Here is a 55,752-nt window from a genome sequence, read left to right on the forward strand (position 1 = left end):
AAGGAGTTGGAGGAGGATTTGGAGGAGGAGGAGGAGGAGGACTGTGGGGATCAAGGTGCTCTCTGAGCTTGGTTGTTTTCTCGCAGACTTCTCAAGACCCAACTAGGGGACCTCATCAGTGCTAGAAGAGAATGGGGTTTGCTCTCTGTTTATATACATGCAAACCTCGCTCCCTGCTAGCACTGATGATGCGACTTAGCTGAGCCATGAAAGGTCTGCAAGAAAATAGCTGAGTCCAGAAAGCATTCCCCCCCCACACACAGAGATATACACCCCCATTTTCACTCACAGTTACAAAACAAACAATGCACAAGAACAACCGCCGCGCTTTGTAAAACGGTAGAAAAAGCCAACCCCTAATTTTTAAACGGCGTTGCTGAGGTGCCAGCCAACCCCAGCTTCGCCCGAGTAACGTTCACCGAGTTGGCTTGGTGGAGCGATGCCGCTTTGCTGCGTCTGGGGTGCCTGTGGGGTGCCAGGGGAACTGGCACGTTGGGCTGGCCTGGGCTTTGTCCGGCTCACCACACAGGCACGGGACGCTTCTAGGTTTCTGCTTCCTCTGCTAACTCATTTTGGTTAGTTGGCCTGCAGGATTAGCTTAACTCAGCAGCTGCCTGGGTTACTAACCCTTTTACAAGGGCGGGAATCCATGTGTCATTCTCCATCTTCACCTGGCTTCCGCTGGCTGGGTGTGGAAATTGGTTTGTGTGATTTGGGCCAACTCAAGCAGCAGTGTGTGTGTGTGTGTGTGTGTGTGTGTGTGTGTGTTTGTGTGTGTGTGTTTAATGGGTTTTTATTTCTTATGTGCTCAAAGTCCCTCTAAGGTCACTTCCAGTCCTAGGATTCTATGTTCCTTCCATCTTAAACTCCAGACTGTCCTTCCTTCCTTCCTTCCTTCCTTCCTTCCTTCCTTCCTTCCTTCCTTCCTTCCTTCCTTCCTTCCTTCCTTCTTCCCATCTCTCCTTCCTTCCTTCTTCCATCTCTCCCTCCCTCCTTCCTTTCTCCTCCCTTTTTTCCCATCTCTCCTTCCTTCCTTCCTTCCTTCCTTCCTCCTTCCTTCCTTCCTTCCTTCCTTCTTCCCATCTCTCCTTCCTTCCTTCTTCCCATCTCTCCCTCCCTCCTTCCTTTCTCCCTCCTTTTTCCCATCTCTCCTTCCTTCCTTCCTTCCTTCCTTCCTTCCTTCCTTCCTTCCCATCTCTCTCCTTTCCTTCCTTCTTCCCATCTCTCTTCCTTCCTCTCCCTCCCTTCTTCCCATCTCTCCTTCCTTCCTTCTTCCCATCTCTCCTTCTTCCTTCTTCCCATCTCTCCTTCCTTCCTTCCTTCCTTCCTTCCTTCCTTCCTTCCTTCCTTCCTTCCTTCCTTCCTTCCCATCTCTCTCCTTTCCTTCCTTCTTCCCATCTCTCCTTCCCTTCCTCTCCCTCCCTTCTTCCCATCTCTCCTTCCTTCCTTCTTCCCATCTCTTTCTTCCTTTCTCCCTTCCCCCTTCCCATCTCCCTTCCCATCTCCCTCCCTCCCTCCCTCCTTCCTTCCTTCCTTCCTTCCTTCCTTCCTTCCTTCCTTCCTTCCTTCCTTCCTTCCTTCCTTCCTTCCCTTGATCACTTTCTATTTTTAAAAGCAGCAAAGCCTCAAGCCACTATGTTAAATTCTTTGCTTGGATTCAATTCATTTATTATTGAGAGATTTATGGTAGCTGAAATTTGCGATGCCTTTAAATTTAGGCAAAATTTAAGAAGAAGGTTTGATCCTGGAGGACTAAGTAACAGACAGATCAGCATTTAAGGCCATATTTAGTAGGTTGCTTTCCACCCGTGTTGTTAAGTCCAGCACAGAAGCATTAAAAATCAATCAGTTTAAGAGAGAACCAGTTAAATGTTTGTGGCTCATCCGGGTCAGAAAAAAACAACAACGGAGAGCCAAAACCAGGAACGCAAACTACAATAATGTTAGCTTAGTCGAGAAGAACGTTGATAGGCAGAAAGCTTAATGAAGTGGTGGGATTATTGACTGGTGCTGACAAAGGGCCAATATGCCACTCAGCCCAATTTCCAACCTTCCCTATAGGGAAATGAATGCGTTAAGTTTGCACTTTGAGTTTTGAACGATCGGGATAATCTGTGAAAAATGTCACAAGCCCCCACGGGATGATTTGGCGAGACTTTTAGCGAATCAGGGCATTTCTTTCAACGGGATGATTTGCTGAGCCCCTCTGCGTCACATAAATTTCGGCCCTACAAAGGGGCTTGCCACAAAGATGTGCTTGTGCTACTCTCACCACGTTGCAAGCAGCACTGTGCAGAGTGAAGAGAATATGTGTCGCTCAGGGTTGAACTGGGGGGGGTGTCTCTGAGCTGGGTGGTTTTCTTGCAGACATTTCATAACCCAGCTAGGTAACATCATCAATACGGACGATGTCTGCAAGAAACAGCCCAGTTCAGACAACACCCAAGAACTCCACAGAAAAAGAAAACCATGGATTAATACCAGACAAACAATCAAGGAGAAAAAAAAACAATACCCTAATGAAGGAAGCATGAAAGAAAAAAAAATCACATTTCCAACAACACTGCCAGGGCAAGCCACTTGTATATAAACAGAGGCCAACCTCCGCTCCCTTCTAGCACTCATGATGTTACCTAGTTGGATAATGAAACGTCTGCAAGAAAACCACTCAGCTCAGAGAGCACCAAGGACCCCACAGTCCTCCTCCTCCTCCTCCTCCTCCTCCTCCTCCTCCTCCTTCTCCCCCACTCCCTTCTAACACTGATGATGTTCCCTAGTTGGGTCATGAAACATCTGCAAGAAAACAACCCAGCTCAGAGGGCACCAAGGACCCCATAATCTTCTTCCTCCTCCTCCTCCTCCTCCTCCTCCTCCTCCTCCTCCTCCATCTCCCTTCTAACACTGATGATGTTCCCTAGTTGGGTCATAAAACATCTGCAAGAAAACCACCCAGCTCAGAGAGCACCAAGGACCCCATAATCTTCTTCTTCCTCCTCCTCCTCCTCCTCCTCCTCCTCCTCCTCCTCCTCCTCCTCCTCTTCCTTCTCCTCCTCCTCCTCCTCCATCTCGCTTCTAGCACTGATGATGTTCCCTAGTTGGGTCATGAAACGTCTGCAAGAAAACCACCCAGCTCAGAGAGCACCAAGGACCCCAAAGTTCTCTTCCACCTCCACTCTTCTTCCTCCTCCTCATCTCCGCATCTCCCCTCCCTTCTAGCCCTGATGACGTTACCTAGTTGGGTCATGAAATGTCTGCCAGAAAACAACCAAGCTCAGAGAGCCCCAAGGACCCCACAGGTCTCTTCCTCCTCTTCCCTCGCTCCCTTCTAGCACTGATGACGTTCCCTAGCTGGATAATGAAATGTCTGCAAGAAAGCCACCCAGCTCAGACAGCACCGCGGACCCACAAAGGTTGTCATGTGAATCATTGCCCTTGCTAAATTAGTAACACGGTTGTTAAGTGGATCTGCCTTCTCTGTTGACTTTGCTTCTCAGGAGGGTCGCAAAAGGGGAATCGCATGACCCCGCACATTGCAACCGTCATATAATATGAGTCAGTTGTCAAGCTGACTTTCGATCACGTGACCACGGGGAGGCTGTCACAGTCGTTAAGTGCGAAAAACAGCCGTGTCATTTTTTCCCCAGTGCCGTTGTAACTTTGAATGGTCACTAAATGAAGTGTTGTAAGTTGAGGACTACTTCTTACTGGAAAAGTATTTTAAAGTTTTAATGTACATTATATGGGGTTGGGTTTTTAATATGGTTTTAACTATTGTATATATCGGGCATAAATTATTTAATTGTTTTTTAACTTTTGTACTTTGTTTTTTAATATTTCTTGCCCTGTACACCGCCCTGAGTCCTTCGGGAGAAGGGCGGTATAAAAATTTAATAAATAAATAAATAAATAAATATATTGGGGGGGGCGGTTAGGGCAGATCAAGCTTGTTTCCCCTCTCTTGAATTCAGCTCCCCTCCCCCCCATCATATTGATAGAATTCTGTAAGGGGCTGCATTAATGTCCTCAAGGGTTTTAATCAGAATTAACTGAAACTAAAGCAATTATTGGTTTTTATAGGTGGCTTTGAATGTATGAGCTGTATATTGCCACAGGCCCCTTGGTGTGTACTGGAGAGTAAATGCATTTTGTAAATGAACTACCGGTAGTAGTTAATGAAAAGCCGTTAGTTGCATCGCTATTATAAAGCTGCTTGCCATGATGGCGTTTTGCATGCAAGAGACTTAAACTAAGAAAATTTAAAATATTTTCCGACAGCCCTGCCTCTCTTAGCTGTTATGGCTGTAGTTTTTTCCTCACTACTGATCACAAGCTCGTTTTATTTTTGCAAAATCAAACACCGTCCCGAATCAAAACAGGGGAACAGGTAAGAGGCAGAACGTCGTCTCCCTGTGGCACTACTCTTAAAATTTTAAATTTCACGTCGTATATAGCATGGCTTATTTTAATTGTGATGCTCCTGACCCGAATAAACGGACATCTCTTAAAATCTGAACGCGTTAACTAAGAGCTCTCCTACTCTCTCAGTCCATTTCATCCATTCTTGCGTTCGAGAATTGGGCTTTGCAAAAAACCAAAATAAGATGAATTAAGGAAGGATGATGGGATTTGTTCGACTTTGTGGAAGGCTGTCTTAGGAAAAGAGTTGAGAAATAAAGGAAAAATCCCTATTTTTAATGTGGTTTTTATATAGCGCTGAAACTCCCAAGCTAAAATCCGTATTTTGGGGGATGCTGATGAGCCTAATACAAGTCAAGTGGTCCTCAAATTACAACCCTTTGTTTAGTAACCGTTCAGAATTATGACAACACTGTAAAAAATGACTCAATGTTGATTTAATAAAAATTTAATAAAATTAATTAATTTTCACACGACCACTGTGACATCCCGATGGTCATGTGACCGAAATCCAGTGCTTGGCAACTGGCATGTCCTTATGACAGTTGCAGTGTCCCACGGTCACGCGATCACATTTGTAACCTTCCAACTTGGCTTCCGACGTCAATGGGGGAGGCCAGTCTTGCTTAATGACCGCACAATCCGCTTAACAATCTCAGCGATTTGCTTAACCACCGACTGGGGTAAAAAGGTCATAAAATGGGGCAAAACTCACTCAGCAACTACCCTGCGTAGCAATGGGCTCAGCTGTGGTCATAAAGTAGTCCTCAACTTACGGCCACAATTGAGCCCCTAATTTCTGTTGCTAAGTGGGACACTGCTTAGTTTTGCCCCCATTTTATGACTTCCTTTGCCACAGTTGTTAAGTGAATCGCTGCAGTTCGTAAGCTGCTAACCGAATCTGGCTTCCCCCTTGACTTTGCTTGCCAGAAGGTCGCAAAAGGGGGTGGCAGGACCCCAGGACACTGCGACCGTCATAAATATGAGTCCGTTGCCAAGTGGCTGAATTTTGATCCGGCGACCTTGGGGATCCTGCAACAGTTGCAAAGCGTGAAAAACAGTCACGTGTCCCATTTTTCAGTGCTGTTGCAGCTTTGGTCACTAAATGAAACGTTGTAAGTCGAGGACTGCACGCACTTGCAGTTTTCTTTGCAATCCGAAGGAGACGGTGCGGGACCATGCAAATGGAAGTAGCTACCATATTTTCCGGCGTATAAGACGACTGGGCGTATAAGACGACCCCCCCAACTTTTGAGATGATTTTCATGGGTTAAAAAGTCGTCTTATAAGCCGGAAAATACGGTACTACGCTGGATCCAGCTGGGAGGATCACTAGCAAGGCAGATTCAGTAGCTTTCCATTGGACTCAGTCTCTTGTGGGATCGCTTATGGTACATCGGTCCTCAGAAAAAAAACAAGCTTGCATCCTTTGACAATGGTGTGAGAAGAAGACCTCCTACAAAGCAAGGTGGCCGCGATGTCAATTAGGTTGGAAAGAATCTAACTTGTCCAGGGATGCTAAGGACCTACTGGTGACTCAGGAGTCACAGGATGCAGAATTTGGTTGTTTACAACAGGCAAAATGCCACTAAAGGAGGGCCTGCTCGACCCGAGAACAGTGCTAAGAGGATGACAAAAGACAAAACGAATACAACAAACCCCACCATTATAAGTCATTCTTCTGGAGAGGCAGGAGTCTTACTCTCCCCATCCTGTGCCTGAACAAGCCTGGGGAACTTGATGCAAAAGTCAGGCCTAAGACCGACAGTCTGAAAATTTTGGGTCCAAGACAGCGGAAGGTCGGAGGGGAAAAATAAATAATAATAATTCTGGGAAAAGCCGCACCAATTCCCAACGAAAGAACTGCTTTTTGACAAATCCGTTCCACGCACCTTTGAAACAGAACCAAGCAAGGTTATTCTAAAGTAGAGGAGAACGTCTACTGATGACCTTGAATGGAGAAAAGGGGGAAGAAGGCCAGAAGGACAGACTTAATTTGGGTGGCTCGTCCTCACTTTACGAGACGGCAGCAACGACCCCTCCCCCCAAATGCTTTTTTTCAGCAACGTTTTCGGAGAAGCTTTGGCCTACTTGGCCCTGCACTGTGGCCTGTTTACTAGCCAATTCCCTGAAGCCAAACCAAGATATCTCAGGATCTTCTCACCCATCCGTCCACCTTTCTGACTAACAATATCTCTCTTTCTCCCCTCGTCCCCCCGCTGGAGGGAGATCCGGAGATCCGTGCACACTCCCCCCCACCCACCAGAGCCAGTTTTCCTGCTTGCAAAAAATCCATTTGGAGGAAGGGGGAGATTTTTTGCAAAGGAAATCGTATGCCTTTCATGGATCACCTTTATAGGATTTTTTGTGTGTGTGTGGCAAAAGCCCGGCAGAAGAATGAGTCATGTCGACGCCCACCGGGCTGTGATCCGTGAAAGCCGAAAGCCCCCCACCCCACCCCACCCCATCGACCAAACCTGGCACACTTGCAGAAGTCTGAACTTCTCCAGCCACGCAATTTTAACCCCTTCTTCCCCCTCAGGACCACTGATCCTCTGAGTGGTGGTACGCAGTGCTTTTTTTGTAAAAGAAAAAGGTGCCGGAACTCACACATGTCATACAACCAGCCTTGTACAAGGTTCCATCCAAAAAAAGGTGCCGGAATTCCGTTCTGAGCGTTCTATGACAAAAAAAGCCCTGGGTGGTACTTACCTGAGAGAGGCCAGCTGGAGAAGAGATGGCAGGGACGATGCCCTGAGAGAGATCTTGGCTTGGGGGACTTCTTAGAAAGCCGAGGAGGAGACGGAGGAAGAGAGAGGGAGGGTGCAATCTCACTGCAGTGCTCATAAGAGGCGGGCGATGCTTGCCGGCTCGGTCATCAGCGCCCTGTCGACAGCCAAGGGAGACAGAGAAAAGGCGGGGAAGAGAGAGAGAGAGAGAGAGAGAGAGAGAGAGAGAGAGAGAGAGAGAGAGAGAGAGAGAGAGAGAGAGAGAGAGAGAGAGAGAGAGAGAGAGAGAGAGATATGCAGGTGATGGAGAGATGAAGGATGCTTTCCTGGATTTCTTTCCCAGCCCTTCAGGTGCCTCCTCCGCTCCACCTGCCTCCCCCATCACCAAAGAGCATCCTTAGTCAAAGGACCAACTGTCTGCAGGTTTAAGGCATCCTCACCTCCTCTGCTGGCCCCTTCCATGGTGCTGAGCTTTTTTGGGGGGGGGCACTCGGAGGAGAGGCAGCTGGGCTGAGCTCTTCTGGCTGTCTGGGGCCCACAAGGGTGGGGAGGAGGAGGAGGAGGAGGAGGAGGAGGAGGAGAAGGAGGAGGGCGGCTTTGCCTAGGCAGCTGCGTACTTGGCTCCGTGACTCCTTCTTAAAGAGCCCACCGTCCACAAAGCCAGCTCAGCAAAGAGGATCCCAGCCCGCTCGGGCTTTCTCACCTCTGCTTTACCTTTAAATGGGTCCCACTGCTCACGTCCGTCCTCACCCTTGCGTGGAGCAGCTCAGCAAGGGCGAAAGGGGTTTTGCATCAGATGTGGGGGTTTGGGGGGGGGTTGTTGTGGTTTTTTTTTTGGTGGGAAAAAAACTTCCGTTTCTGCAGGTCTGTGGCTAGAGGCGCAAACACGGGCCAGTAGCCAAAAAAAAAATAATAAATTTAAAAAAATAAAATTGGGCTTCACGAATGGAATTATTTCATTACAGTTCCCACCTTTTCTTTTCTTACGTTTTATTGTCTTTTTAAAAAAATTATTATTATTTGATTGGGAGCTGCGCAGAGTTGGTGAGAGCTGGGCAGCATATAGGTTTAGTATATTATTATTATTATTATTATTATTATTATTATTATTATTATTATTATTATTATTATTATTATTATTATTAATGTTGTTAGTTGCGAAGTCGTGTCCGACCCATCGCGACCCCATGGACAATGTTCCTCCAGGCCTTCCTGTCCTCTACCATCTTCTGGAGTCCATTTAAGCTCACGCCTCCTGCTTCAGTGACTCCATCCAGCCACCTCATTCTCTGTCGTCCCCTTCTTCTATTGCCCTCCATCTTTCCCAGCCTGAGGCTCTTCTCCAGTGAGTCCTTCCTTCTCATGAGGTGGCCAAAGGATTTGAGCTTCAGCTTCAGGATCTGGCCTTCTAAAGAGCAGTCAGGGTTGATCTCCTCTAGGACTGACCGGTTTGATCGCCTTGCAGTCCAAGGGACTCGCAGGAGTCTTCTCCAGCACCAGAGTTCAAAGGCTTCAATTCTTTGGCGCTCGGCCTTTCTTGTGGTCCAGCTTTCACTGCCATACATTGCAACTGGGAAGACCATGGCCTTGACTATACGCACTTTTGATGACAGGGTGATGTCTCTGCTTTTTAGTGTGCTGTCTAGATTTGCCATGGCTTTCCTCCCGAGGAGCAAGCGTCTTTTAATTTCTTGGCTGCAGTCCCCATCTGCAGTGATCTTGGAGCCCAGGAAAATAAAATCTGTCACTACCTCCATTTCTTCCCCATCTATTTGCCAGGAATTGAGAGGGCCGGATGCCACGATCTTGGTTTTCTTAATTTCTTAATTATTATTATTATTATTATTATTATGTAAAACTTTTATGCATAAAACATGAAACTCAGTCAACTGAACACTCAAACTGACTGGCACTAATGGTCGACACAGGTTGCTGCCAGCATCTTAGATATCAACCAGGTATTATTATTATTATCATTATTATTATTATTATTATTATTATTATTATTATTATTATTATTATTATCATCATCATCATCATCATCATCATCATCATCATCATCATCATCTACGGGGTCACCACTCTCAAGAAACACAGGGACCACAATACAGCATCTAGAAACTATTCCAGACATACAATTAAAAAATATGGATCCAGTATGCCACTAATACCTTTGTCATAAATAAAAAAGAACAACTAATCAAGACATAGGAAACTACCAACAATGTCTTTAAATGAATATGATGAATACAAATGAATAAATGAAGGCAACATTGAGTGTTACACAAAAAAGATTTTTTTCTGCATTGAATTCAGCAAACTGATCATTAGCCACAGATTTTAATCAGTATTGATTAAATTGATTCTCCCGGACCAGGAGAAATTTACTTCTCATAGGGGTGCAAAAGATTATTTTCAGTCCTTAAATCCACTCTGATTTTGAAAAATAAATTTACCTGACAGCACAAGCAAATGGGTAATTCCAAGTGCATAGATTAGCCACAATTGATATAGAAATTAATAGGTTTAGTATTAATTTAATTAAATCCTTTTGGCCAAGGATTAAGGGAATGTAAGAGAGAGAGGCAAAAGCAGATCCATGCAAAAGCTGAATTTGATTCAATTTCTATTTCTAAATATGTGTTATTTTATTTGTTAATTAAACTGACTCATATTTATGACGGTCGTGGTGTCCCGGGGTCATGTGATCCCCTTTTGCGACCTTCTGACAAGCAAAGTCAGTGGGGGAAGCTAGATTCGCTTAACGGCCGTGTTCCTAACTGAACAACGTCGGTGACTCGCTTAAAAATTGTGGCAAGACTTTTCTTGTGGCAAGAAAAGTCATCAAAAGGGGCAAAACTCACTTAACAAATGTCTTACTTAGCCACAGAAATTTTGGACTCAATTGTAGTCGTAAGTCGAGGACTACCTGTATTTCTTTTTTTTAAAAAAAAATTATTTTATTAATTTTCCAATTTTACATTTGAGTATTTGAAAAGCAACGTGGTGACTGGGTTAGTCAATAGTTCAATAACAAAATCTTTGGTGCAGATCTCAGGTTGCAACATCAAATATTTCTTCTCTTTTCCCCTTAACATTTACTATCTCATATTCAAACTAGTACAGTTCTAATCATATCAACTCAATAAAGACGTCATTATTACATTTATCAGTAATTTTTTTGGCTTATACATGTCTTAATTACATTCAATCTTCATAAACAGTCCATATCCTGTTGTTAATTTTTACCAATTTTTAGTTTCTCATCAATATTCCAATTTAACCTTTAATATTTATAATTTTCAGACTTTGGGTAACCAAGATTTCTCTTATCTCACTTCATAACAAAATATAATATCCCGAATACACATTTTATCTATTTGAATATAAACTTGTTCTATTTCCTAAAAGTTATCTACCTGTATTTGTATTTCTGAGGATATTTCTGCCTTCCTCTATCCATCTTCTTTCAATAGATTGACTTGATGCTTTATTATAATTCATTGGAAATTGGGTGGGCGGTGGAGTTGATGGGAAATAATTGGAAGTGATGTTTCATAAGGCAAGATGGGATGAGCATAAGGTCAAAGACATTTTATCTTGATATTGTCTAATGGAAGACAACAGCGAGGTAATGAATTCTCCTAGAAGGAAAGGGGGCAGTTGTGTTTGAATCTCATATATATAGCACCTTCTGACTTGTCCTCTCTGCTTCTCTGCAGGGCCAAGCGAGTAATTTAGGTGGTAATATCAACAAATCATTATTAGGATCATAGACCGCCATAAGAAGGGTGGAATATTAACAATTAATATTTTTTTAATTTTTTTTTTAAAATTAAGCTAAAACATTTTAAAAAGGTATACATATGACTCTGTGTGTGTGTATAATATACACATGCTGCATATATACTGTGTATATGCATACTGTATGTGTGTGTGTATATATATATACTGTATATATATATACACTGTCCGGTGTGACTACAGCCTGTTCGATGGCCTTTGAGATAAGGCTGAAAACAGGAAATAAAGATTTCCCCCATGTTTGGGGCCTAGCAAGGTAATCTAAATAGTTAACATTTGACTCATATATACTGTATGTATATATGTGTGTGTGTGTGTGTGTGTGTGTGTGTGTGTGTGTGTGTGTGTATTGCATATATATACACACACAGAGAGAATGAGATTTATATAAAAATTATACACACACACATAAAATAGTCAGTCTGCATTAATCTTTTTGTAATTGTAATCTTTTTATTTTTATAATTGTTTTTATATCTCTCCTTTTTTTATATATTAAATTGTAAGCTGCCCACAGTCACCCCAAACTGTGAGATGGGCAGCAGCATATAAGTCTGATGAATAAATAAAACAAATAAATAAAGCAAAATCTAGTAAAATACAGGTTTGAGTCAATGAACATGGGAAACCCTATTAAAAGGATAGTTATAAAACCACGAAATTTATAAAACCAGAAAACGTGCCTCAGAGCACCAAGGGCCTCACAGTCCTCCTTCTCCTCACCCACGCTGCCAGCCCCATTTTGTTCTAGCGCTGATGTGGTTACCTAGCTGGGTCACGAAAACACTGCAAAAAAAATAATAATCAACCAAGCTCAGAAAGCATTAAGGACCTGACAGTCCTTCTCCACCTCCACTACACAAACTCCATTCCCTTCTGGCACCGATGATGTTACCTAGCTAGGTAATGAGATGCCCAGAATATCACCGCTTCTTCAAATACAGGTAATTCTTGACTTACAACTGTTTGGTAATGTCCGTTCAAAGTTACAAAGGCACTGAAAAAGTGACTTATGATTAATTTTCATGACTGTTGCAGCATCGCCATGTTCACGTGATCCAAATTTGGATACACAGCAATGGAATGTATTTACGACGCTTGCAACGCCCCGGGGTCACGTGGTCTCCTTTCGTGACCTTTTGACGAGCAAAGTCAATGGGGAGGTCAGATTTATTCGACATCTGTCTTAAGAACTGAAGTGATTCGCTTAACAAACGGAGGCAAGGTAGGTCAAAAAAATGGGGCCAAAAACCCTTAACAAACGTTTGGCTCAGCGACAGAAAATTTGCGTTCCCTTTGGTCGTAACTTGAGGACTGCCTAAATTCAACCACCGTTCCCTGTAGTTAAGGAGGCACACTTGGGAGATATTAGACTTTGTAGTACCGGATCATAGGGGGGGGGACCTTGCAAATGGGGAAACAAAGTTTATTTATTTATTTACTCAGATTTGTAAGTTGCCAGGGTTGGCACAGTGCTTTATAAATATAATAAAAGAAGAGGAATAAAAGAGGATGTTATTTTGGATAATAGCATAACTCAAACATACGAGGAATGGCTGCAGGAATTGAGTATGTCTAGTCCAGGGGTCAGCAACCTGAAACAGTGAAAGAGCCACTCGGAACCGGTTCCCTCACAAAAGGAAAAACTGGGAGCCGCAAAAACTGTGTGCACATGCGCGTACATGCGCGCATGCGCAGAACAGGGTTTGACTGAAGAGTGGAGCCAAGGGGAGATATTTCATTTCATTTCATTTCATTTATTGGATTTCTATACCGCCCTTCTCCCTAGGGACTCAGGGCGGTTCACAGGGCATATATAAATAGGTATACAAAAATTAAAAGAAAATTAAACTGTGCCCAATTAAAATACAGCAATAGTAAAATAATAAAACCAATTTAAAAAAACCCATATTCCCCTTCAGGCCTGCATATTTGAATTGAATGAACTTTTTTAGTCCCACTTTTTTTTTGGGACTGCACATGGCAGAGGACTGGGAGCTGCAGGGGACGGCTGAAAGAGCCGCATGCGGCTCCGGAGCCGCGTGTTGCAGACCTTAGGGGTGACCTGCAGTCATAAGTCGAGAACAACCTGTATACTGAGACATTTGACTTAGCGGTCCTTAATAGGCTCATTCCATCCTTTGTTAATCATATTCACTAATATTTGATTAGCTTTTATTTCTCCCCCCCCCCAGGAGCATGACAAACACCGTCTTCCAATGTTTGAGGGGCTGCCACAAAAGAAGAGGGTGTGTGTGTGTCAACCTATTTCTCCGAATAAAGCTCCCGAAGGCAGGACTAGAAGCAATGGATGGACACTAATCAAGGAGAGACGCAATGAAGGAGAAACTTCCTGATGGCGAGAACAATTAATCAGTGGGACAACCTGCCTCCAGAAGTTGTGGGTGCTCCATCACTGGAGGCTTTTCAAGATCGGACAACCATTTGACTAGGATGACTTCTAGGTCCCTTCCAACTCTTGTTATTCTGCATTCTGTACGTTTATCTGTACCATATTTTCCGGCGTATAAGACGACTGGGCGTATAAGACGACCCCCTACATTTCCTGTTAAATTATAGGGTTTGGGCTATACTCGCCGTATAAGACTACCCCTCTTCCAACGCACACCAAATAAAAATTAAAAAACATCAGATTTGATTTTAATATGGTAATTTTAATTCAAATGCTTATGACATGCAGGTACTTAGTAGAAAAACTGTCACTTATAAACATAAGGCTGTTTGTCATCAAGCATGTAAACATAAAACAGTGCAAGTGGATTAAACTTTTCCTAATTCACTCTAAAGCTTTCCCTGCGCAGACCAAATGGGAGATACGCTCCAGGTTTTCCAGCCAGCCAGCCCAGTTCCTGAGTCAAATGTGTCCTTAGAGCTAAGCAGCTGCTCTGGCTGCTGCATTCCCCACCTGCCTTTCAAGTTGGGATAGACTGCAGCTGCTCTTCAACTTTAGAAGGAAAGACGCCCAGACCCCAGCCTGTAAAAAATCACAGACTGCAGCTTCTTCTCCAATTGGTCCCGCTTTCCCTGCGCAGACCAAATGGGAGATCCGCTCCAGGTTTTCCAGCCAGCCCTGTCCCTAAAGTTTCAGGACCTGGCGTATAAGACGACCCCTGACTTTTGAGAAGATTTTCATGGGTTAAAAAGTCGTCTTATACGCTAGAAAATTCCTAGAACGTTTGGTGAAAAGACTTTCATTCTGTGCTTCTCTTAATGCTTTCCATTTTCTAAATTCAGGGAAGTCTTTTTCCTCCTCGTGTCCTGTTCCCTGGAGATTCACCTCGCCTGCTTAGCAGTAATAATGCTCTCCTCTTAAATGTTTTATTAGATAACTTCTCTGAAACGGTCTCGGCCTCGTCACGGTGCGAATTCTCCCCTTTCCTTTATCTCATTTATTACGCTGTTTGTCATGCTCCTCGCAGGGGGGGAGGAAATAAAAGCTAATCAAATATTAGTGAATATGATTAACAAAGGATGGAATGAGCCTATTAAGGACCGCTAAGTCGAATGTCTCAGTATACAGGTCGTTCTCGACTTATGACCGCAATTGGAACCACAATTAATGTTGCTAAGCAAAAAGAATGCTAAGCGAGTCAATTTTTGTTGTTGTTAGCTGCGAAGTCGTGTCCGACCCATCGCGACCCTATGGACAACGTTCCTACAGGCCTTCCTGTCCTCTACCATCTTCTGGAATGCATTTAAGCTCACGCCTCCTGCTTCAGTGACTCCATCCAGCCACCTCATTCTCTGTCGTCCCATTCTTCTCTTGCCCTCCATCTTTCCCGGCATTAGGCTCTTTTCCAGTCAGTCCTTCCTTCTCATTAGGTGGCCAAAGGATTTGAGTTTCAGCTTCAGGATCTGGCCTTCTAAAGAGCAGTCAGGGTTGATCTCCTCTAGGACTGACCGGTTTGATCGCCTTGCAGTCCAAGGGACTCGCAGGAGTCTTCTCCAGCACCAGAGTTCAAAGGCCTCAATTCTTTGGCGCTCAGCCTTTCTTACGTTCCAACTTTCACTGCCATACATTGTGACTGGGAATTTTACAACCCCCTTTTTTGCCATGGTTAAGTAAATCGCTGCTAGTCATTAAGGGAATCATGTGGTCATTAAGCAAATCTGGCTTCTCCCGTTGAGTTTGCTTGCCGGAAACCAGCTGGGTTAGAAATGGCGATCACGTGACCCCCGGGATGCTGCAGCTGCCGTAAATGTACCAAAATTTTTATCACATCACTGTGAGGACGCTGTGACGGTCGACAGTTCCTCTCTGCCATTTACTGGCCTCCAAAATGGTGTCTCTACTTTTTAAGTGTTTAAGCAGGAAGACAGCAGGTGCTCCATCATCCTCCCTGGGTTTTATTCTCCAACAACCAGCTGGAATATTCTGTTCTCCTGCCATTCCCCGGATGTCCTAATGATTGTGGACTCTTCTCCTCCACATCTAGTTGCATTAAAGCTGCTGCAGATGCATGGAATGGGATGGGATGGGATGGACTGGACTAGAAAATAGCAGATTGTAGAATAGAATGAAATAGAATGGAATGGAATGGAATGGAATAGAATAGAATAGAATAGAATAGAATAGAATAGAATAGAATAGAATAGAATAGAATAGAATAGAATAGAATAGAATAGAATAAGAAAGGATAGGGTAGGATAGAATTAGAATAGAATAGAATAAAGAATAGAATAGAATAGAATATGGAAAGAATAGAGTAGAACAGAATAGAATAGAATAGGAAAGAATTAGAATAGAATAGAACAGAATAGAAATAGAATAGAATAGAACAGAATAGAAATACAGAATAGAACAGAATAGAAATACAGAACAGAATATAAATACAGAATAGAATATAAATATAGGATAGAATGGATTAGAAAAATAGAACAGAAGTACAGAATAGAATATAAATACAGAATAGAACAGAATAGAATAATAGAACAGAATATAAATACAGAATAGAATAGAAAATTAGAATAGAATATAAGTACAGAATAGAACAGAATTATAGAACATAATGTAAATACAGAATAGAATATATAGGATAGAATAGATTAGAAAAATAGAACAGAAGTACAGAATAGAATAGAATAGAATAGAAATAAAGAATAGAATAGAATAGAATAGAATAGAATAGAAGCTGGAAGGCGCCCTTGAGGTCTTCTAGTCCAGCCCCCTGCTCAAGCAGGAGACCCTATACAATTTTGAGACAAGTGTCTGTCCAGTCTTTTCTTCTGAAGGCACCCACAACTTCTGGAGGCAGGTAGTTCCACTGGTTAATTATCCTCGCTGTCAGGAAATTCCTCCTTAGTTCTGGGTTGCTTGTCTCCTTGATGAGTTTCCATCCGTTGCTTCTTGTCCTTGTCTTCTGGTGCTTTTGGAGAAACTATCCAGCATCTCTATCCTCTATTGTATCTATCCATCCACTGTATCTATCTATCCATCTATTGTATCTGACAATCCATTGTATCTATGCATCCATCTACAATATCTAGCCACTGTTATCTATCATCTGACCTTCGCTCCTTCTGCCGTGACCTAAAAACTTACTTATTTGAACAAGCCGGCCTGGTCTGATGGGTTTGGCGTATTTTAATATTAATTTTATTAATTTTATTGTAATTGGGCTACATTATTTAATTCTTTCTTAACTTTTGTACATTGTATTTTTATTGTATTTATTGCCCTGTACACCGCCCTGAGTCCTTCGGAAGAAGGGCGGTATAGAAATTAAATTATTATTATTATTATCTATTCTATTCATCCATCCATCCATTAATTCATCCATCCATCCATCCACTCTCTCTCTATCCCGTCTGTCTCCCTGTCTCTATAATCTCTGTTAATCTACCTGTCTGTCTATCATCTATTCTCATGACTCAAATGTCCATTTTGAAGAAACATTGTTCTGAAAGCAGTTGGCCACTTCGCTGGCCATTTTTAAAGATCTCTGAATGCTAGAATGGTTCCCCCAGGAAAAATTCTGCCTTTGCATATTGCAAAAAAAGATAACGAAAATAAAAACCGCTTAAGTGTTAAGCCCGGAAGCGCCTGAAAGCTCGCAAGAACAGCTCGGAAATTCCTCCCGCCAAGTTGGGAAACGGCTGCTGGTTAGATGCCTTTTAATGGGGCACACTTGGAAGGTTGAAATGTCCTGTGGTCACTTTTAAATTTGCTGCTTTAACAGGGCCCGTGAGCCCACATCCCAATAACGAGGCTGGTGATTGTATTTCACAAGGCTTACGGGTCTCAAAGGAGCCCTAAGTGCAACTTGGAAATTTAGGCCTTGCTTGAGATGGCTACCTTGCTTCTCAGCATGCCAGCTTCTTCTTAAAAATTGAAAGGAATAATAATAATAATAATAATAATAATAATAATAATAATAATAATAATAATAATAATAATAATAACAATAACAACAACAACAACAACAAGTTGGAAGGGACCTTGGAGGTCATCTAGTCCAACCCCCTGCTAAGGCAGGAAACCCTATACCATTTCAGACAAATGGCTGTCCAGTCTCTTCTTAAAAACTTCCAGTGTTGGAGCATTCACCGCTTCTGGAGGCAGGTTGTCCCACTGGTTAGTTGTTCTAACTGTCAGGAAGTTTCTCCTTAGTTCTAGGTTGCTTCTCTCCTTGACTAGTTTCGATCCGTTGCTTCTTGTGCTGCTCTCAGGTGCGCCGGAGAACATGAGGCAGGGGAAGTCCTGGATGCCAACAGAAAAAAGGGACGTGGTGGCTCAGTGGGTTAGGACGCTGAGCTTGTCGATCAGAAGGTCGGCAGTTTGGTGGGTCGAATCCTGAGTGCCGCGTAGCAGAGTGAGCGCCTGTTACTCATCCCAGCTTCTGCCAACCTAGCAGTTCGAAAGCACGTAAAAAAAATGCAAGTAGGAAAATAGGGACCTCTCCGGTGGGAAGGTAACAGCGTTCCGTGCGCCTTTGGCGTTTAGTCATGCCGGCCACATGACCACAGAGATGTCCTCGGACAAGTGCTGCCTCTTCGGCTTTGAAACGGAGATGAGCACCGGCCCCTAGAGTCGGAAACGGCTAGCACGCATGTGCAGGGGAACCTTTACCTTTACCTAAGCACTTTGAAGAGTTTCAGCAGAATATGGCTGGAAAGAAAAATCAGCTGTGCTATATCTTTGAGCGACGCACCCCAAATCTTAAGAGCAGTGGTAGTTGGTTGTAAAAAAAAAAAAAAAGTGAGAGAGATGGATTGGGAAGAGAGGGATTTTTGTGTTCCTTCTGTTAATTAACATCAGTCTATGTAGGCCAAGCTACAAAGGCCCATTAAACCAGGCTGTTCTGTTTTGCTTTGGATTATCGTACGGATCCTGCATTATCGAAAGCTTAGGCACGTTAAGAAATTACCAGTGTAGTAACTAAAACAAATAACACCCCTTTGGTGTAGATCTGGGGCATATGGGTTACTCCTGGATTATTCTGTATTCTTTTCCCCTCGTGCTTTAAACAGGAAAAAGACGATAAATTCTATAGGGCCGTGATGGCGAACCTTTTAGAGACCGAGTGCCCAAACTGCAACCCAAAATCCACTTATGTATCGTCGGGTGCCGGGTGGGCGTGGCCCATTGGGTGGGCGTGGCCCATTGGGTGGGTGTGGCTGCGGTGGTAACAGCAGACTGGGTGGGACTAAAAAGTTCAATCCATCAATTCCAACTTTGCTAGATCTTTTTTCCCCCTGCGAGAAGTTGAAATTGATTGATTGAACCTTTTTTTTTTTTTGCAGACAGCGGCGGAGGCCTATAGCGAAAAGGTTTTATAAAAGCCGGCTGAAGGCTAGGACTGGGGCAACGGTGCGCGTGCCCACAGAGAGGGCTCTGCGTGCCACCTGTGGCACACATGCCATAGGTTCGCCACTCCGGCTATAGGGTAAATTTGGTGTCACACGTGCATGCAAACAGGCAAAGTACCCCAAAGGTGCTTTTTCAAAAGGCAACTGGATTTTGTTGTTCCTTTGAACACGTTTTACTTCTCATCCAAGAAGCTTCTTCACTTCTGACTGAATGGTGGAGGGTGGAAGGGCTTACCTTTCTTGCAGTCATCTGGTCGTTAGCACTCTCTCCGAGGGTCGTTGAGGCAACTTGGAGGTTTATCTGTGTCCTCAGGGTCACCTGAGTGGTGCAAATCAGTATGGAGCCTTCTTGGAACTGCGGAAAGGACCGTGTTGTAAACGGGAGATAAGTGGGTGTCGTGACTAAACCTCCAAGTGGCCTCAATGGCTCTCAGAAAGAGTACAAACGACCAGATGATTGCTAGGAGTATAAACCCTTCCGTCCTTCCACCATTCAGTCAGAACTGAAGAGGCTTCTTGGATGAGAAGTGAAAAGTCGTCAAGGAAAAAAACAACAACAAAGTCCAGTTCCCTTTTGGAAAAAAAAGCACCTTTGGGACAATCATCGCCGGGATGACAAGGAATCTTCACAGACACACACACACACACAAAGTGTTTCAGTTCAAGATCCTTTGGTGGAATTTGTAAATGTTCCTTTTGGGTATTTCGTTTCAGAGCTGATTTTCTTATGTGGAGTCGAGCGAAGGTAGATCTTGCAATCTTGGGTCATTCCAAATCAGATAGGAAAACAGGGCCAGTGTGATCTGCTTTTGAGACAGATCCTTTCGATATTTCCAATGCGTCAGCTGTTCCAACAGTAGAACAGATTGTCTTAGGATGTTGCAACTTCCTCTGGAGTTTTCTAAGCAGAGAGGCTGGACAGAATTTGGCATGGATTCAGCCGTTGAAAGGTGTCCTGCAGTTTCTTATAATGACCACATTAACCCCTTTAAAAAAAAAAGACTGTGCTTCTCTGTGGTGTTTAAGAAATTTAATAAATTAAAAAAAAGGCCACATTACAGACCAAAGCTTTCAAGAACAAAATAACATAGTTAAAATCCATAGTTTAAACGAGCATGGATATAAATACCGTAATTAGACACAGCTTAAACACCTTCCCGCATTGTTTTATCATATTTTTCCTCCTTCCAATGCTTTCTCCTGGGTAATCTGGGCTTCAGTTATTTTATTTATTATTTCATTTTTCTTAAGACAAGAAGAAAAGAGATTCAGACAAAATAAAAGGAATCCCACTTGTATTACTTTTGGCTTCAAAAAGTGGCACTTTGGAGACAGTGTTCCTTGCTCCCTATCTACCACTTCCACTGAATGCCTGAAAGCAGGCAGTTTGGTAAATGAAGTGTGAAGAGCCAAAAACAAGCAAACTTAACGTGAAGAAACGAGTAGTCCATGTAACTTTTTAATATGGGTTAAAAAAACCACGCTTTTCTCAACTTTCAGCATGTGGCTTGAATGCTAGACATTACAGCTTAGTTGCTCGTAGTCGCCTCTACTTGACTCAGAGAAGGGATGCTCCATTTTGCTTAAAGGGAGCGTTCGGTTTCCAGTCTGAGCAAGCCGTCTTTCGAGGGGTGTGTGTGTGTGTGTCGTCTTCAGAGCGTACGAAACTTGGGTCCTGCCGTCACTATAATGTCAGCGTAAGGAGCCGACTGGGCCACCTCAATCGCTCGTTGTTTCTGCAAAACCAGCAAGCTGTAGAAGTTCTCGGCCACTTCTTTCTTGTTCTGGTTCTTGCAGAGGGAGAGAAAGCTGAACGACTTTGCTCCTTCCTCTTCGAAATGCTGCGAGGGAGAACAAAAGAAAGAGGTAACCTAAGACAGACGCGTTAGGAGCGGAGGCTAATTCTGTATCTGAAGCGGACAACAAGCCGCTTTATGAGAGAAGCGGTGTCCTTTTTTTGCAGCTCATGCAGATCAAGAACTGTTGATAGGAAAATGAATAGAGAGTCTAAGAGGGTAGAACGAATCTGCAGAATTGGGAACAAGGTCCTGTGTTGTCAAGCACGTAGCCACAAGGGACAATCCTCTCGCAGCTAAATCCGCTCGTATCCTCTTGTCCTTCCGGAAGAGCCTAAAGACCTGGCTCTGCCTATTGGTTTTGAGGCCAAGGGGGGGGGTGCGTTCCATTCTGGAGGGGGCTAGTAGATTAGATGATCCATCTTCATCCTGTTTATGCGTTGGTCCACTCCGCTATCCATTTGAATGTTCTAATTTGTAATGCTTCATGTTTTAATATTTTTGTCCTAATTGTATTAAGTATTGTATTAGGATGCTTCTTATAGACCAGGGCTTTTCAGCCAGTGGTACGGGTACCACCTGTGGTACATTGGCACCTGGCAGGTGGTACGCGACCATCCTAGAAAAGTGGTAGCGGGGGAGGGGAATGAGCTGAACCGGTGGCAGCACCGCACAAGCCTGAGCGAGAGACGGCTGGAGCTGCAGGGCTGTCACGGCTGAGCGGAAGCGCCAGGATCCAGCTGGAGCTCGGCGCTGATCCCGGTGCTTCTGCTGATCCCAGAAGAAGCGCCAATCAGCTGGAATGTTGCAGCATCTCCAGGGTCTTGAGATTTACATTCAGATGCTTGGCAACTGATTCATATTTATGATGGTCACAGTGTCCCAGGGTCATGTGAAGTGACCAAAACCTGCTGCAACCACCCAGCAGACGGGGAGGGGGGGATAAAAAACAAACAACCCCCACCGCCGCTGCCAATCCTCAACAGAAATGCTCACAATGAAAACCTCAGACAGGAGGAAGAGCGCCGCTGGGGCAGGCAGGTGTCTTGCTTGGCTGTGGCTTGGGGGGCACTTTTTTCAGTGCCACTGTAACTTCAAAAAGTCACTAAGCGAACTGTTGTAAGTCGAGGACTACCTGTACTTCATCACTTTTCCCCCTTTTGGGGGGGTCATCTAGGTTTTAACACCTTGCTAGGCGACTGGTGGTACTCGGATGTTGCCATATCCTAAAAGTGGTACAATGGGTGAAAAGGTTGAAAAGCCCTGTTATATACAGGTCGTGCTCAACTTATGACCACAACTGAGCCCAAAATTTCTGTTGCTAAGCAAGACGGATGTTAAGTGACTTTTGTCCCATCTTATGACTTTTCTTGCCACACTTGTTAAGTGAATCACTGCAGTAGTTAGGTTGGTAACATGGTTAGGTTGACTTTGCTCGTCACAAGGTTGCAAAACGTGACCCCAGGACACTGCAACTATATAGCAATCGCCCTTAGACTTATATACCGTTTCACAGTACTTTACGGGCCTCTCTAAATAGTTTAGCCCTTAGACTTATATACTGCTTCACAGTACTTTACGGGCCTCTCTAAATAGTTTAGCCCTTAGACTTATATACCGCTTCACAGTACTTTACAGGCCTCTCTAAATAGTTTAGCCCTTAGACTTATATACCGCTTCACAGTACTTTACGGGCCTCTCTAAATAGTTCGAGTCAGCATATTGCTCCCAACAATCTGGGCCTTCATTTTACTGACCTTGGAAGGATGACTGGGTGAGTCAAGCCTGAGCTGGTCAGGATCGAACTCTTGGCAGTGGGCAGAGTTAAGAGTTCTAACCCAGAGGTTACCAACCTTTTCTGGTTGGCGGACCGGAGGAAAAGGGAGGGGGAAGCATTATACGCACATGGGGCCATGAGCATGCGCTTGACGTGAACGAGGCTAGTGCTTGCGTGATACTCGCTAGCCCTGCCCTGTTCTTATGCAGTGCTCTTTCTGCGCCCCGAAGCACAGTCCGCCTGTTTTCGTGCACCGAGGTGGGGCGGCATCCCATTTTTGCACCCTGTGGCATTGCAGTGATGTTTTTGCGCCCTGAGGTGCGGCATTGCCCTGTTTTTGTGTCTCATGGCATGGTGGCAGCCCAGTTTTGCACCATGCGCTGTCCTGCTTTCATGCCTCGTGGTGCTAGCACAAGTGTGTGTGTGCGCGTGCACACTGGCCAGCCTGTCCCGTGGCCTGGTGGCCAGCAGCCTACAGCCCACTACTGGGCCACGGCCCACAGGTTGGGGACCCCTGTTCTAATCATTGTGCCACCACAGCTCTGTCATAACTATCATGAATACAAGCAGTTGCCAAGTGTCTAAATTCAGATCGCATGACCATGTAGATGCTGCAACGGTCATTAAGTGTGAAAAATGGTCACAACTCACTTTTTTGGTGCCGTTGTAACTTTGAACGGTCCCTAAATGAACTGTTGTTAAGAACTATCTGTACTTTCTGCTGTCTAATTGGCAGGAGTGGATCGCAAGTCAGATGAAACCTGCTTTGCGAGGAGGCAGAAGTGGAAAGAATTGGGGGTGACAAAATGGCTTTATCCTATCTGAAGCAAATAAGACCCACAGATTATGTAAATGTGTGTTTATTATAACGAACTCTAGGCAAAAAGCAATGTGCCACTAGGGATGTTAATGAAGTACTGAGCCTAATTCCACTTATCCCCAGCTCAAACCAACCACAACAGATGTGCTGTTTCACATCCTCCGCTAAGAAAAGTTAAGTTGTCCATACTTGTACCATCTTTTTCACTCTTATTCTGACACTGTCTAAATAAGATGATTGGCAGGGACTGGGAACAAATGCAAGAGAGTATGATAGGGGACATCAAAGCTCAGGCTGGTATACAGGTTGTCCTCAACTTGCAATCATTCCTTTAGGGACCAAAGTTACAACGGCACCAAGAAAAGTGTCGTATAACCATTTTCCACACTTATGACTCCTGCAGCATCCTTAGGGTCACTTGATCACAGTTCGGGCAACTGACTCCTATTTCTGACGGCTCCAGTGTCCCGAGTTCATGTGATCCCCTTCTGCGACCTTTTGACAAAGTCAATGGGGAAGCCAGATTCTCTTAACAACCGTATTACTACCTTAACAACTGCAGTGGATTCACTGAACAACGGTGGGCAACAAAGTTCCTAAAATGGGGGGGAAACTGACTTAACCACCGTTCCTGCTTAGCAACAGAAATTTTGGACTCCGTTGTTGAGGGCTAAATGTAGTTTTTCTACCAATCTGAGGATCATTTCAGCTGAATATTGAGGAAAGGATAGTGCAAGTCAGCTGGCATCAGCATAAACGGATCCTTTTGCAGTCTTGATTTTCCGTTCAGAAAAAGTAGGATAAGAGTAAGTCAGCAGCAGTTTAGGAATAAGAGCAGGCTAGAATTACGGCCTGGTAAAAACGATAAAGACCTTAACATGATGTTGGATTATATTTCTAAAACATGCTATCTGCCACTTCATGAGGAGCTTTGGTTTGAGCCTGGGGCACGGCAAAGAGGATAATTTTACAGAAATAGAATGACAAATATCCTCTTGATTATTTCAAGGAACAAATTCTGGATGTGCATCTGTTTTTGAAAAGTCTTTGCGGCTTAAAATGTGAAGATGAAGCAATGTGTTTTTATTAGATGGTTCTAGATTTAACCATATGCTTAGATATTGAATTTATTTTTTATTAATATGTTCATGGATTTTATATGGGTCTCTCTCTCACTGTTTCTGCCTTTCCCCCAATTCACATTTGTTTTAATCACTATAGTATATTTACAGTTTTTCCATTGTTTTACGTGTGTGTGTGTGTGTGTGTGTATTCATTCTATTTATGTTGTTTTCTATATTTTATTATTAACAATAATGATTAAAACTAGACAGAAAGGTTTATTATACTCTATTATATCTTACCCGGAAAGTATTTAATAGTTTTAGCGTTCTCTTACTTCTTCTTTGTTCTTCGTTATCCAAATTACTTGTCTGAGGTCCCTATACCACAGATTAAAACAATCACGTACTTGTAAAATTCATCTGAACGATAATAAAAGGAAGCATAAAAAAATAAAATAAAAGCATAGACAGATGTCATTACAAACCTTGTGACTGTCTTCTAGTCAGCATTCTCTCTAGGAAATTTCACTACGAACTTTTGTTCTACATAGCTGATTTGGAAAACAGGGCTACGTAATTAAATTCCCCATACTTTTAATAAAGTTGATTAACTGTATCAGTATAAATGTCCACACAACATAAAAGTATCAGAGACGTTATTCAATTTTTTGAAACTACATCTGGTTATCCTTAAAGGGCTTTTTTTTTTAAAAAAAAATGAAATAGCTTACAACACAATGAGCAAAGGATAATGCAAATCACATTCAAATCAAAAACACAAATTAAATTTTATTATTCTATTGATATTACCAGCTGAGCAAAAATAAAATAAAATAAAATAAAACCCAAAAAATCCTAACAAAGCATCCCTCTGTTGCCACTCTGCTCTTGCACCATTTGCAACCTGCATGGTGCCTCTCGGCCACCCTCCCTATGCATACTTCTCCCTGACCCACATGAATAGAATTGAACTGGAAGGGACCTTGGAGGTCTTCTAGTCCAGCCCCCTGCTCAAGCAGGAGAACCTACACCGTCTCAGACAAGTGGCTGTCCAGTCTCTTCTTGAAAACCTCCAGTGATGGAGCAGCACCCACGATTTCTGGTGGCAAGCTGTTCCACTGGCTAATTGTCCTCACTGTTAGGAAGTTTCTACTTAATTCCAGGTTGCTTCTCTCTTTGATCAGTTTCCATCGTTTCTCGTCCTTCCCTCTGGTGCTCTGGTGAACAACCTGACCCCCTCCTCTTCTTTGTGGCAGCCCCTCAGATACTGGAGCACTGCTATGATGTCTCCCCTATTTCTTTGTTTCTTCAGACTAGCCAAACCCAAGTCCCGTAGCCGTTCTTTGTATATTTTAGTCTCCAGGCCTTGGATCATCTTAGTTGCTCTTCTCTGCACTTTTTCCAGTCTCTCAACATCTTTTTTGTAGTATGGTGACCAAAATTGGCTGCAGTATCCCAGGTGTGGCCTCACTAGGTGTCTCTAAGGCACCAATGTGCACCCTCCTCAACCTGCACCCGTCACCTTACCCTGGTCTATGCAGTACCTTTCACACACACCCTGGCACTTTTGCACACATCTCCTTCACCGCTCTTGTGCACTCCCACACACCCTCCCCATCCTCCCCCCTTCCTCCCCCATCTAGCAGCAGTCACCTGCCTGTGGGGCCAGGGTCTTGTAATTTCCTGCCAGCTTCCCTGCTGACTTTGGTTGTGCGAAGCGATCGCTGCCTAATGACGTTGTTGTTAGTTGCGAAGTCATGTCCGACCCATCACGACCTCATGGACAACGTTCCTCCAGGCCTTCCTGTCCTCTACCATCTTCTGGAGCCCATTTAAGCTCACACCTCCTGCTTCAGTGACTCCATCCAGCCACCTCATTCTCTGTCGTCCCCTTCTTCTCTTGCCCTCAACCTTTCCCAGCATTAGGCTCTTCTCCAGTGAATCCTTCCTTCTCATTAGGTGGCCAAAGTATTTGAGTTTTAGCTTCAGGATCTGGCCTTCTAAAGAGCAGTCAGGGTGGATCTCCTCTAGGACTGACCGGTTTGATCGCCTTGCAGTCCAAGGGACTCGCAGGAGTCTTCTCCAGCACCACAGTTCAAAGGCCTCAATTCTTTGGCGCTCGGCCTTTCTTATGGTCCAACTTTCACTGCCATACATTGCAACTGGGAAGATCATAGCCTTGACTATATGCACTTTTGTTGACAGGGTGATGTCTCTGCTTTTTAGTGTGCTGTCTAGATTTGCCATGGCTTTCCTCCCCAGGAGCAAGCGTCTTTTTAAATTTCTTGGCTGCAGTCCCCATCTGCAGTGATCTTGGAGCCCAGGAAAATAAAATCTGTCACTACCTTCATTTCTTCCCCATCTATTTGCCAGGAATTGAGAGGGCCGGATGCCATGATCTTGGTTTTCTTAATGTTCAGTTTCAAGCCAACTTTTGCACTCTCCTTCTTCACCCGCAACAAGAGGCTCTAATGACAGTGGGATTCAGTTAATGATGGTCACTGGGATTGCAAGTACTGCCATTGCTAAAGTAAGTGATGGAAAGAGGGGACAGGGAGAGGTAGGTGGGCGGGGGAAAGACTTAGCCCAGTGATTGGAGATCTTCCCCGCTGCTGTCTCCTTTCGAGTTTCTGGGGAAGCCGGCAGGGAAAGTTGCAAATGGTGATCTTGTGATCCTAGGGGCGCTTGGCAATTTGGTTATGAAAATGGGTTGCCAAATGCACAGACCATGGTCATGTGACTGCGGGGATGCTGGGATAGCCAGAGATTCAAGGAGCGTTCTTAACCATTCATTTAGTGGTATCTTTTAACTTCCAATGGCCACTGAATGAACGGTTGTAAATCGAGGACTAGCTGGAAGTGAAATATTTTTCCCCCCCACTTTCGGATATGAGTAGTATAAGTAGGTTACCCTTCCCCCTGGGCCCATTGTCCAGATTCAGATTATCCCACAAGTGTTACACAGTCACTATTCTCCAGGGAAGGGTTAGATCAGACATATCAAACACAAGGCACGGGGGGGGGCAGATCCGGCCCGCGAAGTGGTTTCATGCGGCCCGCGAAGCCATCCTGGAAACAGTGAGGGAACGGCCCCCACTGCCTTGGCCCTGGCCCAGAGACCCTCCTCCTGCCAGAGACCCCCAGATCTGTCCCACTCCTGCCCAGGCCCCCATAGGCACCCTTGATGCCAACGATGTAGAGCTGGCCACGCCCACCCAGTAGGCCACATGCACTCTAGCCACGCCCATCCAGTAGGCCACGCCCACCCTGGCCATACCCACCCGGCCACTTGAGGGCAACCTCAACGCTGATGCGGCCCTCAATGAAATTGAGTTTGACACCCCTGGGTTAGATGATTGTAAACATTACATTTTCCAAGGAGGCTTGCTCCTTCTCGGATTCTTGTCCTACCGAAGATGGCAAAAGGTCATCGGACAAAGCGAATACTTCATTAACCGATTCCTGGAATTAAAAGAAGAGGGGGGGGGAAGTGGATCTGTGCCAGCTGTTCTGCTCCTGTGTTTATTATTCTGCAGAAAATGAATTGTTAAGATGGAGTCTGTATTTCTCTGCTGAACGTTATACTTCACAAAAAAAAAGATGAGAAAATAATGGAAGGGGCAAGTGGAAAACACGACATCCTACTGCAAACAACTCTGTGTTTTGGGCAGTTCTTAATTAGAAACACAAAACATTACAACTCCTTTTTTTCCTCCAAGACCCTTCACACCCCTAAAAATTCTCCTTCAGTATACCAAGTGTGGAACTGAAGTTATGAAATCCCCATTCAACTGGATAGCTTATCACCTCACTGGATAAGTTGAGATCAAATTTTATCTTTTACTCCAACCCCAGGACTAACATCGTGGGGGGAAAAAACAAAACAAAACACGGGGCTAGAAGAGCCATGTAATCATTCCTGCAGGCAAATCAGATATAAATCCTATTTATTTGGGGCATTTGTGAATGAAATTATATACTCCATAATATTTATGAACTGCCTCTTTACCAAATTTACATTTTAACTGCGGCTCATCGTTTGTTGTAAATGTTAAGGTTGCAAGTCATCGTGAATTATGCTTTGATATGGGAAAAGCTATAAATGGATACTTTAATAAGTAAATATAAATAAGTGATCATTTAAGTGACAGCACCCAGATGAGCTTCTGATCTCTAAAAGTTAAGCAGGGAAGGATTTGGCTAATGTTTGTAAAAAATACTAATCAAATAGGAACATCAGGACTTGGAAAGTTTGAAAGTCAAAAATATATCTGTCTTACTCCTGTTCAAGAGCGTGATGGAATTTTAGACATCTGGGATTTTGGAGGAGGAAGCTGTAATTTGTCAACTTTGTAAGAAGCCCAGTTTACCCATTTTGATGAAAATACACCTATTGCCTGAACATTAAAGCTTAATTTGTTCTGAAAGTACTTACCGTAGTTTTAAAAACTGTATTATCATCCCTTTTGTTTCTGCCGCTTCGTAACACAGATTCTGTTTGGGGATCATTTGTGTCCTGCGGTATATTTAAACTTTCTGCTATTGATACTTCTATATTGATAATAAAAGAAAGAAGTTAAATTCTTCCCCAATGTACTTACCAATTCATTGCCATTAGTGATAATCATTTGCATATAATCTCAGCTTATACTATTTAAGTTCTGAAATTTCCAATGTGTCCAAATTGCAGTTCACCATATTCTAGTCAAACATTTAAGATTTTTTTTTTCACGAAGCAATGAGGTACCACTTATGAAGTCTTAATTCCCATCCATCATCTTAGGGATCACCTGCTGCCGGCGTCAACTTCCCTCCGCCCTGTGCGTTCCCACAGAGAGGGCCTCCTCAGGGTGCCACCGGTCACAGAATGTCGTCTGGTGGCCCCCAGGGGGAGGGCCTTCTCTGTGGGCGCGCCGGATTTATGGAATCGTTTGCCAGTTGAGCTCCGGATGGTGCCCGACCTTCGCTCCTTCCGACGCTTTGTTCGAACAAGCTGGCCTGGCCTGATGGGGGATGGGTTTGGATTTTATTGTTGTTTTAAATGTATTTTAATCTATTGTTGTAACTTGGGCATCTCGTTTAATTCTTTTTTTTAAATTTTTGTATTCTTGTATTTTTATATGTTTGCCCTGTTCACTGCCCTGAGTCCTTCGGGAGAAGGGCGGTATACAAATAAAATTATTATTATTATTATTATTATTATTATTATTATTATTATTATTATTATTATTATTATTATTATTTACTAGATAGAGAAAAGGAGGTAAAACAAATGTACTAAAAATGTAAAGAAAAATGTGAATGATTTAAATTTTACAAGTAATGCAATGTTACCCATAGGCTAGCGACCCCCCCCCCCCTTAATCCTGGTACCACTTCAAGTTACTTTTTGTAAAAAAAAAAAATCTTCAGTCTTTTATTTCAAAATTATCCTCAGTTGTAGTTTTATCTTCTTTAGGTAAACATGCCCCCCCCCCCTAGCTACTTCGGGATATTTTATTCACATTGGCTTTGCAGATTTGATTATATGTCTGTATTCCTTTAGATGCTCTGAAAACTGATCTAAATTGAAGAAAAGGCTGATAGATCCTATTTTTTTAAAATATAAGCTTTATTTGGTGTTAAAAAGGGACATAATTTTTTGAATTAAAATAACGATGTAACCCTTGCTACAGGTAGTCCTTGATTTAAGACAGATCGCTTAGTGACTGTTTGAAGTTACGATCTACATGAAAAATAGAACATGACCCAACTCTGAAATTCTGATGTTTGGCTCCCCCTCCTCCAAGTCATGTGACCGCACTTTGGGAGCTTGGCAACACAGCCGCATTTATGACTGCTTGCAATATCTTGTGGTCACTTGACAGCATTTCATGAGTTTTGTGGAAAACTAGCGCTTACTTCCAGATTTTGGCATAACCGAGTCCATACCAAACAATGGGCTTGCACTTATGACTGCCATGCTTGCGTAACAACGGCAAAAATGCTCATGTAACCAGCCCATTTATCTAGCATTATAGCAACAGCACTTAGCAATAGCACAAGACTTATGTACTGATTCATAGTGCTTTACAGCCCACTCTAAGCAGTTTTACAGAGTCAGCCTCTTGCCCCCAATAATCTGGGTCCTCATTTTACCAACCTCAGAAGGACGGAAGGCTGAGTCAACCTTCAGTCAGCCAGGATTGAACTCCAGGCTGTGGGCAATTAGTCTGCAATACTGCAGGTAGATAGGTAGATAGATAGATAGATAGATAGACAGACAGACAGACAGACAGACAGACAGAGATGTAGATAAAAGGTAAAGGTTCCCCCGCACACGCGTGCTAGTCGTTTCCGACTCTAGGGGCCGGTGCTCATCTCCATTTCAAAGCCGAAGAGCCAGCGCTTGTCCGATAGGTAGATAGATGGATAGATAAAATAGGTAGAGGTAGATAGATAGACAGACACAGATAGCACTTAGCACTTAGAGTTATCTACCGCTTCACACTGCTTTACAACCCTCTCTAAGCGGTTTACAAAGTCGGCCTCTTTCCCCCAACAATCTGTATCCTCATTTTACCAACCTCGGAAGGACAGAAAGCTGAGTCCACCTTGAGCCTTGTCAGAACCGAACATAAATCGTAATTATGATTTATGACCATAATGGGCAGGCTTCATTACAGTCATAACTCGAGAACTACCATGGGTATATTTGAGGACTTTCTGCTCTAGAGATTTACCTTTTGGCTTTGGGACATTGCAGTTCATAGATATGTGAGGAGAGCAGAGGTGAGAATGAAGATGGAAGCCTAATATTCTAGAGGCTGTATCTGGAGTGGGGAGATTTGAGTTCAAGTCTTGCTACAGTGATCGAGGTCACTGGATGATTTGGGGCAAGTCTTTCTCCCTCAGCCCAATCAATCACACAGTTTGTTGCGAGTATAAAATTCAAAGGAACACTGGTAAACTACCTTAAGACCACAAAGAAAAGGTAAGCAATTACAGGCAGTCCTCGAATTACAACCATTCATTTGTTTTCCACATGACTGTTGCAGCATCCCCCATGGCCACATAATCTGCGGCCGGCGTCAACTTCCCTCCGTCCAGTGCGCTCCCACAGAGAGGGCCTCCTCAGGGTGCCTCCGATCAAAGAATGCCGATTGGTGGCCCCCAGGGGGAGAGCGTTCTCTGTGGGGGCGCCAGACCTTTGGAACCGCTTACCGGTTGAGCTCCGGATGGCCCCTGACCTTCGCTCCTTCCGGCGCGATCTCAAAACCTTCTTTTTCGAACAAGCTGGCCTGGTCTGATGGGATGGGGTTGGGTTTTTATAAATAGTTTCTCATTTTAATATGTATTAATTATTATGGGCATAATGGTTTAATCGCTTTTAATTTTTGTATTCGGTTTTTTACTATGTATTGCCCTGTTCACCGCCCTGAGTCCTTCGGGAGAAGGGCGGTATACAAATTAAATTATTAAATTAAATTAAATAATCAAAATTCAAATGCTTGGCAACTGTCTCACATTTATGACAATTGCAGTGCCCTGGGGTCACCTTTTGAGACCTCCTGATAAGTACAATCAATGGGGAAGCCAGATTCACTTAACAACCATGTTACTAACTTAACAACTGCTTAGCAATGGAAATTTGGGGTTCAGTCGTGGTCATAAGTCGAGGACTACCTGGAATGATATTAAAGGGTTACAGGGGGAAAAAAAATCTAAAGTCCTGCCTTGGGCAGTTGGTTGTTTGCTTCTTTCTTCAGTCTCTTGTTGCCATTTTTTTCTTCCATTCTTGAGACATTTAGCAAACAGCTGCGGAAAAACCAGAAACTAACATGAGGTAATTTGATAAGTCTTAACATTGCTTGAGCTATTTGTTGCTACAGAAAGCTTTCTACGGCTACTCAGCAGCGTTTAATTCATAATTAAATATATTGCCTAGGTATACGGCTGCCAAGTTATTTCAAATGTGAGCCTTTCACGTGAACTGTAATGTATTTTTAGCATGGCCAAGAAGCGCTTTATTGCTCTACAAAGGGATCCCTCTATCAGCCGGATCAATTTAGAAACAGTTTGCTCCAGGAATCTATCAATTAGGTTGCTGCTAGCAAACAGAGGCTCCCAACCTTTTGGGCACCAGGGACCGGTTGCGCGGAGAGAGGTTTTTCCGCGGACCGGAGGGTGTGTGTTTTTTGTGCTGCCTGCATCTCGTGGATGGGGCTTTGCTTGTTCGTGCCGATCGGTTGCTGGTATGCCGTGGCCCGGTACCGGTTCATGGACCGAGATTGGGGACCCCTGTGCTAGACTATAACCATTGACTGTGCTGGAAAAAGCATGTGAAGTGCCCAGACTGTACTAAAACAGGAAGGAAAAAAAATATCCAATCACCTCCTGGCACGTGAACATGATATGATTTGGAAAAAGGACTATACAGGTTGCCTTTGACAGTTCATTCAGTGATCAGTTGAAGTTACATCGGCGTTGAAAAAATAATGACCATTTCCCAAACATATGGCCTTTGCGGCATCCCCATGGTCAGGTGATAAAAGTTCAGAACTTGGCAACTGACTCATATTTATGACGGTTACAGTGTCCCGGGGTCACATTTTGCAACCTTCTGACAAGCAAAGTCAATGGGGAGTTCAGATTCACTTAGCAGCGGTGTTACTAACTTAACAACGGTGGCAAGAAAGGTCGTAAAATGGGGTAAAAAAAATCACAAGAACTGCCTCACCTAGCAGCAGAAATTTTGGACTCAATTTTGGTTGTAAGTTGAGGACTACCTATATTTTAATTGCACAGAGTACCCTATACTGCCTTGAATCCCTGAAGGCAGGATATATATATATATATAACAGACATATTTGATATATATGAAGTTAAACCAGGAAGAAAGTCTGAAACATAGACCACCTACCTCAAGGGTCTTCAAACTTGGCCCTTCTATGACTTGTGGACTTCAACTCCCAGAATTCCTCAGCCAGGCATTTGGGAGTTGAAGTCCACAAGTCATAAAAGGGCCAAGTTTGAAGACCCCTGACCTACCTAAATTACGATGGAGGGGTCAGATGGTTGGATATTTCATGTTTACATTTACTGATGTATTCACATGCTCTCCCAGCAAAGAACAGTCACCAGTCCTGATCATTAAACACTAACTGTCACTGTTAGTATTCATCAATTACATCGTGGTCTCCCAACGTGGTAACTTTAAGACTTGCAGATTTCAACTGGTTGGGGAATTCTGGGACTTGAAGTCCACAAGTCTTAAAATTGCCATGTTTGGAGGCCTCTGAATTAGACATCCATTTCTTAGCAGAGGCCCAATATTTGGCAGTACTTCAAGGACATTAAAATGGCGGCGTATAAGATTAAAGGCTTGTGTCATTTTTCCACAGTATCTAATTAAATGCCCAGGAAATCCCGTAAGTAGCCCTTAAGAATTCACTTTTAATGTTGACGCCCTGTAACTGAAGAGTTTGATGTAGCAGTTAAGGGAGGGGTGTCAAACTGCCGGCCTGCGGGCCAGATGCATCATGCAAAACACATTGCCGGCAATTTGAAAAAAGTCACGATACGTCGCAACATGTCATGTGACGTCGCGATTTTGACAACCGTGACTTAAGGCATCAGGCTAAAAACTGGGTGACCGAGTTCTAGTCCTGCCTTAGACATAAAGCCAGCTGGGTGATCTTGGTCCAGTCCCTTTTTCTCCGCCCTAGGAATGAGGCAATGGCAAACTATTTTTAAAAAACTTTTCCAAAAAAAAACCCCCTGCAGGAACTAGTCCAAGCATCCACCAGGAGTCAAAAACTGTGTTGAAGGCACAAAAGAACTCCCCGCTCACTCAAAGTAGCAAACACAGCCACCATTATGAGAAACTCTTCACTTGGTCTTCACCTGCCCTTCACCCAACATTTAAATCTATGAAACCATCTAGGATGGGGAAGGCTCACACTGTTGTGATTCAGGGTCAGCCTGTGGGTTCGGCAGTTGGGTCGGACGATTCAGAGGAGGAGGAGGAGGAGGGGTTTGGAGAGCCTGCAGAGGACAGTTCTGAGGCTGCGCAGAGCCCTCAGCCAGGCCCCTCCCATCTGGTTACGACGCAGACCCAGCTGTGTGAGCCTGACAGCGTGGATGAAGATGACCCACAGCTGGCCCTGTTCAAGGACGCCAGATGCAGGAGGCAGTCAATCAGGAGTAAACAGAGGAAGGCAATGGGGCACCTCAGAAGGAGGCAGAGAGAAGCCACGCCCTGAACTGTATAAAAGGGGAATGTGTGGGAGGTGCTGGTTTGCTGAAGGCAACCGTTTGAATAGCTCCTGTTTCCTGGTTTGTGTTTTGGTTTTGCTCTGTTTTGTGTCAATAAATTTGGCAGGCTTAGTTCCAGCCTCTTGCCTTTTTGTAAAGGGGTTGTCCCTGCCTTTTATGCAGGGCCGGTAGTAGGCTGGTACAGAACACACACGTGCTTAGTTTGTGTTATATAGCAATATATGAAAATAGCATTATGAGGCCGTAAATTGTTACCCTCTGGAGATCTTCACTAAAGAAAGGTTGGGTGGGTCTGGTCAGGAGTTTGTCTACACTACCCAGCTCTTGCAAAATCATCAGCTTCCTTGTCGGAGGTGCAATATGCAAGGCCGTTAGCGTATCCTTGTAATTTGTAAGCTGCTTTTGCATGGTAGCTCTGCTGAGCTGCTTCACTGCGTCAACAAGTAACTTCCTTTTCCTTTTACTTCTTTGTTTCTTTAGGAGACCTAGATGCAAGACACATTCACAAGTGACATGTTACACACCAACCAGGGAGTGCTAAGCAGGTAATAATCACGTCAGTGGTGGGATTCAAATAGGTGAACCACCGGTTCTCTGTGTGGATGCCGCTTCCGGAAGTCTGTTCTGGGCCTGGGCAACAAAAAATTAGCTCCCGGTTCTGCTGAACTGGTGCGAACTGGCTGAATCCCACCACTGAATCACATCCTAATAATCCATAGTTATGTTTGCAGGGCTAATAAAATATCAGTATTGCAAAGAACCTTCCTCTTTGGTTTTTATATACATATACATACATACATATATTTTTTGTTCAGGACAAGGTTAAAATACAAAACTAAAAAAAAAACACTAAAAAACCACAAACAAACAACCCAAAAGACAAAGAACCCCCACCCCACACACAAAACAACAAAAAAAACATTACATTAGTTCCCATCCTTTGCAGAACAGGCCCTCCCAAAATTTTTAAATTACTAGCAAATCTAATAGCAAATTATTAACCGGTCTTTTATATGTCTTCTATTAGCGACGAAGTAGCGAACAGGAAGAATAGAGAATTCTCCATGTTAATGCAGCATTGATTATAATACGATAACTATAAATTGATCAGGTGAGAGTCTTGTGGTTATGTTATCCAAGTGGCTTTTAAGGTGGTGGATCCTGAGGAAGTGAACACAATCCCCTGCTACTTATAGATTAAAGCAGCCAGGAAGGGGATGAGGAACTGGATCCAAACTGTGCTCAAGCTAGACCAGGGGTGTCAAGCTGCGGGCCGGATGCCTCATAGCGAAACCGCACCCACACCATTGCCGGCAAAGGCAAAAAAGTTGCGACATGACACGTCACGTGACGTTGCGAGTTTGACACCCTTGACCTAGAGCAGGGGTCAGCAACCTGAAACAGTGAAAGAGCCACTCGGAACCGGTTCCCTCACAAAAGGAAAAACTGGGAGCCGCAAAAAATGTGTGCGCATGCGTGTACATGCGCACATGTGCAGAACAGGGTTTGACTGAAGAGTGGAGCCAAGGCGAGATAGGCACCTACCCTGCATATTTGAATTGATTGGTTGAACTTTTTTAGTCCCACTTTTTTTTTTGGACTGCACATGGCAGAGGACTGGGAGCCGCAGGAGACGGCTGAAAGAGCCGCATGCGGCTCCGGAGCCGTGGGTTGCAGACCTGTGACCTAGAGAAAAGGTGTTGACTTACCCCTCAGAATCCAACAAAACTGGATAACAGGTAGTCCTTGACGTATGACCACCACTGAGCCTGAAATTTGTTTCTAAGTGAGATAGTTAAGTGAGTTTTGCCCCATCTTGCCACAGCTGTTAAGTGAATCACTGCAGTTCAGATGGTACCATTTAAATCAGTGTAGAGGAGTATATACTTACAATGATTCGTTTAGTGACCATTCAAAGTGACAACGGCAGTGAAAAGAGCGATTTATGACCGTTTTTGACACGACTATTGCGGCATCCCCATGGTCATGTGATCAACATTCACATGCTTGGCAACTGGCTCATATTTATGATGGTTGCATGGGGCGATCCCCTTTTGCAACCTTCTGTCCAGCCAAGTCAATGGGGAAACCAGATTCACTGAACAGCCGCTTAACAAATGCAGTGATTCATGCAACATTCGTGGCAAGAAAGGTCATCAAATAAGGCAAAACTCACTTAACAATTGCCTTGCGTAGCAAGGAAAAGTTTGGGCTAAATTGTGGTCATAAGTTGAGGAGTACCTGTAGATGAATTCCTGTAGGAGGAATTCAACAGCCATTACATAAACACCAACTTAGCTCTTAAAGAGAAGAGGGAGTAAGAAACTCAAGATTGCTCTGCTTTATTTCTCTTTGGTATAAGGGGTTACTGTTAGGGTTGGCGAAGGAGGGAGAATCTCTGTTAGAACAGAACAGAATAGAATAACAGAGTTGGAAGGGACCTTGGAGGCCTTCTAGTCCAACCCCCTGCTCAGGCTGCAACCCCTATACCATTTCAGGTTTTCACGGTTCTGATATGCGTATTTCCAGTACGTCTCGTGTTCTTCAGCTGGCTTACTTTAAGAGCTGAAACCTGGAGAATTAGAATTTAGATTTATTATTGTAATTCATTATATTTTATTTTGATCTGTGTTTTGTATGTAAGTTCTGTAAGCTGCATAGAATTTGGTTTTAGGCAGCAGGCAAATGCTGTGAATAAATAAACGAATGAATGAATGTAATGTAAGCACAATCCTTTTTAGAAAATGAGGAAGACTAAGAGGTGACCTCTTCTACAGTGAAATGCTTTTCTGGATTTGTCATCACTTCTATATTGCATTTTTCTTCAAGACAGAAAGAAATAATTCTAACCTGAATCAACAATAGGATAAAGAACAAAGCCATCTTCCTCATTGCACAACAATGTTGTTTCATTAAGTTGGTGATTTCGTGTTTCATGTTTCGATGCAGCCTGGTCCAGATCAAAAGTAGGTCCTGCTGATTCAGACAAGCACAGAGTTAGGAGTATGATTCAGGTCACTGAGTCCAATTTCTGTTCAGCAAGAAAATTCAATGGAGCTCACTTTCAGGTTTAGCTTGTTCGGGACGTAATAACCTAAATGTCTTGCAGAGATATTTTCTTGATTTAAGACTAAAAGAATGGAATCAATTATACCTATCATTTTTTTTCTTGTCTCTCTCTTCTTCTTCTTCATCATCATCTATATCTATCACCTACTGATTTTTTTCTGTTTTGTCAATCATTTTGCCTATCTATATACCTGCCTATCTATCTATCTATGAATTCATATCTATCTATCTATCTATCTATCTATCTATCTATCTATCTATCTATCTATCTATCTATCTATCTATCACTATCTATCATCTAGCTATCAACATCAATCTATGAATTAATTTTTATCTATCATCTATCTATCTATCTATCTATCTATCTATCTATGCAAATTATTCAAATTGCTAATAAAGAATTTTGGGAGGCTGAGATGGCCATGTTCTCATCAGTCAGTCATACCCTTTATCTGAGATTCGAACCTGGGCTGATTGTATATTTAGGCAGTTGTTTTAACTTGCTGAGCCACAGGTTCTTTCTCTCTTTTTATTAGCTAGAAGGCAAGGCAAATATATGTTAAGTATTTGTCAAGGCTTTTTGATCTATCTATCTATCTATCTATCTATCTATCTATCTATCTATCTATCTATCTATCTATCATCTATCTATCTATCTATCTATCTATCTATCTATCTATCTATCTATGTATTATCAATGAATTCATTTCTATCTGTCTGTCTATTGTCTTTTTTTGTTCTGTCTGTCAATCATGTTTTCTGTCTGTCTATCTCATTTTCTCTTTCCCATCTCTATCATTTTTTTCCTCTCCTCTGTCTCTTATTTTCTCTCTCTTCTCTCACAAGAAATGATTCTGGGCCATGCACAATAATTTTCTTATGGCCGTGTGGCTAAGAGCGTGTCCTTTTTCACAGCAGTGGCCATGCTGTGGAGATCCCTGTGGAAATTTGTGTCGCTTCACATACCAATGTTGAGTCTTCAAACCTGAGTGACTTAAGTTGGCTTCAGTATTATTAAAATATTGCTGCCTTATGTTTTTCAGACATCCTGTTGCTCTGTGTTTTGATTCTGGATTTCATCTGTTTTATTGCAAATCAATTTTAAAGCCTTAGGATGGAAAAGAGGCTTACAGTAGAAGCAAATCTTTTGCTAATAAATTCGACAATTTTGTACTAGTTTTTTTCACTGAAGAAACTCAAAGGAACTTTTAAGAAAAAAAAAAACAACCTTGCATGCATCTGTTGAATTAGAGCCAATCAAGAAATATCACTGCATCTATTCAGGGCTGAATTAAAGTCTTTAACTTTATTTATGGTTTTATGATGGTCGTGCTTTACTTAATTATTGTCGATACGAATAGCTAATTTTCTTATTGCTAAGAAAAAAAATGTTATACAGAAATTGCCAGAGAAAGTTAGGCTTTTTTTTTGCTTTTCACTTATTCTAATCTTATTTACTATCAAGTTTATTTTTTCCTCATAGTAATTTATAAGTAAAAACAACAACTTACACATACAAACAAGCTGATTCTATGAGAGCTAATGCCATAATAAACACACTTAACATTAAAATACAATAAACCACAGCGCTGCATTTGCAGATACAAACTACTTTAGTTATCTGCCTAGAAGTTTAATTTCTAGAAGCATTATTCACACTAGTAAAACAGTTTAAAGTAAAGCAGCTACAAAACTTACCTTTTCTGTTATCAGCTGGATCTTTATTGGGTAAAGGAAGTTCCTCTTCCATGTCAAATATTGCAAGGAGGCCATTCTGGTCAGTTCCAAGAACATCATCTTCAGAAAATATTTATAGTACATAAAATAAAAACTATTTTTATGTACATAATTACGTATTTCATACAGGTAGTCCTAGACTTACAACCATCATGGGATTAACATTTAAGACTTTCCCAGCCGGCTTCTGACAAGCAAAGTCAATGGGGGAAGCCAGATTTGCTTAATGACCACATGATTCAGTTAACAACTGCAGTGATTTGCTTAACAGCCAGGGCAAAAGGACGTAAAATGGAGTTCGACTCACTTAGCAACTGCCTTGCTTAGCAACAGAAATGTTGGGTTCAATTGTGGTCGTAAGTCGAGGACTATGTAGAAAAATGCAAAAGCTTTACTAGAGCATAACAAACTTACTAAACTTTTGGGGTAGCTTATGCACATCTTAGAAAATCTATTGGTCAGCTATAGTTAGACTGGATTTTGTTCATACGTACCAATCATATCTCTTCCAGCTCCTTCATCTCCAAATCCATCATACTCTAGTGCAGTTTTGTCTCCAGTTAAATTCAAAGAACTGTGATCAGCCAGGTGACTATTGGAACTATTTATTAAACTGTCACTGAAAAAGCTACCGTGCCTTGGAATTTCAATTTCGTCATCTGTGAGAAATACGTATGAATGACTCAGCTATGTTTATATATCTCAGACATGCAATACGTTGCAGCGAGTTAAAATCAGTTGCTTATAAAAACTGAACCCAGAACGCAACTTTTGAAAATGAAATTACACACCCTTTGTATTTTGATTTATGAGGGAAGAAAAGTTGCAGCCTCACTCACCAAAATTGCCACCACTGAGAACATTCTGCCCATAAAATTCTCTCAATGTGATGTCCTCAGTTTTGCTCTGGTGCAGTGTAAAATGTTGGGCAACCTCAATGGCCCTATTAGAAAAGGGGAAAAAAATGAACCGAAAAAAGGATTTTAGGAAATGCTACATAACTGGACCATAACTTCCTAATTCAGGAAACGTATCCATACAATAATATATCCTAATTAAATTGCATTCCCACTGCCCTTCACTTATTACTCCATAATAGGATTAAGAAATGTTTAGTAGCACAGATTTAATAACAAGGGCTGCTTCAGTTACTACATTCATCTTTCTTTATCCCAAAAATATAGTTCGAGAATTAAAAGCTAGCAATATACAGGTAGTCCTCGACTTATGACCATAATTAATAATAATAATGATAAAGTTGGAAGGGATCTTGTAGGTTATCTAGTTCAACACCCTGCTCAGGCAGGAAACCCTGTACCATTTCAGACAAATGGCTCTTCTTAAAAACTTCCAGTGTTGGAGCATTCACCGCTTCTGGAGACAGGTTGTTCCACTGGTTAGTTGTTCTAACTGTCAGAAAATTTCTCCTTAGTTCTATGTTGCTTCTCTCCTTGATTAGTTTCCATCTGTTGCTTCTTGTCCTGCCTTCAGATGCTTTGGAGAACAGCTTGACTCCCTCTTCTTTGGGGCAGCCCCTGAGATACTGGAACACTGCTATCATGTCCCCCCTCATCCTTCTCTTCATTAAACTAGAGATACCCAATTCCAGCAACCGATCCTTGTTATGTTTTAGTCTCCAGTCCCCTGATCATCTTTGTTGCTTTTCTCTGCACTCTTTCTAGAGTCTCAACATCTTTTCTACATGGTGGTGACCAAAACTGGATGCCATATTCCAAGTGCGGCCTTACCAAGGCCTTGTAAAGTGGTATTAACACCTCACATGATCTTGATTCTGTCCGTCTGTTGATGCAGCTTAGCACTGTGCTGGCTTTTTTGGCATCTGCCAAAACTGGGCCCAACATATCTGTTGCTAAGTGAGACATTTGTTAAATGAGTTTTGCCCCATTTAACCATCTTTTCTGCCATAGTTGTTAAGAGAATCACTGTAGCTGTTAAGTTAGTAACACGGCTGTTAAGTAAATATGGCTTCCCCATTGATCTTGTTTGTCAGAAGGTTGCAAAAAATGATCAAACGGCTCTGGGGCAGGGCAACCTTCGTAAGTACATGCCACTTGCCAAGTGCCTGAATTTTGATCACTTAATCACGGGGATGCTTCAATAGCCATAAGTGTTAAAAACGGTCATAAGTCACTTTTTTTTCAGTGCTGTTGTAACTTCACACGATCACTAAATGAACGGTTGTAAGTCGAAGACTATCTGTCTATCGTTATTGTAAAAAACATTACTCTGGACTATGAAAAAGTTTAAGAAAACCCAATTAATCCCCATGAAGGAAATCTAGTGCTCTGTGCTGTTCTGACCTATAGTAAATCTAGCCTGAGTAAGGGGATTGAAAACAGAGAAGCGATCCCTTGCAATCAAGTCATAACTATGTAGAAAATAAGAGTTGTTTGATATTCAAGACGCTGAGAGGGAGGGAAATGAGAGCAGAATGGAAAATGGCATTGAGAAAAGCTGTATTAAAGTGACAGATGAACTACAACTAGACAGAACTGTGGATTTGCCAGGCAAGGAGAGACAGTATGAATGAACCTTTATTGTCAAAGTACAACCATGCGTACATTGAGATTGGCTGAGCCTCCCTTCGTGCCCCCACCCCCAACTTACAGTGACAACAAACCCTCCATCTTATTACATCGTGTGAGCTAATTGCACAATGCACCGGCCTCGCAAGTCAATTATGCACAAAGTTTATAAAAATTATTTCCCGTTCAAAAGCCTAACAGCCCACGGATAGAAGCTGTTCTTCTGCCTGTTGGTACGGCTGGCTACACTCCTGTATCTCCTACCCGACGGTAGGAGAGTAAAGAGATACCGTCCAGGGTGTGAGTCGTCCCTGAGGATTTTCCTTACTCTTCCAAGGCAGCGGGGCCTGGCGAGGTCATCCAGTGGTGTCAGGGAACAGCCCACAATGTCTTGTGCTGTGCTCACCACCCTCTGTAATGCTTTCCTATCCGCAGCTGTCAGACCAGCATACCAAACCACAATACCATACGAGAGGACGCTCTCTATAGTAGACCGGTAAAAGAGGGTCATTAGCCGTTGTTCTACCCTGTTCTTCCGCAAGACCCTGAGAAAGTCGAATCTCTGTTGGGCCTTTCTGGCCACCTGGGTTGTGTTGACTTTCCAGGTCAGATCTTCACAGAGGTAGAAATTTAAAGGAGGAAATTCTCTCCACACAGTCCTCCCCGATGTAAAGTGGGACAGTAGTTCAAATTCATCGTCATAAAAAAATAAATAAAAAAAATGTATAATGGGAAATGAACTATAGAGCAGTACAGGTTGCCCTTGACATACGATCACAATCAAGCCCCAAATGTTTGTTGCTGAGACAGTGAAGTGAATTTTGCCCTATTTGACACACTTTCTTGCCACAGTTGTTAAGTGAATCACTGCAGTAGTTAAGTAACAATGTTGTTAAGTGAATCTGGCTTCACAAGATGACCAAAAGGTGATCACATAGCTCCAGGATACTGCAACGGTCATAACTATGAGTCAGTTGCCAAATATCTGAATTTTGATCACATGGCAATGGGAATGCTGCCATGATCGTAAGTGTGAAAAACAAGTCATAAGTGACTTTTTTCAATGCTGTTGTAACTTTGAATGGACACGAAATGACTAACTGTATGTCAAGGACTACCTGTAGCAGAGAAAGAGGCCTGTGATTTTGCTCCTCCACATGTACAGGTAATCCTTGACTTATAACAGTTCATTCAGTGACCATTCAAAGTTACAATGGCAATGAAAAAAAGGGACTTATGACCATTTTTCCACACAACAGTTGTAGCATCCCCATGGTCACATGATCAAAATTCAGAAGCTTAGCAACGGGTTCATAATCATAATAGTAAAGTTGGAAGGGACCTTGGAGGTCTTCTAGTCCAACCCCCTGCTCAGGCAGGAAACCCTATACCATTTCAGACAAATGGCTGTCCAGTCTCTTCTTTAAAAACTTCCAGTTGGAGCATTCACCGCTTCTGGAGGCAGGTTGTTCCACTGATTAATTGTTCTAACTGTCAGGAAGTTTCTCCTTAATTCTAGGTTGCTTCTCTCCTTGACTAGTTTCCATCCGTTGCTTCTTGTCCTGCCTTCAGGCGCTTTGGAGAATAGCTTGACTCCCTCTTCTTTGGGGCAGCCCCCGAGATATCGGAACAGTGCTATCATGTCACCCCTCACTCTTCTCTTCGTTAAACTAGAGATACCTAATTCCTACAACCGTTCGTTATATGTTTTAGCCTCCAGTCCCCTGATCATCTTTGTTGCTCTTCTCTGCACTCTTTCTAGAGTCTCAACATCTTTTTTACATCGTGGTGACCAAAACTGGATGCCACATTCCAGGTGTGGCCTTACCAAGGCCTTGTAAAATGGTATTAACACCTCACATGATCTTGATTCTGTCCCTCTGTTAATGCAGCCTAGCACTGTGCTGGCTTTTTTGCACATGGCTGGCTCCTGTTTAAGTGATTGTCCACTAGGACTCCAAGATCCCTCTCACAGTTACTACTATCCAGCAAGGTACCCCTTATACTATACCTGTACATTTTAATGTCATATTTATGATGGATGCAGTGTCCTGGGATCATCTGATTAGCTTTTGTGATCTTCCGAAAAGCAAAGTCCATGGGGAAGCCAGGTTCACTTAACAACCATGTTATTAACTTAACTGCAGTGATTCACTTAACAACTGGGGCACGTAAAGTCGTAAAATGGGGCAAAACTCACTTAACAAATGTTTCACTTAGCAACATAAATTTTGCGCTCAATTGTGTTCATAACATGAGGACTACTTGCAATGTAGAAGCATGCATATTTTCTACTATAAAGTTTTGAGTAATTCACCGTCTATGAGAAAAGGGGTTTCAGAGGGAATTCACTCCCTTTTCACTTGTTCTGTACTTAGCAAGAAACAAACGTAGGAAAATATTTACTTCGTGTCTGGAAGTTGGGTGTCAAAATCATGAAACTCTTCAGGCAATGTGATGGCATCATAATTTGCCTCAGAATTTCCCTTAGGAAGGTCAACAAGCCCTGAAGAAAAATGCATAATGTAAGATTAACTCTGGGATGATGTAGCTTTATACATCCTGCAAGATAAAAATGGACAGGTATTTGAGGGCATCCAGGAAATGCACTCACATTTTTTAAACCTTCACCTAGTACAAGGTCCCTTCCAGCTCTATTCTATTCAAAAGAAGACATTAATTTAGATGGCAGAATAGTGTGCAGAGAAGAGCAACAAAGATGATCAGGGGCCTGGAGGCTAAAACATATAAGGAACGGTTGCTGGAATTGGGTATGTCTGGGTTAACAAGAGAAGGATGAGGGGGGACAGGATAGCAGCGTTCCGATATCTCAGGGGCTGCCCCAAAGAGAGGGGGGGTCAATCTATTCTCCAAAGCGCCCGAAGGCAGGACAAGAAGCAACGGATGGAAACTAATCAAGGAGAGAAGCAACATGGAACTTTCCTGACAGTTAGAACAATTAACCAGTGGAACTGCTGAGGTTGTGGGTGTTCCAACAGTGGAGGTTTTTAAAGAAGAGACTGAACAGCCATTTGTCTGAAATGGTATAGGTATAGGGTTTCCTGCCTGAGCAAGGGGTTCGACTAGAAGACCTTCAAAGTCCCTTCCAACTCTATTATTATTATTATTATTATTATTATTATTATTATTATTATTATTATTATTATTATTATTATTATCATCATCATCATCTCTATTACTTGATTTGTCAAATGAATAATGATACAATTACAAAAATATTCTGCTACTAGTGCAATTAAGGACATGACTATTCAGAAATAAGCCCTATTGTAATCTTTGGAATTTACTTCTACTCTGATTTTTAGAATTGCAATCTCTACATGATCCAACACTTGTCTGAAATGGTATAGGATCTCTTGCTTGAGCAGGGGGTTGGAGTAGAAGACCTCCAAGGTCCCTTTCAGCCTTATTCTGATCTTGAGGCTGCCTTCCAAGTATTATCTCACCAATCCTGAATCCCTGCAAACCACTTCGTTTTCAAAAATTAAAGCCCTTTCTTCAGGCTACAATTAATAAGCTGATTATTAATAATAAGTAGGGGAAAGTCATACCTGGTTGAAAAGTTGATTGCATTTTAAGTAGGGCTTCACTGCAATCTGTCAAAAGATACTTGGTTTTTCTGTGATAGATCTTCACCACTCCTAACAAAAGGTGTCCCGAGGTACGAAGAGCAATTTTAAACTGGGGGGGAAAAGTTGGTATTATCTAGCATTAGTGCGAAATAGAATTAAGAGTATTTCTCCTTGTTTTCGTTCTTCTTAAAACAAGCCTAAGAGAGTAGCTGATGTCTCCAAATAGGAAAACACGGCATCACTTTCAGGAAAAACAGGGTTAATCTTGTGCTTAGGCATGAAAACTAGCTGGGTGACTTTGGGCCAGTCACCAGAAGACAGTGAATTCTAGTCTTGCCTTAGGTATGAAAGCCAGGTGGGTTGACTTTAGTTTTAGGCCAATTAGTCTCTCTCAGCCCACTTCACAGGGTTGTTGTGGGGAAAACAGGAGGAGGAGGAAGCAGTATTAGGAATGTTTGCTGCCTCGAATTATTTGTAAAGTAATAAAGGCAGGATAAAAATTAAATAATTAAAAATGGCTCCATTTGCAGAGGTTGAAAGGGGTAATTTAGACCAATGAGTCCAAGCTCTTGTTTGGCACAAGAACCCAATTTAACACATCCCTAACAGTTGGCTGGCTGGTCTGTGTCTTGATACTGTATATATCCAGTGAAAATATGCTCAATATCACTTGGGACAATTGGTTCTATCACTGAATTGCTCCTATTGTTAGGAAGCGTTTTGAGCTAGAATCTGCCTTCCTGTAACTTAAAAACGTCATTCTGTATCTTACATACTGAGGTGATATGAGATCTTGACTTTCCTTGGTGTAACAATCCTTTTTAGTTTTTGTTTTGCAAGACTAAACATATCCTCAAGATCTTGGTGTAGAACTTAATTTACAACGCCACACCCAATGCTAAATAAAAATAAGGGGACATTATTTTTGAGTGTCATACCTTAGGAGAGAGTATCTTTTCAATGGTAGCTTCTAAATTGCATTCAAATATATGAGCCTTTGTGACTTTCTTATCCCAGTGAGCAGCCAACCATATCTTGGACAAAGGCCCACGCTTATTCATAAGCAGCTGCATGTAGAACATTTTGCCAGAAATGTGTTTCTTAACTTGGCAAGCTAGAGGGAAGAAAATATTTTAAATGTTGAATACATCATTTTTTGTAAAAAATTCAAAGCTAAAAAACAAAAACAAAACAGCAATCTTAATTTGAAATAAATGATTTGCAAAAATGGGGAACCCTTTAATTTGTAGTTCCATGTTCTCAGGCTTCCAAGTAGTTTTAAACAAATGCATTACTTTTGTACAATCTAAGTAACTGCTTAAAATATTATTGGCTACTTGTGATTAGGATATACAGTATCTGTATATGTTATAATGAATTTATCTTCACGCAACGTTTATGTACTAAAACAGTTTCCAAATCAAATAACATTATTGAAATACATAATTTTGACAAAGTGAATATATTGAAACAATGTTGTTTTCCTTGCTTCTGTTGCAAAAATAAGAAAATTGTTGCTTTCTCAATGAATTTTAGTTTATTTGAAAGATGTACGCCCAATTTTTTATTCATGTGGCAGTGAGGAGTAAGCAAGGAACTACAATAATCAAACATATTAGGGCATGCAAACATTTTTTACAAACCACAAAGAAAATACACACAAGAATGAAATACGAGATAGAACTTCGGGGGAAGTTTTTTTTTTTTAAAAGGGACACATGTAAGTGGTTTGGGATGCAAGTCTATGGAGATTCTCAGTCATCCATGTCATGGTTGTCCCAAAGATGCTTTTTCACGAGGCAACTGGACTTTTTCTTTGAAGATGTTTCACTTCTCATTCAAGAAGCTTCTTCAGCTATGACCGGATGGTGGGGGAATGGAAGGATTTATACTCCTTGCAGACAGCTGGTCATTTGAATTCTTTTAGAAAGTCGTTGATGCTACCTGGGATGCAAGCAAACCTTTCATGAGAGGTTACTTTATACAACATATACATGGATTAAAAAAAAGGTACCTATTTTGGGTGAGATTAAAAAAAGAAAAAGAGTTAAAGAAGTTTCTAGAGAAGATTTCTCAACATATTAAATTTCTACAGGACTTTTCTACAGGAAAAGTTGGAGCTTGGATGATAGTTGTTTAAGATGGTTGAATCAAGGGATGATCTCAGAACAGGAGCACCATTACATCTTTCAAAGACCAGGTCTGTTAACAGGTTATTCTTTAGTCTGTGGTCGTAGCTAATAATTCAAATAGATTTGCATAAAAACCACCACAACTTCAAGTAAGATATGAGTTTCTGGTGAGGCTTCAAGGCAGAGTCTAGATATCCCCAGCACTGCAGTGGACAACTGGTGAATTCTGGCTAGCAAATTCTCTCTGGAAATAGGATATATCATGAGATTGCCCACTTCTACTCTGGACAGTTGCTTCTTGTGAATTGTTTAGTCACCAAGTCATGTCCAACTCTTCGGAACCCCTTGGACCACAACATGCCAGGCCTCTGTCCTCCAGTGTCTCCCGGAATTTACCCAAATGCACATTCATTGCGTTGTTGAAAACCATCTAACCATCTCATCCTCTGCCGTCCCCTTCTCTTTTTGCCTTCCATCTTTCCCAACATCAGCAGTCTTTTCCAAGGAGTCCTTTCTTCTCATTTGGCGGCCAAAGTATTTGAGCTTCAGTTTCAATATCTGTCCTTTCAACAGTCAGGGTTGAATTCCTTTTGTATTGACTGATTTGATCTCCTTGCAGTCCAAGGGACTCTCAAAGAGTCTTCTCCAGAACCACAATTCAGAAGCATCAGTTCTTCAGTGCTCAGCCTTCCTTACGTTCCAACTCTCAGTCATACAGCACTACTGGGAAAACCATAACTCTGACTACACTGACCTTTGTCGGCAAGGTGGCGTCTCTGCTTTTTAATATGCTGTCTAGATTTGCCATAGTTTTCCTGCCAAGAAGCAAACCATTTTTTATTTCATGGCTGCAGTCCCTGTCTGCAATGATCTTGGAGCACAAGAAAATAAAATCTGTCACTGCTTCCATTTCTTCCCCTTCAATTTGCCAGAAAGTGATGGGACCAGAAGCCATCTTCTTTTAATGTTGAGTTTCAAGCCAACTTTTGTACTCTCCTCTTTCACCCTTATCAAGAGCCTCTTTAGTGTCTCTTCACTTTCTGCCATTAGAATGTTATTGTTTGCATATCTGAGCTTGTTGATATTTTTCCTGACAATCTCAATTCCAGTTTGTGATTCATTCTGCCTGGCATTTTGCATGATGTAGTCTACATACTGGCATAAGTTAAATTAGAAGGGCGACAATTTACCACCTTGTCATACTCCTTTCCCTATTTTGAGCCAATCAGTTGCTCCATGTCCAATTGCTTCTTGACCCGCATGCAGGTGTCTCAGGAGACAGGTAAGGTGGATTAGCACTCCCATCCCTTTAAGAACTTGCCACAATTTGTTGTGATCCACACAATCAAAAGCTTTAGCATAGTCAATGAAACAGGGATAGATGTTTTTCTGGAAGTCTCTTGCTTTCTCCATAATCAAGCAAATGTTGTCAATCTAGTTCCTCTGACTCTTCAAACCCAGCTGGTAGTTCTTGGTTCACGTACTATTGAAGCCTAACTTGTAGGATTTTGAGTGCAACCTTGATAGTATGTGAAATGAGCACAATTGTACGGTAGTTTGAACATTCTTCAGCATTGCCCTTTTTGGGATTGGAACTGCTCTTCCAATCTTGTGGTCACTGTTGAGCTTTCCAAATTTGCCAGTGTATTGAGTGCAGCACTTTAACAGCATTATCATTTAGGATTTTAAATAGCTCAGCTGGAATACCATCACCTAGCTTTGTTGTTGGTAATGCTTCCTAAGGTTCAGTTGATTTTGCACTGCAGGTTATCTGGCTTGAAGTCAGCGATCACATCATTGTGATTATCAGGGAAAACAAGACCATTTTCATATAGTTCTTCTGTGTATTCTTGCCACTTCTTAATCTCTTCTATTTCTGTAAGGTCATACTTTTGTCCTTTATCATGCCCATCTTTGCACGAAATGTTCCGTTGGTAACGCCAATTTTCTTGAAGAGATCTTTAGTCTTCCCCATTCTATTACTGTTTCTTTGCACTGCCATTTAAGGCCTTCTTATGTCTCCTTGCTATTCTCTGGAAATCTGCAGTTGGGCGTATCTTTCCCTTTCTTCCTTGTCTTTTGCTTTCCTTCTTTCCTCAGCTATTTGTAAAGCATCATCAACCAATTGGTAGATTTTTATGGTTTTTAAAATGACTTTGTATGTCTTTTAATTTCTAATTGGGAACTTTGGGAGAATCTGGAGGCTAAATCATACAAGGAACGATTGCAGGAACTGGGACTGGCTAAAGAACAGAAAGAATAGGGGTGACGTGATAGCAGTCTTCCGATATCTAAAGGGCTACCATAAAGTAGAGGGGGTCAACCTATTCTCCAAAGCATCTTAAAGCAGGACAGAAAGCAATGGGTAGAAGAATAAGAGAGAAACATAGTTGGAAGGGACCTTGAAGGTCTTCTAGTCTAACCCCCAGTTCAAGCAGGATTTCCTACACCATTTCAAACAAATGGTTGTCCGGTCTCTTTTTGAAAACCTCCATTGTTGGAGCCCCCACAACTTCTGGAGGCAAGCTTTTCAATGGATTGATTGTTTCAATTGTCAGGAAATTTCTCCTTAGTTCCAAGTTGCTTCTCTCATCGATAAATTTCCATCCGTTGCTTCTTTTTCTGCCTTCAGATGCTTCGGAGAATAGGTCAGTTCCCTCTTCTTTTAAGGCTGCCCTTCAAATGGAACAAGACTGGATGGATGAAATAAGGTCTCCTGCTATGGTCAAGGGGTTGGACTAGAAGACCTTCAAGCTCCCTCCTAGCCCTAGGATTCTATGATTCTAACTAAAGAACATTCTTGATGTGTAACATGGTGACAAATGGTTGCTTATTTGTTGGAGATTTTCAAGGATTGGATCGCCCTTTGTCTAGGTCAGGTTAGGCAACCTTGACTCTTTTATAACTCGGGGACTTCAACTCCCAGAATTCCTGAACCAGCATGGCTGGCTCAGGAACTCTGGGAGCTGAAGTCCACGAGTCATAAAAGAGCCAAGGTTGCCTACCCCTGGTTCTAGGATGGAATAAAGATTCCTGCTTTGGGCAGGGGGTTGGACTAGAAGACCTTGGAGGTCCCATCTCAGCCCTAGGATTACTTATTAAATTGATGCCACCCATCTCACTGCCAGCAACTCTCTGGATGGTTTTATACCCCCCCCCCCCTGGGAGTATAAATCAATCTCTGTGACGGATGCACTAAAAAGGGGGGCGATTTGTGAGAAAAACATGAGAAAATAGAATAAGATTTACCGAAAAATGAAAACACGGGGTGTCTGTTGGTCGGGGGAGAGGAATCCGGCAAAAGATCACCTTCCCCCATGGACATCCTAACCCATCATCCCCAGGTAGGAGACACAGATAGGCAGCCCGAGGTTTAACTTTTTCCCTCCTTCCCTTATTTGCCAATTGGGAAGGAGTTTTTCCCCCCTCTCTCTCTCTCTCTCGGCCATAGAAACCGGATTAATGAAGGAAGCAAAGGCATTTGCTGAGGTGATTCGTTTCGAAATCCTGTCCTTCCGGGGTAAGAAGGCAGAGAGAGGGAGCTCCCATGTGCAAAAAAAAAGAGGATTTAATTTAGTTTAACTTAGTTTATCCTAAGCATGCAAATTCTCCTCAGGGGCCTAGAAAACAGTTCTCACCTCCGGAGTGTTCCCGCCCAAAAACAGCAAACAAAGCACGCATGCGTGGTTTTTAAAGGGCACAGTGCGCCTGCGCGCGCGGGATTAACTTTCTCCCTTCTCGCGCGCTAGACTGGGAGCCGCGTCCCCGACGCGCAGGCGCGGATGTTTAAGTTGAGGCGGGACGAGCAAGAGGGAAGGAGGAGCCAAGGCGCAGGGTGGGATGTTCGAGCGAGTAGGCGGGGCTTATATGACGTCATCCAACTCCAAGTGGAATGGAATAGAATAGAATAGAAAATAGAATAGAATGGAAATTGGAATAGAATAGAAATTGGAATAGAATAGAACAGAAGGAATGAAGAATAGAATAAAATAGAATAGAATAGAAATGTAGAATAGGATAGGATAGAACAGAAATACAGAATAGAATAGAATAGAATAGAATAGAAATATGGAATTGAATGGAATAGAATAGAAAATATGGAATGGAATAGAATAGAATAGAATAGAAAATATGGAATGGAATGGAATGGAATGGAATAGAATAGAAAGATTGTAGAATAGAATAGAATAGAATAGAATAGAATAGAAAATATGGAATGGAATGGAATAGAATAGAAAGATTGTAGAATAGAATAGAATAGAATAGAATAGAATAGAATAGAATAGAATAGAATAGAGCTGGAAGGGGCCGACTCAGCCTTCCATCCTTCCGAGGTCGGTAAAATGAGGACCCAGATTGTTGGGGGCAAGAGGCTGACTCTGTAAACCGCTTAGAGAGGGCTGTAAAGCACTGTGAAGCGGTATATAAGTCTAAGGGCTTTTGCTATCTCTCTCTTTCTCCCCTCTCCTTCCCTCCCTCTCTCTCTTTCTCTCTGTCTCTCTCTCATATCTTTTTTTTTAAATTCCCATTTATATCCCGCCCTTCTCCGAAGACTCAGGGCGGCTTACAATCTAAGAAGCACAAATCAACATGCTTAGCAATAGCCTTCATATCTATCTAATCATCACCTATTCTATATCTGGTGGCGCAGTGCTTAGAATACAATATTGCAGACTAACTCTGCCAACTGCCAGGAGTTCGATCCTGACCAGCTCTAGGTTGACTCGGCCTCCCATCCTTCCGAGGTCGGTAAAATGGGGATCCAGATTGTGGTGGGCAAGAGGCTGATTCTGTAAACCGCTCAGAGACGGCTGTACAGCCCCGTGAAGCGATATATATATAAGTCTAAGGGCTATTGCTATTCTCACTTGACCCCAGCCCAGGGCTCCCTTCTCCAGCCAGCTGGCCAGCCGGCCAGCCCACCCCTGACCTCATTCCTCATTCTTCCCAGTGATTTTTACTGCTGTTTCTGACGGGTTGCGTTCAATTGACTCATGGGAATCTCCCTGCTGGGCATCAGGCTTGGCAGTCTGGATTTGATTCTGCAGACGGGAACGAGGTCAGGCCAGTTCAGCCGAGTGGAAAGGCAGCGGTTTCCAAGCTGCATCAGCAGACGAGAAGAGAAAGCCCGCAGCAGCTCGGCGCCTCCGCCGGGGAAAGTCAGATGCTCAGTGCCGGATGACGTTTTCCTGGCAGATGTGGAGGACTGACATCGCCTGGAGGATGCTCTAGGACTGTAATTACCAGTGTGCAGAATCCAGATGGCGGCTAGAGGGCAGCAGGGGGACGGGGCTGAGCTGCCAGCTCGGGGTCATCTCAATTTGGTCAGCCCTGCCAGGAGCTCCTTGGCTGGTTTTTTGTTTTAAAGAGCAGCTCAGCAGAGGGGAAAAGCAACAGCAGTAACAGGAGGAGTCTGCGAAGCATGCCGGAGCAGATTGGATGGATAGAAATAACTGGGAGAAGCCAGTCCCCTCAGGCAACCAAGTCCCAAACCACAAAGGGCTTTTAAAAGGACAAGCAGCAGCCTGAATTGCACTCAAAAACACACCTGTGCTCTGCTTGGGGGGGGCAACATCTTTTCAAGATTCCATTCCAGATTCCTTCCTTTTCAAGATTCCATCCAAGATTCCAAGAAAGCATCCTTTTCAAGATTCCTTCTGTTGAAAGAAAGAAAAAAAAATCCTCATCAGGGTCCAGTCCAAGCCGGGAAGAAACAAAATGGAGACTGCTTTCGAAAGAAGATGGTAGTTTATTGAAGAGCAGAGCCAGACAGGAAGGTGGCTCTGGAAAAAGTGACCACATGGAGCTGGGTTTTTTATACCTTCTTGAGCTTTTGTTTGGAGTTGTTCCTGTGTTGTGAACTTTGACCTGAGTCTGAGTCTGCCTTTCTGGTATTCGGATGTTGGTGGGTTAATCCTATTATGTCCCAAAGGTCATATCCTGCTTCCCTGGGGCTGATGACTATGTCCTGTGTTCCCACAATCCCCCCTTTGTGCCACATAAGTGTGGATGACACACTTTTACTGGCACAAGATTAAACATTTCCCTAAACGTACCCAGGCTGTATTGGCCAAGCTGGTTGAGAATGATGGGCTGTGTAATGCAGCACATCTAGAGTGAATTTGGCAAACATCTTCTGGTTAATTGCGAAGGCTTAAGGTGTACTGGCAGAAAGTGGCAGAAAGCTGGCAGAAAGTGAAGAAGAACTAAAGAGCCTCTTGTTGCGGGTGAAGAAGGAGAGTGCAAAAGTTGGGTTGAAACTAAACATTAAGAAAACCAAGATCATGGCATCTGGCCCTCTCAATTCCTGGCAAATAGATGGGGAAGAAATGGAGGTAGTGACAGATTTTATTTTCCTGGGCTCCAAGATCACTGCAGATGGGGACTGTAGCCAAGAAATTAAAAGACGCTTGCTCCTCGGGAGGAAAGCCATGGCAAATCTAGACAGCACACTAAACAGCAGAGACGTCACCCTGTCGACAAAAGTGCGTACAGTCAAAGCTATGGTCTTCCCAGTTGCAATGTATGGCAGTGAAAGTTGGACCATAAGAAAGGCTGAGCGCAAAAGAATTGAGGCCTTTGAACTCTGGTGCTGGAGAAGACTCCTGCGAGTCCCTTGGACTGCGAGGCGATCAAACTGGTCAGTCCTAGAGGAGATCAACCCTGACTGCTCTTTAGAAGGCCAGATCCTGAAGCTGAAACTCAAATCCTTTGGCCACCTAATGAGAAGGAAGGACTCACTGGAGAAGAGCCTAATGCTGGGAAAGATCGAGGGCAATAGAAGAAGGGGACGACAGAGAATGAGGTGGCTGGATGGAGTCACTGAAGCAGGAGGCGTGAGCTTAAATGGACTCCAGAAGATGGTAGAGGACAGGAAGGCCTGGAGGAACGTTGTCCATGGGGTCGCGAGGGGTCGGACACGACTTTGCAACTAACAACAACAACAACAAGGTGTGCTGAGTCATCTCTTCAAATCAAGTGAATGTAGTTTGGATAGATTCCCTACACCTGTGCAAGATATTCATTAGATGAAGTGAAATAGAGATGCTGTACGGAAATTGGTCAGCCTGTGAGACTTAGATTTTTTTTTGAGGGCCCCTTTATTCTGAATTAAATAAACCCTTTCCTTTCCTTTCCTTTCCTTTCCTTTCCTTTCCTTTCCTTTCCTTTCCTTTCCTTTCCTTTCCTTTCCTTTCCTTTCCTTTCCTTTCCTTTCCTTTCCTTCCCAACCTTCCTTCCTTCACCTTTTTTGAATTACACCCATCTTTTAAAAACATCTGAGCCTGTGTGTTAGGAATTGTCAGACATACAGACACAGACAAACACACACACACACACACGCACACAGACAGACAATTTGCTATTTGCAGGTTCACACGTTTAAAATTGCAGTTTACCTAGCTCAAATTGGCAAGTAATTTTATTTTGTAAATAAGATATTTGGATGCCAGTGTTGATATGTGTCTATATGCATATACATGCATATAAGAGAAAACCAATTCTTCTGCCTCCTGTTTGCAAAATGAAGAGCAACTTGCTGAACAAACGAATCATGGCTGCAGAAACTATTATGTGCAAACTCTTCCTTTGCATCCAAATATGCTCGTTCCTTCTCACAGGATTTGACATTTGTTTTTCTTTGCAGGGACTAAATGTTTCTCTCCCATGGGAACTTGTTGATGTGTGGAACCATAACTGGCTGGCTGGGGAATTCTGGGAGTCAAAGTCCACCCATCTTCAAGGGGGCACAGAGCATAGCTGACTGGGGGATTCTGGGAGCTGAATTTCACTCATCTTCAAGTAGCCATGGTGCATGGTGGCTAGGGAATTCTGGGAAAGGAAGTCCACGCATCTTCAAGCGGGCACAGAGCATAGCTGACTGGGGGATTCTGGGAACTGAAGTCCACCCATCTTCAAGGGGGCACAGAGCATAGCTGACTGGGGGATTCTGGGAGCTGAATTTCACCCATCTTCAAGTAGCCATGGTGCATGGTGGCTAGGGAATTCTGGGAAAGGAAGTCCACACATCTTCAAGTGGGCACAGAGCATAGCTGACTGGGGGATTCTGGGAGTTGAAGGCCACCCATCTTCAAGGGGGCACAGATTATACTGATGGGAATTCTGGGAAAGGAAGTCCACCCATCTTCAAGCGGGCACAGAGCATAGCTGACTTGGGGATTCT

The 55,752-nt window shown here is 42.8% G+C and overlaps 1 protein-coding gene across 1 annotated transcript; it reads right to left on the reverse strand.

Moving 5' to 3' along the window:
* Nucleotides 1-20,431: 20,431 nt before the first annotated feature.
* RAD21L1 (RAD21 cohesin complex component like 1) lies at nucleotides 20,432-46,520 on the reverse strand (the record flags this gene model as incomplete). Its single annotated transcript, XM_083357651.1, has 11 exons — nucleotides 20,432-20,620; nucleotides 24,537-24,614; nucleotides 27,606-27,698; nucleotides 34,749-34,978; nucleotides 37,344-37,466; nucleotides 39,261-39,359; nucleotides 39,794-39,958; nucleotides 40,139-40,242; nucleotides 44,252-44,351; nucleotides 45,418-45,547; nucleotides 46,377-46,520. The coding sequence occupies 11 exons, from the start codon at nucleotides 46,518-46,520 to the stop codon at nucleotides 20,432-20,434; spliced, it is 1,455 nt and encodes a 484-aa protein (XP_083213777.1).
* Nucleotides 46,521-55,752: the final 9,232 nt, after the last annotated feature.

This window comes from Vipera ursinii, assembly GCF_947247035.1.
Source record: "Vipera ursinii genome assembly, chromosome: 3".
In the NCBI taxonomy this organism is placed as follows: domain Eukaryota; kingdom Metazoa; phylum Chordata; class Lepidosauria; order Squamata; family Viperidae; genus Vipera; species Vipera ursinii.